The following is a 72,089-nucleotide window of genomic DNA, read 5'->3' on the forward strand; positions in this document are numbered from 1 at the left end:
TATCCAAAACCTTGCTTTGTGCAAATGCTACTTCAATAGAACTTTGCACATCAATAAATTAATGGGGCAGTAGATGTCAGCATGTCCCAGTTCATAACTCTCTGAGTTACAAGTCCCAGTCCACTGGTATTAACCCTAAATATAGCTTCAAATTCACATTACAGTACTGAGGTGTGCTGCAATATTGGAGGGGCCATTTTTTCAGGTAAGGTATTAAAAGTATATTAAACATATATCAAGGACTGCAGATGCTGTAAGTCAGAAACAAAAATAGAAGTTGCTAGAAAAGCTCAATAGGTTTTGCAGCATCAATGAAGAGAAATCAAAGTTAACATTTCTGGTCTGGTGACCCCTCCTCAGGACTGATGGCAGCTAGGAAAATGTCAGTTTATATGCAGAAGATATGGTGTGGGTAGAGGGTAAAGAATAAACAATAGGTGGGGATAGAGCCCAAAGAGAGAGAAGAACAGTTGGACAGACAAAGGAGTGAATAACAATCTGGCGAGGTGAGTGAATAATTGTTAATGGAGACTGTTAGTGGCTAACAATGGGTATATAAAGGCAGACTATGTGACAACAAGGCCTGGCGTGTGAAGGTGGCGTCTAGGACATTGGAAAGTTCATGCCCTAAAGTTATTGCATTCAATATTGAGTCCAGAAGGCTGCTAGTTCTCCAAGTGGAAAATGAGATGCTGTTCTTCCAGCTTGCACTGAGCTTCGCTGGAACACTGCAGGAAGCCTGAGACAGAGATGCTGGCCAAGGAACAGGATGGTATGTTGAAGTGGCAGGCAACTGGAAGCTTGGGAATATTTTTGCAAGCAGAACGTGTGTGTCCTGTGAATCGGTCACCCAGTCTATGCTTCATTTCCCCAATGTAGAGCAGCAAATGCCACAGACTAGATCTGTCAGATCTTGTTATCACATAGTCTGCCATTACACACCCAGTGTTAGCCACTCACAGTCTCCATTAACAGCTATTCACCCTCCGAGCCAGATCATTATCCACTCCTTTATAGGTCCAACTGTTCTTTTCTCTCTCTCTCTCTGGTCTCTAACCCCACCTATTGTTTACACCTTACACCCTCCCCCCACTCTATCCTCTGCAAATAAACTGACAATTTCCTCGTTACCATCAGTTCTGAGGAAGGATCACTGGACCTGAAATGTTAACTCTGATTTCTGTTCATAGATGCCGCCAGACTTACTGAGCTTTACCAGCAATTTGTTTTTGTTGTTGTTAAAAATATATTGAATGGACAAAAGGTGACCCATGTCATTATTATGACGAACAGGACAGTTCTTGGTGACCTGACCAATATTTATCCCTTAACTTTCAACAGACTAACTTCATCTTATTATTCAACAAAACAAAAGGATGCTGAAAATCTGAAACAAAAAGAGAAACTGCTGGAAAAACTCAGCTGATCTGACAGCATCTGTGTAGAGAGAATCAGAATTAACATTTCGGGTCTAAAGAACCTGAAGAATTGTCTATGACAACTCACAGTATAGTTACATTTCTGTCATTAGAGTAGCTTTTTATTCCAGATTTTTTTTGATTTCTAACATCACCATCTGCCAAGATGGGATCTGAACCCACTTTCCCAGAACTAGGGTTCTGGATGACTAGCCCAGAGACATTAGCTTTTCTTTTCAAAAGTATACTTTATTCATAAAAATACCTTCATATACATACATAGTCACAATCGCAGTTTGGTTCTGTACAGTAACATATGAACAAATAAACATTGGAGTGTGACTCTATCCTGCAAACTCACCCAAGGCATTTCTTACTTGTACAAGACTATATTTACATATATTTGAGGTACCGGGAGGATCTGATAACTGAATAGACTTCCATTTAACTTTGGCAGAAAGACTTCAGATGGTGGTCTTGCCCCACTGCGCCTTGGTGACATTTACCTCAGAGCATAGTCCTGAACCTTGGAATGTGCCAGTCTGCAGCACTCAGTTGAGATCAACTCCTTGTTCTGGAAGACAGTCTCAGTGTGTGTCCCAGGGAACAAACTGTAGATATTACCACCACTGCCACTCCTTGCAAATAGGCAGCCATGGTTCCTATACAGTACAAAACTTCAATTTACTGGTTGTAAAGGACTTGTGAGGTTGCGATAGCCGTGACTTTGTTTGAGGTTGGCACCGTGGGTTACATTTGTTGCTCATCCATAATAGATAAATGAATTTAATTTCCACCTTTTGTACAAGGTGTGTGGAGATTGAGTCAAGAGTGAATGAAGTACTTAGACACCACAATTTGCCTATGACAAGTATATTCAAGCATAGCAAAAAAAGACTGGAGTTGTCTCTGTATGTTAAGAGCAAGGCACGCTAAAACACAACGGCTTTAACTGTTACTCCGAATCAACAGGCCAGTTACTGCTGTTTAACCTGTACTATTCCTGCTGTTTGGTCATCTGTCTACATGGATTCGATCCCACCTCAACGGGTTTGAGCAGATCCTCCAGACTGATACACCCAATGCAGTGCTGAGGGACTGCTAGAGATGTCCAGCACTTGAATCAACAACCCTGCCCTTTCAGGTGGACTTCAAAGATCCTGCTGTCTACTCAAAAGATTTTCCATCGGTACTTATCTTTCATGCCCATTCACTTAAAGACCAATGACCTGGCCATAATCTCATGTGTTTTGCACACGTGCCTTCATTGCTCAGACCATTGAGTATTGGAGTTAGGATGTCACGTTGTGGTTGTGCAGAATATTGGCGAGGCTACTTTTATAGTACTGTGTACAATTCTGGTTGCCCTGTTATAGGAAGGATATTATTAAATTGGAGAGGCTTCAGAAAAGATTTACTAGGATGTTGCCAGGACAGGAGGGTTGGAGTCATTATGAGATGTTGCATAGGTTGGGACCTTTCTCACATGAGCATATGAAACTGAGGATTGACTTTATAGGGGCTTATAAATTTGTGAGGGGTGAAATCATGATAAGGTGAATAGCAAAGGCCTTTTCCCTAAGGCAGGGGAGTTCAAAACTAGGGTTGAGAGGAGAAAGATTTAGAAGGGACCTTTTCACACAGAGAGGCTGGACACTCTGTGTTTATAGGTGGACTAAACTGCCAGTGGAAGTGATAGATGAAGGTACAGTTACAACATTTAAAAGACATTTGGACGGGTACATAAATAGGAAAGGTTTAGAGGGATATGGGCTAAGTGCAGAGTCAAAAAGTGTGGCGCTGGAAAAGTACAGCATGTCAGGCAACATCCGAGGAGCACGAGAGTCAATATTTTGGACATAATCCCTTCATTAGGGCTAAATGCAGCCAAGTGGGACTCGAAACTTGACACAGCCAGGACAAAGCAGCCCACTTGAATTAGAATTAGAATCCCTACGGTGTGGAAATAGGCCCTTCAGCCCAACAAGTCCACCCAGACCCATTCCCCAACTCTATATTTACCCCTGATTAATAGCCTACACTATGGGCAATTTAGCATAGCCAATTCACCTAACCTGCACATTTTCGGATTGTGGGAGGAAACCCACGCAGACGTGGGGAGAATGCACAAGCTTCACACAGTCACCCGAAGCCGGAATCGAACCCGGGTCCCTGGCATTTCTACATCCACAAACATCCACTCCCTCCACCACTGATGGTCAGTGGCAGCACCATGTACTATCTACTAAATACACGGCAGAAATTCACCAAAGATCCTCAGACCACACGTTCCAAACCCCCGAGTACTTCCATACAGAAGGACGAGGGCAGCAGATACATGGGAACACCACCCCCTGCAAGTTCCCCTCCAAGCCATTCACTGTCCTGATTTGGAAATATGTCGTTGTTCCTTCACTTTTGCTAGGTAAAAATTCTAGAATTCCCTCCCTAATGGCATTGTGGGCCCACCCACATTAGATGGACTGCAGTGATTCAAGAAGGCAGCACACCACCACCTTCTTAAGGGCAACTAGGGATGGGCAATAAATACTGGTCAGCCAGCAATGGCTACATCCCAAAAATGAATAAAAGAAGTTTAGTTTGGGAAATTTGGTGAGCATGGATGAGTTTGACCGAAGGGTCTGTTTCCATGTTGTATGAATCTATGACTCTAATCCCTCATTACTACAATGCAAAATTCTATAATAGCTTTCATCCTGAGGTCTCCATATCTTTTGGTAATATAACACTCAGTTCTTCTGTTTACTGTGTGAGGACAGGCTCCACCCATGCTTTTCCTGTTTCTACAACCCAAAATATACTAAGTGCATTGGTAGAGACATCCTATCCACAAGGGGGCAACTTCACCCTACACTCTAAACATCTCTACCAGCAGGTAGAACCTCATACATGTAAAAATGTTGCTGCAATGTCAACAATTCCAATTGCGGCCAATTAAAATCCATTGAAGAGTTTCTTTCCTCTCTATACAGATTTCAAAATATCACCTTCACTCTTTAAAACTGAAAGTAAATCCCTCTCTACTCTTTTAAATGGAAATTAAAGCTCCCTTGAAACTGTATCCATTAAATTCTCCCAGGATAGGGTCAGCACGGAGTCATGTACTGAATAAAGCTACCTCTACTCTAGGGGGCACTGCATCAAAAAACACACAAATTAACACGAACTGAATTTTACATAATGGAACAGAAACTTACTGAATTAAAATAACATTGTCCTGCCTGATGATTCAGCCCAGCCCCTGCAGTATCAGCAATCCCTACAGATGAGTACTGAATGCTCTCTGTCTTGGGACACCGAGTGCAAATGTAACTGTGAAAGAGAAGGTAGTCAGGAACAATGAGTCCTTGCACAGCCCTCTGTCTGGACCTGTCAACACCACCTTGGCCAGGCTTAGGAGCAGACCCACGAGAAGGCCATCTGACTTGCCCACTCTTCCCCACCCCTCACTGATCAGGAGCAACGTTATTCCTGAATTAGGTTTCAACAAGCATGAACATTTACCTTGCTGAATGAAGAGCATGTTCAATCCAAAGTCTGTCCTGTCAAACACTCAGGACATGCCATAGGTGAAATATCGAGACACTGTATTCACACTGTCTTGTCAAATAGTTCCAGTACAGGTGGAGTTAAGTAAAGCCCACTCCATACCGTCATGTTCCAGTAAAGTTCATAGCCAATTGGAGGTTGAATACCAGAATTCCCTCGCTTTCAAGTTGCTGAGCATTCCGGCTGGTGATTTCACAGCTCTTTCATCATCACTGAGGGGGCAATGTTGGAGGACAATCTCCAGCCCTTACAGTATTATGAGTGTACCTGCAGCACGTGGACTGCACCATACAAGAATGGTGACAGAAGGGCAGCTAGGTTCACTAACACCTCGGAAGTAATCAATGTGTCTCTTGCCATTCCGGGAAAATAGAAAATTGAAGCACAACAGTTTCTTGAAGAATTCCAAAGTAGTAAATATTCGAGGAGCATCCTGGTCGTCACATGACACAATAATGGAGTTGGTGAGAGAAACGAAAATAGAGATGAGTGGCCCATCTCACTGCTGACTGTAGACATAAAATTATGTCTACGGTCAACACCAACTGGGTCAGATCAGCTCTGGAGTTGGTAAATCACATAGAACATGGAACATTACAGCACAGCAATTGTCCTTCGGCCCTCGATGCTGTGCCGACCTGTGAAACCAATCTGAAGCCTATCTAACCTATACATTCCATTTTCCTCCATATGCCTATCCAATGACCATTTAAATGTCCTTAAAATCGGCAAGTCCAGGCTGTTCGACGCCCCTACTACTGAGTAAAAAAACTACCTCTTACATCTGTCCTATATCAATCACCCCTCAATTTAAAGCTATATTCTCTCATGCTCGCCATCACCATCTGAGGAAAAAGGCTCTCACTGTATACCCTACCTTACCCACTGATTATCTTATAAGTCTCAATTGAGTCATATCTCAACCTTCTTCTCTCTAACGAAAACAACCTAAAGTCCCTCAGTCTTTCCTTGTAAGACCTTCCCTCCATACCAGGCAACATCCTAGTAAATCTCCTGTGAACCCTATCCAAAACTTCCGTATCCTTCCTTTAATGCGGTGACCAGAACTGTACGCAATACTCCATGTGCAGTTGCACTAGAGTTTTGTACAGCTGCAGCATGACCTCATGGCTCTGAAACTCAATCCCTCTACTAATAAAACCTAACACACAGTATGTCTTCTTAACAATCCTATCAATCTGGTTGGCAACTTTCAAGGATCTATGTACCTGGACACCGAGATCTCTCTGCTCATCTACACTACCAAGAATCTTATCATTAGCCCAGTACTCTTCATTTCTGTTGCTCCTTCCAAAGTGAATCACCTCGCACCTTTCTGCATTAAACTCCATTTGCCACCTCTCATCCCAGTTCTGCTATGTCCCTTTGCAAGCTACAACATTCTTCGGCACTATCCACAACTCTACTAACCTTAATGTCATCTGTAAATTTACTAACCCATCCTTCTACGTCCTCACCCAGGTCATTTATAAAAATGACAAACAGCGGTGGCCCCAAAACAGATCCTTGCAGTACACCACTAGTAACTGAACTCCAGGATGAACACTTCCCATCAACCACCATCCTTTGTCTTCTTTCAGCTAGCCAATTTCTAATCCAAACTGCTAAATCACCCTCAATCCCATGCCATCAATCACCCATTTTATGCAATAGCCTATTGTGGGGAACCTTATCAAATGCCTTACTGAAATCCATATAAAGCACATCACCACTTTAACCTCATCCACTTGTTTGTTCACCTTCTCAAAGAACTCAATAAGGTTTGTGAGGCATGACCTACCCTTCACAAAACCATGCTGACTATCCCTAATCAACTTATTCCTTTCTAGATGATTATAAACCTATCTCTTATAACCTTTTCCAACACTTCCCACAACTGAAGTAAGGCTCATTGGTCTATAATTACCAGGATTATCCCTACTCCCCTTCTTGAACAAGGGGACATTTGCTATCTTCCAATCCTCTGGAACTATTCTTGTAGACAATGATCACATAAAAATCAAAGCCACAGGCTCAGTGATCTCCTCCCTGGCTTCCCAGAGAATCCTTGGATAAATCCCATCTGGCCCAGGGGATTTATCTTTTTTCACACTTTCCAGAATTGCTAACACCTCCTCCTTGTGAACCTCAATTCCATCTATTCTAGTAGCTTGTATCTCAGTATTCTCCTCAACAACATTGTCTTTTTCCAGTGTGAATACTGATGAAAAGTATTATTTAGTGCTTCCCCTATCTCCTCTGACTCTACACATAATTTCCCACAACTATCTTTGATTGGGCCTAATCTTACACTTGTCATTCTTTTATTCCTGATATACCTTTGATCACCCTGACCAAATGGTTGCTGTACCAGACAGGCAGATCTCTGAGAGCCTCGTGCTGCTCAGGGATATGATTGGCTACGTGCAGGATTGGTGGGAAAGGGTGAAGGCCTTTGGCAGGATAGCACCACCCACATGATGGATGCTTCCTCTAAAATGGACTGTGGGGAAGGGATACAACTGCTTTCCACAAATGTCAGCAGTGAAGTCTCAATCATTGGGTGGGAACCAGAAAGCTTTCTGATCAAATTTAGAGTCAGGCACCACTTCCCTCTCTCCCCTATCCTGTTCATGCGTTGTATAGAACCTTTTGCCGAGTCTATTGGGAAGGAAGTGAGCATATAATAGGTGGTGCTCCCAGGTGTAGCCTCCCTATGGTGGCACCGTCTTCTGCTCAGGATTTGCCATTGGCGGGCAGACTCATGAGCATCTGCGACCAGGTCAAAAGAGTGTCAAGAGCCACGGTCAATCAAGGGAAGAGTGAGGCCAGTAACTTTGGGAATTCTTTGTCCCCTTCACTGTCAGATCAGATTACCTGAAAGTGCTGGGGATATGGTTTAGAGGGACCAGGGCATGAGTAAAAACAAAATGGAAGGAGCAAGTGGCTTTGTAACACAAAAGAAAAACTGGAAACGTGAGAGTGACACTCCGTCTCCGTTCCGCGTAAGAAACTAGTCATCAGTTGTGAGGCATTCTCAGTGTTCCTGCACTTCACAAAGGTCTGGCTCATTTCTCTGTGCTTTACAGACATTGTGGAACAGAAGGAGTGTTGAAATAATAGAGAAAACCTCAAAGTGGAAAACTGGGCAAGGGGAAAGGTTTACTTCTTTTGCACTTCCTGTATTTTCAATTTGAAATGTTTTGTTCTCGGAATGCATGCCTCATAGTCAATGTATATTGAAAATATTCAGACAATTTAATTGAGGCACTTAAAGTGTGGAACATGTTCTTTGGAATCAAGTTGAAGTTGATTGCAAATTTTGTAACATTCAATTTAAAATATTTTGGAAACAAATTTTATGAATAAAGTATATATTTTTTAAACAATCATGATAGAGGATACACCACCATAGATTATCTACAGAAAACACACTGTTCTTAGATAACAAGAGGGTTTACATAATGATAACACTAAGCACAGCTATGCTTGGTCAGGCATAGTCACTAGGAATTTAGAGAGTTAGTGCAGACACAACTGTTCGCTCTGCAAGCTAGATAGAACTCCTTGTCTCCATCCACACACTGTGTAACATTAGTAGAATGGGTCACAATAATGTATCAAACATTAACCTCATTATCTTTTATAAACATTTGCCTTTGAATTAATCAATATGAACAGTTACCATCATCACTCCAAGGCGTCTATTCCACTCACTTTGAAATAATTCGAAAGGTAGGCAAGAAGGGATGAAGTGAGAGGCATCCTGGAGCAGTGTGCAGAACTTCCAGTTGATTATAATATTTGTCAAATCCCCAAACAAAATGGCTACAGAGGTGGTTAACAAAAACGGTTAACTAGTAGCATTACAAGGAACCAAAGGAAATGCTTCTTGGCATAATTAGGTGTTCTGGAAGGGGAGGGGTAACTTGGTCAGTGAAGTCAGAGGCTTGGGGTGGGGGGGAGATGTCTGGGGCAGAAGATAACCGAAATTCAAATAACACAACCTGGTTGTGCAGTCCCTGTTCTTCATCATTGGCCTCAGACAATTAAAAAAAATACATATTAAGTAATGACCTCTTCTAGTTCCAGCCCATTTTCCTGCAGGTTTAACTACCAAACCTCAAGTTAAAATAACAAATCTGGCCCCAGTGTCAGATTGGGTAGGAGACCGGTCAATGGGATTCAAACAAAGACAAAAGTCAGCTTAGTGTCTCTTTTTTGCAGAAACAAAATTGGCAAAATCAAGGTTTCCCATCAGGAATCCATGCTAGCTGTGAAAATCCAGGCCGTAACCACTGTTTAAAAGACTTTAAAGAGAATGTCACAAAATCACAGAGTTGTTCCTGTGCCTAAGGAGGCCATTCAGCTTATCATCTCTGCACTGTTTTTCCAAACGAGCAATTCACTTTGTGTCATTCAACTGCCTTCTCTCCATTATTCTGCACATTGTTCCTTTTAAATAACCATAACCACTTCCTCAGTAAAACAAACAAGGGTAGGAATTATACAATTAAAGGTAGGGCCTTGGACAGTGTTGTAGAGCAGAGACATAAGGGTTCAAGGACATTATTCTCCAAAATTTGCATTACATGTGGACAAGGTAGCTAAGAAGGTGTTTATCGCGCTTGCCTTCACTGCTCAGACCTTTGAGTATAGGAGTTGGGATGTCATGTTGAGGTCGTATGGGACATTGGTGAGGCCTCTCCTGGAGTACTGTGTCCAATTCTAGTTTCCCTGTTATAGGAAAGATATCATTAAACTAGAGAAGGTTCAGAAGAGATTTACCTGGATGTTGCCAGGAATGGAGGGTTTGAGTTATAGGTTCCTGACTGGAACTTTTTACACTCGAGTGTAGGAGGCTGACAGGTGACTTTATAAGGGTTTGTAAAATCATGAGAGGTATAGATAGGTGAATGGCAGGTGTCTTTTCCCTATAGTCGGGGATTTCAAGGCTAGGAGGCATATTTATAAGGCAAGAAGCGATGACATGGAGGTAATTCTTTTACACGAAGATTGGTTCCTTTGTGGAATGAATTTCCGGAGGAAGTGATCGATGCTGATACAGTCACAATATTTAAAAGACGTTCAGATACGTACATGAACAAGAAATGTTTGGAGGATTATGGGCCAAGTTCAGGCAGGTGGGATAAATTTAGTTTGGGATTATGGTCAGCATGGACTGGTTGGATTGAACGGTCTGTTTTCCTGCTATATTACTCAAGTACAGCACTGAAGAGACAGCCCTGATTTAGTTCTGAAGCCCTGGAGTATAACTGAACTCCGATGTTAGTGACTCAGCAGCAAACATGCTCCCAAATGAGCTGATACTTTATCACAAGAGTGGAAAAGGGAAAGGGACAGTATGAAGTGCTGATCAGTACGAAAAAGATTTAAGATATTCAATAAGGACTAGCATTTGTTGTTAATACGGAATACAATTTTGCCAAGATTATTGTGAAACAGGAGATATTTAAGGTGTTGAGTGGGCTTAGAATTAACAAAGAGGTGGTGTTAGAAATCACAAGCTGTACTTAAAGTTGATATGTCACCAGATTGGGTATATTTATGAATACCAAGGGAAGGAATGGTGTAAATACTGGAACTTTAATTTTCCAATTCAACCACAAGGGTGGTTGTAGAGGGTTCTAGAATTGGAAACTCTACAAATCCAATTATGAGAAAAGGGTTAGCTCAGCAACAAATAAACCTCAGTAGTGTGAAAGCTTTTAGAAATGATAATTCAGGACAATTCTGACAGTCTCTGCAAGTAGGGATTCATCAAGGATTCTATGATTCTGTGAATGGTAGAGCAGATTTGTTGAAGCAAATCATATTTGATGAACTCAATGAAACATTTAAAGAGGTATCAGAAACATTTGAAGACATCAAGGTTGATGTGTCGGTGCACATTGGCTTCCAAAGGCATTTGATAAGAAGCCACATAACTGGCTTGTTAGCTCAGCAAAAACTGAAGCTTGTAGAATAAAAAGGACAATAGTGAACAGATGTAAAGTTGACAGTACAACAGAAAACAGACGGTAATTGTGAATAAAACAAAGAGCCATTGGAGATCCGAAACAAACAAAGATTGCTGGAGAAACTCAGCAGATCTGGCAGCATCGGTTTGTCTCTCTGTGGGTAACGGTGAATTCACTGGAGTGAGGGTTAGCATTAGATTGTTCATGGGGTCTGTTTTTGGACCATCGCTTTTCTATATTAATGATGGAAACCTGGCTTATAGGGCAGATTTTCAACATTGATGTAAGACTCAAAACTCAGAATTGTGAGGAGCACAGTGGTAGACTTCAAATGAGCATAGTCAGGCTGGTGGAATTTGTTGGCATGTGGCAGATGGAATTTAATACAGAAAAATGTGAAATGATGCATTTTGGAGGAGAACAAATGGTAAGCTACATAAATGAAAGGGTATACATTTAAAGAAAACAAAGGGGTCTGAGGATTATGTGCACAGACTGTTGAAATGAATTAGAATTATTGTCACATGTATACACAAAATACAGTGTAGACTATTTTCTTGAATGCAGAATGTCATCCTTTTTCAGCACCATCTTGAAACACTGAACATAATGCAAAATTTGACTGCAATAGAGTTCATCTTGCCCTCTTCTTGTTAGCTTCCGCTATGCCTCCATTTGCTGTTTGAGATTGGCTGAGGTGTCTGTAATAGTTAGGGTAGGTTGAAAAAGTGGTTAAAAATGTAACTGGGGTCCTGGGCTTTATAACTAGAGGCACATAGTGCAAAAACTAGGAAGTTATGATGGACATTTAAAAAAGAACATAGGTCAAACCACAAATGGTGTATTGCCTCAAATTCTGGGCACCACATTTTAAGAATGACATGAAGTTGTGAATTGTGCACAAGAAAATGTACAAGAATGGTTCCATTGAAGAAGGATATTAGTTACATGGATAGATTAAGACCATAAGAAATTGGAAGAGGAGTACGCCATTTGGCTCAGAGAGCCTGCTCCATCATTCAATAGGAACATGGCTATCCACTATTCCTCAAGTCCACTTTCTTCCATTTTTCCCATAACATTCGATTCCCCTTGATCAAGAATCTGTCTCAACCTTAAATGTACATAAGGACTCTGTCTCACAGCTCTCTCTGGCAAAGAGTTCCGAAGACTCTCAACCTTCTCAGAGAAGAAATTCCTCTTCATCTCAGTCTTAAATTAGCACCTCTTCATTCTGAGACTATGCCCTCTTGTCCAAACTCTACCATGAGGGGAAACATCCTCTCAGCATTTACCATTAAGAACCCTATTTGTTCCAATGAGATCACTGCTCATTCTTTTAAATACCAGTCAGTACAGTCCCAACGTGTTTAGCCTTTACTCATAGGACAATTTCCCCATCACCCTAGTGAACATTCTCTGAACTGCCTTCAAATAAACGATGCCTTTCCTTAAATAAAGGGATCAAAATTGCTCACTGTACTCCTGATGTGGTCTCACTAGCACCTTGTACAGTTGTAGTAAGACTTCCTTACTCCTATACTCTAAACCCCTTGAAATGAGGGTTAAAAAGTGTGGTGTTGGAAAAGCACAGCCAGTCAGGCAGCATCCAAGGAGCAGGAGAGTTGACATTTCAAGCATGAGCTCTTTATCAGGAATGTGGGGGTGGGGGGGGGGAAGGGGAGGAGACATGGGGGCTGAGATAAATGGGAGGGGGGTGGGGTTGATAGTGATAGAGAAGGGTGGAGCGGATGGGTGGGAAGGAAGATGGTCAGGTATGAGGACCAACATTCCACTGGCCTTCCTGATTACCTGCTCTACCTGTCTGCAATTGGAAGAACTGGGATTGGTCACCCTCAAGATGGTTGAGGTGTGAAGAGAATGGACAGGAGCTGTTGCCATTGGAGCAACGGTCAAGAATCAAAGGACACAGAGTTAAGGCGAATGGCAGAAATAAAAGCAACATAAAGAATAGTGTATTATTTACACAGTGTGCTATGATGATTTAGAATGTGCTGCTTAAGACTGTGGTGGAGGCAGATTCAGTGATGGTTTTCAAAAGGGGATTGGATAAAAAGCTGAAGATTCCCAGGCAACGGGGAAAAAGGTTGGGCTGTGGGACAAACTGAACTGTTCTTGCAGAGAGCTGGCACATGGCCAGTGAGCTGAGTGGCATCCTTCAGAGTTGCAAACCTTTTATGATTCTATAATTGTGCTTTTTTTTGTTCCATTTCAGGACTTATACATTTAATGGCAAGGTCCTGGAGAGTGTTGCCAAACAAAGAGACCTTGGGGTACAGGTTTATAGTTCCTTGAAAGTGGAGTCCCAGTTAGACAGGAAGGCGGTGTTCGGTATGCTTACCTTTATTGGTCAGTGTGTTGAGTATAGGAGTTGGGAGGTCATGTTGTGGCTGTACAGGACATTGGTCAGGCCACTTTTGAAGTATTTTATTCAATTCTGGTTTCCCTGATATTGGAAGGATGTTGTTAAACTAGAAAGGGTTCAGAAAAGATTTACAAGGAAGTTGCCAGGGTTGGAGGGTTTCGGAATGCTTTGGGTCAACCTGACAGTGAGGAAGATGATGTACAAATCCAAATGCTTTGTTTGTTAACCTTGTGCTTATTTGCTGTGTCTGATTCTGAAGAACATTACTGCTATAGAAAAGATGTTGTGGAACTTGATAGAGTTCAGAAAAGATTTACAAGGATGTTGCCAGGGTTGGAGAGTTTGAGCTACAGGAAGAGGCTGGTATAGGCTGGGGCTGTTTTCTCTGGAGCATCAGATGCTGAGGGGGTGACCTTATAGAGGTTTATAAAATCATGAGGGGGGTGGATAGGGTGAATAAACAAGGTCTTTTCCCCAAGGTAGGGGAGTCCAGACTAGAGGGCATAGGCTTATGGTGAGAGAGGAAAGATTTATAAGGGACCTAAGGGGCAACTCGTTCATTTAGAGAATGGTGCGTGTGTGGAATGAGCTGCCAGAGAAAGTGGTGGAGGTGAGTACAATTATAACATTTAAAAGGCAATTGGATGACTACATGAACAGGAAAGGTTTAGAGCAATATGGGCCAAATGCTGGCAAATCGGACTAGATTAATGTAGGACATCTGGTTGGCATGGACAAGTTGGACCAAAGGGTCTATTTTCATGCTGTACATCTCTATAGAATCTATAGTGTATTGACTTGCCTTGATTTGTATCAGGCCAGCTAACTTACCCATTCTCACAATAAGATTGACGTTGTACTATAGGGTGGCCTTAGCACTCGAGATTAGATTCCCTACAGTATGGAAATAGGCCCAACAAGTCCATACTGACCCAGACCCATTCCCCTACCATATACTTACTCCTGACTAATGCAGCGAACACTACAGGCAATTTAGCATGACAAATTCACCTGGCCTGCACATCTTTGGATTGTGGGAGGAGACCCACACAGACTCAGGGAGAATGTGCAAACTACATACAGACAGTCACCCAAGGCAGGAATCAAACCTAGGTCGCTGGTGCTGTGAGGCAGCAGTGCTAACCACTGAGCCACCATGCCACCTCAGGTTGGAAGCAGTCAAGAATAAGATTGCCATGGTTGCTCACTCCTGATTTTGTCCTATGGTGCGAGGTGAGGATAGGGTCAGACCTGCTGGCTTTGACAACTATGATGATGATAATACAACTGTTGACATTTCCTGGAGAATGTTTAAACATACTGAAAGTGACTGGAACTTATTACCAGGACTTTGGCCTGAGAGAGAGAGAGGAGAAAAAGAGAGAAACAAAGAAAGAAATGGAAAGTGGAACATTGCATCTGTCCCCTCTGTTAAACACTCTGGAAATAATAAAGTTTAACTTTTTTACTAATTATGGCAAGTCTAGTCCAAAGTGGAAATGTCTTACTATCTTGCACAGCTACAGATTTCTGCTGCCTCTAAATCCACTTCCAAAACATAAGCAAAGTGATCTAGTGACCAGGGCCCCTGGGAGGCAGAATGCTAATCCTTAGTTTTAGTCTGGTGTTGGGATTCAGATCAGTAAGAACCAGGTTGGTACCCAACTACATCAGCTAATTTTCCATGGGGCATTAGCAGGGTACAACACAGAGCCTCAAAACACCTTGGCTAGTTAGTCAGCAATGCTGACTGGTCACATTTTTACCCCTGAGTGAAAACAGTCCTAGTTAGAGTTTGATTCCAAAGACTTGAGTGCAGACATCTAAGCTGCGATGCCTGTGCATTACTGAGAGAGTGCTGTACTGTCAGAGCTACTGTTTCAGTTGTGTCCTCTCGCAGCACATTTGCTGTCTTGATGCCTCAACCGACATCACAAATGATCTGGTCATTTTCACGTTGCTGTTTGTGAGTTCTTACTATACACCAACTGACTGCTACACCTTCACAGGGTGGTACCATTTCAAAGGACTTTCATTCATTAAAGCACATTGGTACATATTGACAGTTATGAAAGTTGCTGTAAAGATGCAAGTCTTTCTTGTTCCAACACTAGGAACTTGAGGCAATATAAGTGTAGATACTACGAGGTCATTTGTAAAGATCATATTTTCAGTAGGATAAAGAATCTGAGATCATGAACTGGCACAAAAACAAGAAAATACCTACAGGCTGCAATGACCCTGAGCCAAAAATAGATCAATGTCAAATCAAGGAGAGCACAGTGTAGAATTTATTGGTGGATTTTTTTCTATTCTGATACTCTGCTAACATTATTCATATTGATTTGGATGATGCTGACCCATCTCTCACCCTGTTTAGGAGTACTTTATAATGACCAATAATTCTGAGCTTTAAGGCAGATAAATCTCATTAGCCACAAGGTTACATACAATCCATGCAATACCGAGGGTTGCTGCACTGTCGGAGGTGCCATCTCTCGGTCAAAATATTAAAGTGAGTCTGCCCTGAACATGAATAATCACAATTTTCAAGCTAACACTTGCCTTCAATTTTGATGAAATGTCTTCAGCCTGGAGTGACATTCAGCTAGAGATCGATCTGCAGTTGCCTGGGGACAGCTCATTCAGCTACCAGCAGACTGCTGGGCGTCTTTATCTCAGTTTCAGTAAACACAGTTATGGCATTGGGAGGAGGGGAGAGGAGAAGCAACAACTGTCATTGTGTATTATGACCTGATAATTGAGGAGGGAACAATTCAGATTGGCATGTCATTCCCTTTCTACAATGTCTGTAGAAAGGTGATTACAAATGTTTATCTCCCGTCTCTATGCCATTCGCCAATCTACATTGTCTCACAGACAAGCAATTTTCCCATTTAAAATTACCATGTGTTCAATTCCCTCCATAATCTCAGCTCTATCACTGTAACCCTCTCCTCTCCTATGTACCTCCAATAACACTTAAATTCTAGCAATAGTGCTCTCTTGTGAACCTCCCCATCCTTTTCCCTGCCATTGTCAGATGCCTGATCAGGAAACTGTGGAATTCCACTCCATACCTCTCTATTTACTTTGTGCTCCTTTAGTGTGCTCTTTAACACAGTGTTTAGACACCTATCCTCTTTGCTCCTGAAGTAACTAAGCCTGAGAATTTTGCTATGAAGTGCCTTGGGGAGTTATAACAGCAGAGCAGTAGGGGAGTCAAGATCATGGTGGAGAAGACTGTGGAGCAGAAGGATGGAATGAAACAAAGAACTACGGATGCCGAAGATCTGAAACAAAACAGAAAGTGCTGGAGAAACTCAGCAGGTCTGGCAGTATCTGTGGAGAGAGAGAGAAAATAGAGTTAACATTTTGAGTCCATTTTTAAAAATTCATTCTCAGGATGTGGACATCATTGGCTAGGTCAGCATTTATTATTCATCCCTAATTGCCCTGAGGACAGTTAAGAGTCAACCACATTACTATGGGTCTGGAGTCACTTGTAGGCCAGACCAGTTAAGGATGGTAGTTTCCTTCCCTAAAGAACATTAGAGATTCAGATGGGTTTTTCTGACAATCGACAATGGATTCATGGCCACCATTAGATTCTTAATTCAAGATATTTGTTGAATTCAAATTCCACTATCTGCCGTGGCGAGATTCAAATCCATGTTCCCAGAAAGTTACCTGGGTCCACAGATTAACTGTCCAATGATAATACCATCGGGACATTGCCTCCCCTCTTGTAGGACTCTTCTTCACATGGAGGTGGCAGCTGGAGGAGGGGAAGGTGGGAGGAAGGAAGGTGAGGAAGGGTTAAGAAAGAAATACTGGAGGAGCGTGAGACCTTAGGGAAGAGGAGAAAAACAAAAGGTGGAGAGTGCAGTGCTGAGGACAAGGAGGAAGATGGGAGTGAGGAGCAGGATAAAAGGAAAAGGGGAATAATGAGATTTGGAGGAGGAGTGAGGTGATTTGGAAGATGGGGAGGAGTAAGGGTGAGATTGAGTGAGGAGGGTGAGGAATAGGGATATGAGGACATTTGTAGAAGTGAGGAGGAAGGGGAGTCATAAGAGGGAGAGGGAGTGAGATCTGGAGGGGGAGTGACTGGGAGGGAAGTGATGGAAGGGAGGGGACGTGCGGAGATCTGTAGGAGTGAAAAGGAGGGAGATGAGGAAATTTTGATAAAGTGGTAAAGCGATTTGGAGGAGGGGAAGGGGAGTAAGGAGATTTGGAGGGGGAAGGGGAGTGAGGAGATTTGGAGGGGAGAGGAGTGAGGAGATTTGGAGGAGGGGGAACGGGAATGAGGAGTTTGGGGGAGGGAGAAGGGGAGTGAGGAGATTTGAAGGAGGGGAAGGGGAGTGAGGAGATTTAAAGGAGGAGGGGAAGGGGAGTGAGGAGATTTGATGGAGGTGAGTGGAGCTGAGAAATGCAGTAGGGACCGTCTAACCTTGGCGCTGAAGGGTTAACAGCGCGGGTTTGGGAGCTGATGGAGCCAGGCCTGGGTAGAGAGAGACAGAGAGAGAGGGTGGGAAAGCAGGGACAGACACACTGAGCATCGCATTGGCGCGGCTCTGCGATGCTGCGGCAATGATTCCGGAGCGCGGCTGTGACCCACATCGCTCCTCCCAGTCACAGAGACACAGACAGAGACAGAGTAAAACCTTCAGCCGCCTGCTGCCATTCGGCCCGGGGGCTGGGGACTGTCTCCTGCAGGAGGCGGAGAGACATTCTGCAGCGTCTGAAGAGAGGTGCTGGAGGGGCGAGGAGAAGTGTCTGATCCTTTGACACGGAGAGAAAGAAGAGGAATACAGAGAAAAAGGAGGAATACAGAGAGGGAGAGAAGGGATTTGGAGAAAAAGAGGAATACAGAGAGAACGAAGAATCCAGCGACACAGGAGAAGAAAACGGAGAAAGGAGAAATACAGATAACAAGGGGAATACAGAGAGAGAGAGAAGGAATATTGAGAGAAAGAGAAGGAATACGACGAGAAGAGGAATACAGAGAGAGAGAAAGAAAGAGAAACACAGAGGAAAAAAAGAGAGGACTACAGAGAGGAGCACCGAGAGAGAGAGAGAAGGAATACGGCGAGAAGAGGGAGAGAAAAAGAAATGGAGAAGAGGAATACATAAGAGAGGAGGATTACCGGGAGAGAAGGAATACAGCGAGAAAAGGAGTACAGAGAGAAAAAAGGAAATCGGAGTAAAAGAGGAATAGAGCAAGAGGAAAACAGAGAGAAAGAGGAAAACAGAGAGAAAGAGGAATAAGAGAGCAAGAGGAATTGAAAGAAAAAAAAAGAAAAAAAGATGAGAAAATGGAGACAGTGAGAGGAGAGGAATGTGGAGGGAGCTGTCCAATGGCTGATGATGGTAAATGCTGCTGTTTCCTTGCTGCCTGAGTTTATATAATCGCTGTGTCAATGAGCGCCCTCGGGGGCTGCGAGCCAGGAGCCCGTGTCCCCGCCGCCGCCGCCGCCTGAGGAATGGGCTCCCTCCCCGAAGCCGCCGCCGCCTCCTCCGCCGGGATGGTGCAGGCGGCCGGCGACGCCAGCGCCGAGCCTCCGGGGGCCTCGCCGGGCGGCGTGCCCCGGCGCCAGGAGTCGCCGATGTTCCGCCTGGACCTGGACAACTTCGACAGCTCGGAGGCGGAGGGCAGCCGCTACGTGCTGACCAGCCCGCGCTCGCTGGAGGCCTGCGCCCGCTGCGGGGTCAGGCCGGTCGAGCTGCTGCACCGCGGCGTCAACGAGTTCGCCCGCGGGGCGCCGGGCCGCTCCATGAGGGTGGCCAGCGGCCTCTACGAGGTCTACGAGCGGGACCGCCGCAGGAAGCTGAGGGACTGCAGGCAGGAGAGGGAGAAGATCATCCGGGAGGAGGAGGAGGAGGAGGAGGAGGGCCGCGGGAGGAGGAGAGCGGGCGGAGGCGGGTTACTCAGGAACAGCCTGCCCCCTTCCCCGAGCCCCGGCCGGGCCCGCAGCCTGGGCCTGGGCCTGGGCCTGGGCCTGGGCCCGGGCCCGGGCCGCTCCAGGAGCCAGTCGGTGGACCAGCTGCAGAGGAAGCCGCCGGCGGGCGGCGAGGTGGCCTCCTCGGACTCGGGCGCCTCCTCCTGCTCCTCGGCGGCCGCCCGGGAGGCGGGCGCGTGGAGCGGCGCCTCCGCCGCCGCCGCGCCCCGGGGCAGGCCGGTGCCGGCCTGGGGCCTGGGCAAGAGCCTGAGCCTGGGCGACCTGTGCCAGTCGCCGGAGACCGCGCAGAGGGTGGCCCGGCTGGCGCGCGAGGTGCGGCGGAGCGCGCGCGCCGAGGTGCCCGCGCGGGACCGCAAGATCGCCGCGCTGATGCTCGCCCGGCACCAGGAGGAGGAGCTGCTGAGCAGCCGCAGCCACCGCACGCACGTGGAGTGGGAGGCGCGGCGCCGGCGCGAGGCGGCGAGGCGCGAGGCCGAGGAGCGCGAGCGGCAGAGCGCGCTGCGGCACGGCCAGCGGGCGTGGGAGAGCCGGCGCGAGGCGCGGCGCTCGCAGCTGAGCCGCGAGCAGGGCGAGGCGGCCAGCGTCCGGCAGCAGCGCTCCGCCCTGCACGAGGAGAAGTGGCGGCTGCTGGCGGGCAGCCAGGAGCGCCAGAGGCGGGGCCGGCGGGAGCACGCGAGGCTCGAGGCGCGGGAGAGGAAGGCGCAGCAGGAGCAGCAGCTGAGGGCGCAGGAGCTCGAGGACGAGGCGGGCGAGCAGCTGCGCGGCCGGCTGCTGCACCAGAAGCTGGCGCTGGCCGGCCACAAGAAGGCGGAGAAGGAGCAGAGGCAGGCCGAGCAGAGGAAGCTGGCCAACGCGGTGGAGCGGCTGAAGCACGAGGCCGCCCTGAGGGAGATCTCGCGGGAGGTGGAGATGGAGAGGAAGGTGCTGAGGCGCTCCCTGGAGCAGAAGCTGGCCCGGTCGCAGGAGAAGCGCGAGCAGCTGGTGGAGAAGCGCAACCGCGAGCTGAGGGAGAGGGCCAGCCGCGAGGAGCTGCAGATCCGGCGCGCGCGGGTGGCCGCCGAGCAGCACGAGAGGGAGCACCAGCAGCACCTGGAGGCGCTGGCGCGAGCCGCCGACCGGAGGCTGCAGCACGCGACCCAGGCGGCCCAGGAGAAGATCCACGAGGTGTCCCGCAGGGCGGTGGAGAGCCGGGCGGAGCGCGAGCGGGTGCACCGGCTCAACAGGATGAAGCTGCGGGAGGACGAGGAGTGCAAGCGGAGGGAGATCCAGGACTCCATCACCCGGAAGCTGGAGAAGAGCGAGCGCATCTTCCGAGAGAGGCAGGTCGCCCTGGAGAACTCGCGGTCCTTGGCCAGGGCCTCCTTCCAAATCCGGGACAAGGTGCGCCTGGAAATAAACACCAGGACTTTCGACAAGATGGCCCTCGAGGCAGAACTGCATGCCCACCTGGACAAAAAGTAGGCCGGGCAGAGGTCCCCCCCCACTCCCCATCTCAATCCAGGGAACCAACCCAAAGTCTGCCCTTTTTTTATATATATATATATATATAACTGTTTATATTGCAGGAGATTCAGTGTGTTGTGCAGCATACCATGTGCGTAATGCTTTGATGTTGAAAAGGGTACAGAGCACAATTGAGCAACTGGGTAAAGGGTGTCTTTGATTTAAAGTTGCCTTTACCAGGCTCTAACACTTACTTAGTTGGTAACTTCAGCTGAATGTTTGTACGGCCCTGTGCTCCTTTTTAATGGGTATGAAACGTCGGCAGCTACTAAACTTCGGCTATGGAAGGGATATCTGTTGTTCCATACGACATGGCCAAGATCCTTTCTCGCAGGACCAATCTATACAGTACACAGTCGCTGTAGATTCTTTTTTTAGTTTCAAAGTTACCGTTTAAACACTGGAATGTCTTAACTCTGGTCTAACCTCGTTCGCCCAAGCTGCTGGGATCTTCGTAGGAACAATCCTTTTTTTCTGGTCCACCTACATCAGTTTTGATCAAACAGAGTTAGTGCAATAAGTTTGAACTTTTAGGTTTACAGTGAATGGATGTACTGAGTGAGTGCAGATTGTTGAAAAGTGTGGTTGGTACGGCAGCGAATTTGGATTGCGAGTGAACAGAGAAGTGAACTCAGGTACTGGAAAGGCTGGAAACGAGTGGGAAATGAGGTGGAGTGGTGAGTGGGAATGGTATCGTCCGAACTCAGGAATATGTAATCAGTAATCGGACCCGAAAGATGGGAAATTGCTGTTCCTCAGGTTAAGGTTCCATTTTGAAATCCAGCGTGGTGGCCTTATCTGGTTAGCATTGCGGCTGTGACCACAGAAGTGTCCCATATCCTGTGTGTTTGGGGAAGGAGTCTCTCCAATTGATTCCCCACCCAACTACTATTTTCTCACATCCCAGTCCTTCCCTTTGGTATCTATTTGCGTTATGGGAATATTGATCCATTCAGGGATTGAATTTCATATGAAGCATCTGCTGTCTGGTCTGTTAAGTGGATTGATGCCTTATGGACCAGGGATAATGGGATGGATGGTGAAAGGGATGACGAAAGAGAGCACATATATACATATAGTATATACTGCACTATTGGAGTGCTTCATCTCTTTACCTCCACCCCATCCCCAGAATGTTATTTAATTTAAATCTAAGTTTCCTTTGAAAGTGGTTATTTGTTAGTGATTCTATGAGATTCTACAATTCTATTCTATGATTCTACAGTGCCACATTAGGGGTTCCTCAGTTCATTAACAAATTTTATTTAATAATTTTTAAGAGGTGGACATGTACAGTAAACATACCTTCACCACAAATATATTGATGTGGTGTTGAACGTTTGTCAATAACATTGGAGAGATCGTTGTTGAATTAACCAAAGTTGTCATAGTTAGTCACACGCACCCTTGTATTGTTGCTATTGCTAGTGGACTTCAGGAGGTGAGTTTCAGGAGCACTATGATAATTGGAGAACTTTTAAAAGACTGGAAATAAACTGGTACAGTGAGAAAGAAAAGAGTCCAGGACGTTGTCGGACAGTTGCTCGAAACTTATTGAGAAACCAGCCTATGTATGTGACTCCAGTGTCACATTGAACCCTTAACTGCCCTTGGAAGCGGCCTAAAAGGCAAGGCGTAGTCTCACCATCTTCTCAGGGTGGCTATGGTTGAGTGTGTACATCAGCCTTGTCAGTGTGATCTCATATCCTGAGACTGACCTTTTAAAACATTGAAGCGTTGACAAAGCCAACATCAACTGGGACTTGCTCCTCCCCCTCTCCCAGTCAAAACATCTCAATCTGATTTTTACACAGGAGAATAGATCAAAGACAGGATAGGAATTCTGAATTTTTGTCACCCTACTTATACTCTGTCCACAGTGCCATCTGTTCAGTGTGAGAAGAAAGCAGACTATCGAAGTGGCATTCCCAACATTGTGCCCATCAGGCAAGATTGTAGGCACACACGTAGAAATAATAGCAATTACATGAGTCACATTGTGTAGGTTCTTCACAAATCATGCTGCTTACACATTGCCGTCCTCCCAAATTATCCTTTTTTTGCCAAAATGTTCAACATATTCACTTTGCTTTTTAATTAATTCATCCACAGAAGCTATTGTGACAGCAAAAGCTGCAAAATCCTTATTGGGTTACAGTTCTTAAGTGGTGCTTGCCTTCATCCTGTTCGCAAGCTTCCGTGGCCTTGCCCCTCCCTATCACTCCACTGCCTTAACCTTTCATATTCTTGTTTTTAATTGCTCCTTTGTTTCTGCATTTTTGCACATCCATTCCTTGTCAAAGCATTGTGTCCCAAGTAGTGCAGTTGAGCATTAGGAGCAGCTAGTCCATTGTTGATTGGTGGCTGGGATTTATATCCCTCTGGTACTCTTGATGCTAGGGGTGACCTGCCGCTGTCTCAGTTAAGTGCCTGATTAATTGATGCTTAATACAGGTTGGCCTTCCTTAAGAGAGATGGCATGGAGTTGCTACCAGGTAGAAGGCAAGATCTCCACCACGTGTAATAAATTATGTTCAAATTATCCACTAAGTTGAAGCACTTCTTCAAAATTGTTGAACCTTGTTTTTAACTTTTCTTTTAATAGGGAGTATTTTTTCATAACAGTCAGATATCAGTAGCTGTGACTCCTGTTGTGGACTAGAACAAACCCCCTCAAACTATGCAGAAGATAGTCTACATCCTAATTTTTTTAACTTTAAAGGTAAACGTAAGGGGTTGCATTCCAGATGCAATTTGCTTGGCCAAACTACTGAGTTTAAAGCAAAATGCACTCTATTCATCCAATACAGTTAAAATGCAACAAAAGAAGGAATTGTGAATAAGTTAGCTCTATTGGAAAACCAAACAGGATAATAGGTACAGCAACTACTACTAATTAACTGTGTCAGCATATTCAAAACACAGCTTGTCTCATATGCAGCTCCTGTAGCAGCAGAGAATACCCAGCTTAACCTAGAGAGGGAAAGAATGGCTTTCACTTCTTCAAGACCCTATCAGCAACTGCTGAAAGCTAAAGATTTTGGTTCTCTGAGAGCTTGACCACACCCACTCAGGCTGCTTCTATTGTTCCAACTCTTAAAAAGAAACCTTAAGGTCTCTCCAGCTGTTTACTCCCTTACAGACCTCTTGGTGCTCTCATGCAATCTCACTTTTAAAAAAAGACAAAGTAATCTTTTAAAGCCACAACATTGTCACACCCCTTAATCACACAACCACAATCTGACCTCTCTCCCATCCATTTCTAGCACAACAGTTCTCCAATCCTCATCCGTTTATATGCAATCTAAACAAAATATCATTTGGGTTAACCCAGTCTACATCCATCTAAATATGAAACCCCAAAGAATCCTCAATCTTTTTAAACCCCAATGCATTTTGCACCCTAGCTCCCCACCACCTCCTTTCCATGCGCTAGCTTACAAAATTGTTTGTGCTAATGACTTGTATATTCCTGATGAAGGGCTTATGCCAGAAACGTCAATTCTCCTGAGCCACGGATGCTGCCTGACCTGCTGTGCTTTTCCACATTTTCAACTCTGATTCTCCAGCATCTGCAGTCCTTATTTTCTCCTAAAATCATCTTTTTGCTATATATCAACCTTAAACCTGTGATAAAACTTCTTATCTAAATACAAGCCCAATCACTCCAGTCCCTAATTAATGTGCTGTACAAAAACAGTAATTAGCTTTTAGTGGTTAATTGGTTGAGAGATTATACTTGCAAGGAAAACTCCCCGGGTCTTTTCAAAACAGTGGCATGGGATCTTTTACAGTTGCCTGAAAGAACAGGCAGGGATTGAATTCACGGTCTCACATGAAAGTTGGCACTATCATCCTTCCTCAGTACTACAACGGGGTGTCAGCCCGGATCTGAGCTTAAAGCTGTGATGTCATATTTGTACCTGTGATATTCTGACTCAAGTGTAGTGTAATTCAGTATGCAAAGGAAACTGGAGGTTTATTTGCAGTTCAAGTCCAGTGGCAGGTCAAAAACCCCTCAGTTTAGACATCCTGAATACAGTGAAAAAATCAAATTTTGGAGATCACAGCAGGTCAACAAAACATTAGCTTGCTCTTTCTCTCTGTCTCTCCATGGATGCTGTCTGACCCACTGTGATCTCTAGCATTTGTTGTTTTCAGCACAGATTCTGGGATCTGCAGTAATTTGCTCCCAGCTCCTGAACATAGGATGCTTCCTGAATTGCCTAAACTACTCTGACTAGCTATTGATCATCTCCATTGCTCTGGGCTTTTCCACTTGACAAGCAAGGTTTAATAAGTCAGTCAAGAATACAAGCACACCACTGGTGTACATTCTCAACTATAACTATAAAGCAAGCAGAGATAACAGTGGCACAGTGAAATTGTCATTTGTATAGTAATCTAGATGCTTAGGGTAAAGCTCTGAAAGCAGGGATTTTGCTGTGCCGTCGTAGTGTCCCTACTTCTGGTCCAGTGGGTTGTACTAACAATTCTGAACACTGAAAGTATCCATGCAAATCAGAGAGGTTACATTAAATCTGTAGAGATTTTTGGTTTGATCGCACTCAGTACTACATAGAGGTCGGTCTCTGGCTGAGAGGTTATGATTATTCTTGAAAACAGAAGAATGAGGAGATAATCTGATGGGCGTCCTTTTATGTACGAAGGGACCTAAATATTCAGGGGCATGTGACTTCTGAGAAGGACAGGCAGGTAAGAAAGATGGTAGGGTAGCTTTGTAAATATAGGATAGAACTAAAATGATAGCAAGGAATGATCTTGAACTGAAAGATGTAGATTCCATATGGATTGACGTAAGAAATAATCGGAAGAAGTCACTCATGGGAGTAGTTGTTTGGTAGGATAGAGAATAAATCAGGATATAATGAATATGTGTTTTTAAAAAAAGGCAGTACATTAATCATGGATGACTTTAATCATCACATAGATTGGGAAAATCAAATTGGCAGACTGAGCCATGACGAAAAGTGTATTTGGGAAGACTTCCTCGAGCAATATGTTGTGGATCTGGCCAGGGATTAAGCTGTTTTGGATCTGATAACGTGATAATCAGGTTTAATAAATGACCTCCAGAGTAACAAATGACCTCCCTGTTTCCTTGGGAAGAGTGACCATAACATGGTAGAAATTAGCATGCGGTTTGAGAGAGAAACTCAGGTCAGAGACAGTTGCGATAAACTCAAATAAGGGCAATTGGAATAGAATGAGAAGTGAGCTTGCTGGTGTGGACCGTGTAAGGAATTTAGCAGCAGAGACGGTGTAAGCACAAGGGCAGATGTTTAAGAAGATAGTTGATGTCTCATAGCAAAGAGGTATTTCAGCAAGAAAGAAAGATTTCAGGAAGGGGTAGTTATCCGGGGAAGGTAAGGACAGCATCAGATTGAAAGAGAAAAAAATACAGTGTAGCCAAGATTGGTGGTAAGCTAAAGGATTAGAAAAGTTTTAAAAACCATCAAAAAAGAAGAAAGTAATGTTGATTGTAAACTTGCTAATAATATCAAGTCAGACAGCAAAAGCTTCTTTAAGTCTATAAAATAGCCTACTTCTACTCCTACATCTTATCCCTCTTATGGATTTGATAAATCAGATTTAAAGAGAGAAAGTTTGTATTTGAGGGAAATTCCTGGGGCTCAAAAATCTGAGATAGTCATTAATAAATCCAATAAGGAATTGAAGTCTTCATCCAAGAATGGGGAGGGGTGGGTGACGTGGAACATGGTGTGATGTGAAATGGTATTGGTAAATAGCATAGGTGTGTTGAAGTGAAACATAGATAAGTACAGGGAGCAGGAAGGAATGTACGGATACACTTAGAGAATTAGGTTGGCAGTTCTAGTTTCACCCACTGCATGTTTGGGCAATTATCCAGCAGGCATCTGTGGAGAGGGCAAGGAGCAGGGAATGCCCTCTCACCACCTCATTAAATGGTCCTTCTCCCACCCCACCCCACCCCACCCCAGCACACAACCATGGCATTCAGCTGCTTAACTCTCTGATCGATCCTTCACCTCCTGGCTCCCCCCAAGGTTCATGGATGAATAGCAGCTTTAAAGCAGACCGCAGGGAGTTGCTTAATGTCCAGGGTTGGCGTGCAATCTCCATCCATTGAAGGTAAATTATCCAGACATTCCTGTGAGCAACTCGGTGGAGGGGGTGAGGGGGGGATCATCATTAAGGCATTGAAGAGAAGGGTGTGTTTGATTTGATTTTCTTTACACACACTTTCCTTTGTTTGTCATCAGGACTTATACACTAAATAGTAAGGTCCTCGGGAGTGTTGCTGAACAAAGAGACCTTGGAGTGCAGGTTCATAGCTCCTTGAAAGTGGAGTTGCAGGTAGATAGGATAGTGAAGAAGGTATGCTTTCCTTTATTGGTCAGAGCATTGAGTGTGGAAGTGGGGAAATCATGTTGCATCTATACAGGACATTGGTTGGAATGCTGCATTCAATTCTGGTCTCCCTGTCTTAGGAAAGAATTCGTTGAACTTGAAAGGATTCAGAAAAGATTTACACGGATGTTGCCAGGGTTGGAGAGTTTGAGCTACAGGGAGACCTTCAGTCCAACACGTCCATGGCAACAAGATATTTTAAATTAATCTAGTCCCATTTGCCAGCACTTGGCCCATATCCCTCTAAACCCTCCCTATTCATATATCCATCCAGATACCTTTCAAATGTTCTAACTTTCTCTGGCAGCTCATTCCATACACGTAGTACATCTGCGTAAAAAAGTTGCCCCTTAGGTATCTGTTACGTCTTCCCCTCTCACCTTAAACTTATGGCCTCTAGTTTTGGACTCCCTTAATCCACATGAAAGATCTTATCTATTTATCCTATCCATAGCCCTCATGATTTTATAAACCTCTACATGGTCACCGCTCAGCTTCCAACGCTCCAGGGAATTAAGGTGAGGGGAAAGATTTAAAAGGGGATCGAATGGGCAACTTTTTCACTCAGAGGGTGGTGCGTGCATGGAGTGAGCTGCCAGAAGAAGTGGTGCAGGCTGGTACAATTACAACATTTAAAAGGCATCTGGATGGATACATGAATAAGAAGGGTTTAGAGGGATATGGGCCAAGTACTGGCAAAAGTGTCAAGATTAATTTAGGGTTTCTTGTTGGCATAGACGTGTTGGACTGTTTCTGTGCTGTATATCTCTGTGTCTGTATGAGAAGAGCTGGAGAGAGCAAGAAAGTGCTGTTTGCCATGGCAGTGTGGGAGGCTGACATTCCCAGGAATACATCCAACCTATGTTGGCAGTTAGCCCAGCAATGTAACTGTAACCAGGGAATCGCAGCCTGGAGTGAGACCAAAAACATGCTAGGAATGCTTGGCGGATCAAACAATATCCAAGGGCTTCAGTTGTGAGGAAAAGGTTAAAGAGGTTGGATCTGTTCTCCTTGGGAAGAAGAAGGCCGAGGGGGGATTTGAGAGAGATTTTCAGAGTCATGATGGGTTGGATAGATCCGGAGAAACTGCCCCTGCATGTGAAAGAAATGAATGAGAGGGCACTGTTTTAAAATGATGTGTCAATGAAGCAAGGGTGATGGGAGAAAAATCTTCCTTTAACAATCTACAGCTGTACGGTGCTTTACCCATACTTCTTCTGTTTAGTGCACTGTATTCACAGTTCACAGCATGCCCCTCTGCACAATGGGAAGACCCAATGCAGACTGGGTGACCGCTGGCTGGGACAGCCTCACTCAGTTTGCGAGTGTGACCCTCTGGATTTTCTGTCACTTCAATTCTCCGTCCCACTCTGACCTCTCAACCCTTGCCCTCTTGTATGATACAAGCGGAGCTTAGCCAAAGCTTCAGGAACGGCTGCATTTTCTGGGCTTTTACTTGGAGTTTAACAGCTTCAGACCTTAACCTCTACTCATTTCCTCCACTCCCCACTGCAGCTGTTGGTATCTTTGCCGTCCCCACTTAGCCTCCCCCTCGAGACATCTTATTTTTCATCGACCTGAAACAATCACTCTGTTCCTTCCTCGGTGGAACCTGCTGCGTACTCTCTCAGCACTTTCCGGTTTTGTTTTGCATTTCTAGCATCCGCAGGACCTAGCTTTTGTAAATATTGCCTGGCATGGATCAGAAATGGAAATTGGTGACAGCAAAGATTATGGTTGACCCCATACTGTATCCATATCATTAGTTGTCCATTTACTCTAAGAATCACTAAAAGGGGAGACGAATGGTTAGATTTTACTGTACTGTACTACACGAACTGCCCTTTATAGAGAGTTTTGTTGCGTTTTGCTTTCTGATTTTGAGCTATTTATTCTGTGTTAAAATTGGTGCTGACTGGCACTTTGCCTGTGAAAGTGGCAGGTGTATTGGAATGGTGCAGTAATAAAATGTTGTATTAAGATTGCTGCTGTTTAAATGTTTCTTTCTTGAAAAAAAAAACCTCGCAGCTCTCTCATTTTTGTTTCTTTTGTCGTGATAATGATGACAGGACTCCCCAGTTTATACAATAGTTTCCATACTGGCAAGACAACCCAAAAAGGTTTCACAGCTGATTAACAGATTTTATTGAAGCACAGTTTCCACTTCGTAAAATAGGAAAAGAAGATGCTAGTTAACTTGCACAAACTGCAATGTGATAAAGAGCAGATAAGTTAATTTCGCAACATGCAAGACCATTCAGCCATATTGCCTGATGGATCAAAATTGGCCAGAGTACCAGCCTTGCTATTCTTTGGGTCTTCTGCATCCGCCTACGAGGGAAGATGTGACATTGATTTAACATCTGATTTGAAAGAAGGCAACTCTGACATTATAGTATGCCTTCAGCACTAAACGGGGGTGACAGCCTGCATTACTTCTGAAGTGGAATTTTAATTTAACCTGTGACCTTTGTCTCAGCAAGGTGAATGCCACCAGTGAACCACAGCCTTGCATATTCAGGAAGACCTGCAAGATGAAGTGAAAAGCTTATTTAATGGTCAAATTTAGTGCCAGATCAAGTACACCTCACTCAGATTCTTTGGAACCTGGGGTACTTACAGTAGTGCATGTTGTGCTGTGGTTGGCATAGTTCGGTCATTTTCATTGCCTACTTTGGGCTAAGACCATCTATATGCAAGAAAAGCACTGGCATTCTTTTCTACATAAATGTAATCGTGTATTGGGGAAGTGATGTTTATAATGTATACAGCGATGTACAGCACACAAACCCTTTGATCCAACCTGTCCAGGCCAACCAGATATCCTAAATTAATCTAATCCCATTTGTCAGCATTTGGCCCATATCCCTCTAAACCCTTCCTTTTCATTTCTCCATCCAGGTGCCTTTTAAATGTTGTAATTGTACCAGCTTCCACCACCTCCTTTGGAAACTCATTCCATTCATACACCACCCTCTGCATGAAATAGTTACCCTTCAGGTCCCTTTATTGTAATCTTTCACCCCTCACCTTAAACCTATGTCCTCTCTTCTTTGGACTCTCCTCCCCTGGCTATTCACCCATTCCAAGCTCCTCATGATTTTGTAAACTTGTATATCACCAGCTTCAGACGCTGCAGGGAAAACAGCCCCAGCCTATTCAGCCTCTCCCTATAGGTCAAACCCTTCAACACTGGCAACATCGTTATAAATATTTTCTGGGCACTTGGGTTTGAATCCTGCCACGGGCAGATGGTGAAATTTGAATTCAGTAAAATAAAACGGTCTGGAATCAAGAGTCTAATGATGACCATGAATCCATTGTCAATTGTTGGGGGAAAAACCCATCTGGTTCCCTAATGCCCTTCAGGGAAGGAAACTGCTGTCTTTACCTGGTCTGGCCAACATGTGACTCTGGACCCACAGAAATGTGGTGACTAGCGAGTTTTGAGAGGATTTGTAGCTCAGGTTGAGATTCTAAATGTAGGTTTGTTCGCTGAGCTGGAAGGGTCATTTTCAGACGTTTCGTCATCATACTAGGTAACATCGTCAGTGAGCGTCTAGATGAAGCACTGGTGGTGTAGCCCACTTTCTGTTTACATGTTTGAGTTTCCAAGCATTGGTGGTCATTTCCTATGGTGACATCATTTCAGATAGTGATGTCATTTCCTGTTCTTTTCTCAGTGGTGACTCTAAACTGTCCAATGGGCAACAAATGCTGGCCTAGCCAGTGATGCCCATATCCTGTGAATGGATTTTAAAGAAATCATTCCTCTACGCTCTTTTATTAGATCATACTGGAATAATGTGCATAGTTCTGCTTGCTAGATAGCAAAAAAAAAGACAAAGGGGAACTGGAGAACGTACAAATAAAAGTTTAAAAGGATGAAAGCAAGACTGAAGTTACCTGGGCCTCTGTGCTTAGGGAAAGATAAGGATAAGGGGTTGGACATGATGGGGGTTTTCAAAACTTATGAAGGAGTTTGATTGAGTAGTTGTTGAAATGTTCCACTTCATGGTAAATGACCATTAATTGCCATATTTACAGGATTGTCATTAATGCTTACATTAATAAGGGACTGCTTTATCCAGAGAGTGGTTAGAATGCAGAAATTAAGACCAGGAGGTGACTTTGAGAGGGAGCCGAGATACAGTCATGAAATAAATGAAAACACTGCAGATTGGATTTTATTAAATAGGACAGAAAGAGGCATGTGTGGAGTGTAAGATGTGTAAATTTTACATAATTCCAAATTGTACCTCTTCAAGAGTCATACAATAGCTCAGCAGTTCAAAATTCCAAATCCCAGTTGATATTGAGGGGGTCTTCACTTTTAGTTCCTGCCTTCACCTCCAGGTGGGTAGTTGACAGGAGAGAAATGGTCAGCCTTTTGACTTTCTAAGCAAACAGCAGTTGACTTGCACGGAGCCAGAATCTAAAAGGATGGCTGTTGCTGTTTGAAGAGCTGCAGTGCAAGGCAAATATTTATTTAATTAATTTGTCGATCCAGTGTTTATTCTTTTACTGCAAATAGCCAAACCATTGCCCTAAGCAATCAGTAGAGGAAACATTTAAGTTTTAATAAAAAGTGCACAATGTGGTCAGAAAATATTAGTTTCATGAAGCTGCATCCAGCACAGCTGAGGGTACCACAAAAGATTTAGTTTTACAGACATGCCTCGTGTTTGTTTAAGATGACCACAATGAACACAATTAAAGAAAGACTAACTTTTCTCTTGTATAACGCCTTAGTACATCAAAGCACTGACGAGACAATCTAATTTTAGTGATGTTGGTTGCGAAGTAATGAGTGACTTGGTCGCAATGCAGAGTTTCCTGCGGATTTCAGAAATAGCTTTTCATCTCATTTGAAAACAGGGCACCCCTGACAATGCCTCACTGCACTAGGGGGTTGTTAGCCAGCATTGCAAGCTCACATCTCTAAAATGGACTGGGACTGACTCAGTTATACAATCATACGGCACAGTAACAGATCCTAGAGTCCAGCCGCTCCACATTGACTAAAATCCCAAAGTAAACTAGCCCCACCTGCCTGGGTTTGGTCTGCAAACATTTCTTATTCATGTAGTTATCCAAATGTCTTCTAAACATGGTAAATGTGCCTGCAGTTTCCTCTGGAAGTTTGTTCCACACAAGAACCACTCTCTTTGTGTTAAAAAAAATTCCCCTCATGTCTCTGTTAAACCTTTCTCCTCTCACCTTAAAAGTGTGCCACTAGTCTTGTAATCCCCCATCCTAGGGGAAAGACACCTGCCATTCACCTTATCTATACTATTCATTATTGTATAAACCTCTAGAAGGTCACCCTTCAACCGTCTACGCTCAAGTGAAAAAAAGTCCCAGCTTATCCAGCCTCTCCTTATAATTCAAACCCTCCATTTTCAGCAACATCCTGGTAAGTATCTTCAGAACCCTAGGTAAGAACAAGGACTACAGATGCTGGAAGCCAGAGTCTAGATTAGAGTGGTGCTGGAAAAGCACAGCCATCAGGCAGCATCCAAGGAGCAGGAAAATAGAGGGCTATTTCTGATGAAGGGCTTTTGCCCGAAATGTCGATTTTCCTGCTCCTTGGATGCTGCCTGACCTGCTGTGCTTTTCCACCACCACTCCAATCTAGACTCTTCAGAACCCTGTCCAGCTTAATAATATCCTTCCTGTAACAGAGTGACCAGAACTGCATACAGTATTACAGAAGAGGTCTCACCAAAATCTTGTACATTAGGTCTCAACCCCTATCCTCAAAGGTCTGAGCCATGAAGGCAAGGATGCCTTCATGACGACCATATCTACCTGTGATGCAAACTTGAAAGAATTATGTACTTGAATCCCTAGGCCTCTCTGTTATACAACATTACCCAAGGCCTTACATTTAACTGGATAAGTTCTGTCCTTGTTTGTTTTACCAAAGTGCAATACCTTGCATTTATCCAAATTGAACTCCATCTGCCACTCCAGAGCCCATTGACCCAAACTGATCAAAATCTCTTTGTAATCTTAGATAACCTTCAGTGACCACTACACCACCAATTTTGGTGTCATCCGCGAGCCCTATCGTCATTCGTCATTCTCATCTAAATCATTAATATAAATGACAAATAAAAGTGGACCAATCATTGATCCCTGTGGGACACAGCTGGTAACAGACTTACACTCTGAAAAATAACATTCCACCATCAATCCCTGTCTCCTGCGTTAAGCAAATTTTGTATCCAAGTGGCAAATTCACTCTGAATCCCATGTTATCTAACCTTACTAATTAGTCTACCATGTCAAAGGCTTTTGCCCGAAATGTTGATTCTCCTGCTCCTCGGATGCTGCCTGACCTGCTGTGCTTCTCCAGCACCACACTCTCGACTCTGATCTCCAGCATCTACAGTCCTCACTTTCACCTTCTCTGCCCTCATAAATCTTGGTTACTTCCTCAAAAATATTCAGTCAAGTTTGCGAGACATGATTTCCCTCTCACAAAACCATGAAGGCGATCCCTAATCATTCCTTGTCTCTTCAAATTCATATAAATCCAATCTTTCAGAATCACCTCCAACATCTTCCCCACCACTGAAGTCAGACTGACCGTTCTATAGTTCCTAGGTCTCTCCTTACACCCTTTCTTAAACAAACGCACAATATTGGACACTGAAGGCACCTCATCCATAGTTATGAATGTTACAAATATTTCTGCAAAGTGTTCTGCAATTTCCTCCCTAACCTCCCACAATATACTGGGATACACTAGATCAGGTCTGGATATTTATCTACTTTCATATTTTCTCAGACCTCCAGCACTTTCTCTTCTGTAATGTAAACTGTTTACAAAACATCTATATTTATTTCACTGAGCTCTCTGGCCTCAATTTCTTTCTCCACAGTAAAAACTGATGCAAAATATTCATTTAATATCTCTCCCACCCGCTGTTGTTCCAAGACAATGGCGACCTCTTTAATCTTTAAGTCAAGTGTGCTACTCACTGAACTGGGATCAGCCCTGAATCTGTGGAGCATTCCAGTCCCAATCTTATATTCACCACTTCATAAATTCAAACTATGTGCACTGAACCAGCTTGTTTGACTGAGGACGTTGAAATATTGTACAGTGCAAATTCTGAAGGAGGTGCAACGTTCACCGAACTAATTCCTGCCTTCACACCCAAGTGGGCAGTTGGCTTGAGAGAAATGGTCAGTCTTTGACTTTCCGAACAAACAGCAGTGGACATGCGCAGAACCAGAATCTTCCAGAACGGATGTGGCTGTTCAAAGAGCTGCGGTGCAAAGCAATTATTTTTAAATTAATTTGTCGATCCAATGTTTACTCTTTGTGACAGTTCCAGTGCAAATGTCCAAACCATTACGCTAAGCAATCATTGGAGGAAACAGATTACGTTTGAGTGAGATGCTTTGTGATCTCTATTAGTTAATGAGTGGAAGTAGCATTCATACCACACAGGCACTTGGTAATGATCATCTCCAACTAGAGAGGGTCTAAACATCCCCCTGGACTTTCAGCAATTTGATCGTCCCCACCATCAATTGTCATTGGTCAGAAACTGAACTGTTCCCACCACATGAATGATGTGGATACAAGAGCAGGTCAGGGGCAGGAAATTCTGCAGTGACTAACTCACCTCCTGACTCCCCAAAGCCTGTCCACCATCTACAAGGCACAAATCAGGGGTGTGATGGATCAGTCCCCACTTGCCTCAATGAGTGCAGCTCCAACAACACTTGAGAAGCTTGATACCATCCAGGACAAAGCAAACCAATTGTCACTACACCTACCACCTTCTACATTCATTCTTTTCACCCCTGGTGCAGAGTGGCAGCACCGCAGGGTGCATGAGTTGGGAAGTCATATGATGACGTTGTACAGGACGTTGATGAGGCCTCTTCTGGAATACTGTGTCCAGTCCAGGTCACCCAGTTATAGGAAGGATATTATTAAGCTGGAGAGGGTTCAGAAGAGATTTACCAGGATGTTGCTGGGTATGGAAGGTTTGAGTTATAAAGAAAGGCTGGATAGGCTGGGATTTTTTCCACTGGACCGTGGAGGTTGAAAGGTGACCTGATAGAAGTTTATAAAATAATGAGGGGTATAGATAGAGTTAATGGTAGTTGTCTTTTTCCTAGATTGGAGGATTTCAAGACTAGGGGACACATTTTTATGGTGAGAGGAGATAGATTTAATAAAGACTTAGGGGCAAATATTTTACACAGAGGATGGTTCGTGTGTGGAATGAACTTCCTGAGGAAGTGGTGGAAGTGGGTACAGTTACATCATTTAAAAGACATTTGGATAAGTACATGAATAGGAAAGATTTGGAGGGATATGGGCCAGGAACAGGCAGTTTGGGATTATGGACTGGTTGGACCCTATGACTCTATGACTACAGTAACTCACCAAGGCTCCTATGACAGACCTCCCAAAGCAGTGACCTTGACCACTGCAAGAGCAGCAGATAAATGGGAATACCACCATCCTGCAAGTTCCCCATCCTAACTTGAAATTAAACTACTATTCCTTCACTCTCACTGGATCAACTCTTGGAATTCTCTTTTTGACTGGGTGTACATAAGCTAAAGGGACTGCAGCAGTCCAAGAGGACAAGCCACCATTATCTTCTCAAGGGCAATTAGGGATTGGTGCTAAATACTGAACTAAACAGTAAAGTTTGTCCCTCCCTTCATAAATAAATAAGAACAATTCAATAATGATAGCTTACACTTAGGTAGCACGACAATGATAATAGAGCATGCCAAGGGACTCTACGTAATATTTACTGGTATAGATGTGACAGCAAATGACATAAGGAACCAGGTGATCCAAGACCTCTGTTAAAATGATAGTTTTTAAGGAATGACTGGGAGTTGGAGACACTTTGGGAAAACAGATCCTTCTGTTTTATCTGTACAATTTGGGTGTCAGTAACCTGGTGGTCTTCACGATTGTTATTCTTAACTTGTTCTTTTTTTGCCCTTGTTTATTAGATATTGTTTACAGTTTGGGCATATAGAAAGATGTTTGCGGGTGGCTCGGTAGCTCAGTGGTTAGCTCAGCTGTCTCACAGCACCAGGGACCCGGTTCAATTCCAGCCTCGGGTGACTGTCTGTGTGGAGTTTGCACATTCTCCTCGTGTCTGCGTGGGTCCCCCCCCCGGGTGCTCCGGTTTCCTCCGAAAGGTGTGCAGGTTAGGTGGGTGAGCCGTGGGAAATGTAGGGAGTGGGTCTGGGTGGGATGCACTTCGGAAGGTCGGTTTGGAATTGATGGGCCGAATGGCCTGCTTCCACACCGTGAGAAATGAGAGGCCTGTACTAATATTAGACCTTGGGCTCTACTTACACCAGCTGGGTGAACTGCTCCAGCTCCCAGGCCTCCACAGGATGTTGATGGAGGCTGCTGCAGGTAGGCCTTGGATTGGGAAGGGCGAGGTGGATGGATTGGGCGGCTGGAGGTGATGGGGAAGAAGTGGGACTGAACAAATCATGGGGGCCAGGGAGGGAGCAATCCGGAATTGACTGGGAGGGAGCACGATGATTGGAATGGGTCAATCGGAGGGGTTTAATTGGGAACGAGGACGGTGAATGGGAGGGGGATGAACAGGAGAGTAGGCAGGAGGTGAGAGAAGAGCCATGTTGGGGGAGAGGGTTGTCAGTGGTTGACAGTCAAGGGGGATAGTGGTGGTTGTGCGGGTTAGTGATCAGGGTGGGGTGGGGTGGAGGTTGACAGTTAGGAGCTGGATGAGATTACTTGGAAGTGATGGGAAAATAGGGCTGAGTCAGCATGACTTCATCAAGGGTAAGTCATACCGGAGAAGTCTGTTAGGAAATCGTAAGGAGGTAATGAGCAAGTTGGACAAAGGAGAGCTCGTGGACGTGGTCTACCTGGATTTCCAGAAGGCCTTTGAAAAGATGCCGCACAAAATGCGGCTAAATAAGATACTAACCCATGGTATTAGGATCAAGGTACTGGCATGGATAGAGGATCGGCTGACTGGCAGAGAGTGGGATCGAGGGGTCTTTTTCAGGATGGCAGTCCCTATGGGGACTGGTAGAGTTCTGCAGGGTCTCTATTGGGACCACAACTATTCACATTGTACATTAACAATCTGAATGAAGGAATTGAGGGCGTTGTTGCTAAGTTTGCTAATGGCACAAAGATAGATGGAGGTAGATAGTGTTGAAGAGATGCAGAGGCTGCAGAAGGACTTGGACAGACTAGAAGAGTGGGCAAAGTAGTGGCAAATGGAATACAATGTGGGCAAAGTGTGAGGATATGCACATTGGTAGGAAGAGGAAGGCTTCAGAAATCTGAAGCACAAAGGGATTCCTAGTTTGGGATTCTCTTGTTAACATGCAGATTGAGTCGGCAGTTAGGAAGGCAGGTTCAGTGTAGCAATCATTTTGAGTAGGCGAGAATGCAAGAGCAAGGACGCACTGCTGAGGCTGTATGAAGCCCTGGTCAGTCTGCATTTATAATATTGTGAGCAGTTTTGAGCCCCGTATCGAAGGAAGGATGTGAAGAAAAGCTTTTTCACCCAGAGGGTGATGGGAATGCGGAACTCCCTGACTGTATGGGCGGTAGTGGCAAAAATCCTCAAACATTTAAAAATTATTTCGATGTGCACTTACGATGCAAGAGCATACAAGGCTATGGGTTAACGGCTGAAAAATAGTTTTAGAATCGTTAGGTCGTTGTCTTTGACCTGTGTGGACTTGACAGACGGAATGGCCTTTTTCTGTTTTGTAGCCTTTTATGACTCCAAGACCTTTGGAGTTGTCCAGCCTACATGCCTAGCTCTGGGGCTGTGGAGTTCTTTGGGACACTGACAATTGTCTCCGGTTCAGTGGGACTGGAATGAGTTCATTTACTAATGGTCTTATCTTTGTACGGCCCTGTGTTCTTGAATTAAAAGGCATGTATATTTGGGACACAGACTCTATCATAGCATATCTATGTTGCCTCACGGCCTCAGAGCGGGCCTGGATTTGTAGTTACCAGGGTTTCTGGTGCTATAGGATTGTCCTGGAGTCCCAACGCAGTGAAGATCAGCCCCCATCACACTGTTGTGTGCAACCCTGGCCAGAAGCAAAGTTGCAGCGACATTTAAATATATATTTCTTTGGCCACGTTTTTGATACATTTTTCTTTGCCACATATAAGAATATTTAAAAATAGGGCAAAAAATATAGTGTGGCTGAGCATCATCCAGTGGGGTAATCTTTGCTTTCTGATTGGTATTGGATGGCTATGGGAGGGGGAAAGGGAGCTGTGCAAGTCATGTGATAAAACCTCCGGGAATACCTTTAATCTGGAAGATCGCCAGGAAGACGGGCAAAGGTCCAGTGTTGAGAACAGAAATACTGGAAATCTTCAGCCGTGTCTGAGACCAGCGTTAAAGTCGTGTGTTCCTTCATTGTAAAAATGAAATGCTCACGCTTCTCTCCCCCCACCCTCGTTCCTGCCCCTTTAGCTTAAATCTATGCCCCCTGCTCATTGATCCCTCCACCAAAGGGGAAAAGTTTCTTCCTGTGTACCAAATCTATGTCCCTAAAAGTTTGTTCCCAACTTTGCAAGTTATTCTTCAGCCTGCCACTAGATGGAAGCATTGTACCATCCTGCCCTTCAGGAACGAGGGTTTGTGTGAATTTGGGAGTTATGTACTGTCTCATGTAAATAATAGGAAAGATTAGTTATTAAACACACAGTTGTTTTTATTACTTTATGAAGGCAATCTGCCTCTATCTGTGCTGATACGTACTGTTCCTGAAACTGATAAGCCAACTCGGTGACATTTGATAATCTTTGAGCTTAACTGAGACGTATCTACTCATGGCCTTGGGACCTCAAGCACTTTCGAAGCCAATGTAAAACGTTTGAAGTCGCCTCTAAGGCATTCCCTTGTTACCGAGGGTGAGTTTTGTTCCATTCTGGCGTTGTGAATCCTGACCTGGTTGAATAGCCCAAGGCTAGCTCTGCGTTCCCTGTCACAGACCTGGCTAAATGGTGTTTGAGGGGTGGGTGCGTGAGTGCTCTAGTTTTTGCACAGGCCTTCCCCTGTTTGCATTTGGCCTGTGGGAGGCACTTGGAAGTGCCTGATTTTGGAGTGACTCCAAAGATTACCTCTTTGGAACCTGAGCACAGCAAGATTCCATCAACAGATTTAAGCCTTGATTTTATTGTCACATGTACTCAGGTACAGGAGTACCGTGAACTGTGAATAATGTCGCCACTCACAGCGCCATTTTAGGTGCTAGGACACGCAGATACCAAAAGCTTAGGTACACAATGATAAGCGAAACAGAGTCAAAAAGTTAAGCATTACTTCCATCGAATAAGTAGAAAAATAAAGAAGTGGGGTAATGGTTAGCATTCAAGTCCATCTTAACTTAAACGAGGAAAATAAAGGGATTGAGTACAGGAGTTAGGAGGTCATGTTGCGGCTGTACAGGACATTGGTTAGGCCACTGTTGGAATATTGCGTGCAATTCTAGTCTCCTTCCTATCGGAAAGATGTTGTGAAACCTTTTACAAAATTATGAGGGGCATGGATAGGATAAATAGACAAAGTATTTTCCCTGGGGTCGGGGAGTCCAGAACTAGAGGGCATAGGTTTACGGTGAGAGGGGAAAGATATAAAAGAGACCTAAGGGGCAACTTTTTCATGCAGAGGGTGGTATGTGTATGGAATGAGCTGCCAGAGGATGTGGTGAAAGCTGGTACAATTGCAACATTTAAGAGGCATTTGGATGGGTATTTGAATAGGAAGGGTTTGGAGGGATATGGGCCGGGTGCTGGCAGGTGGGACTAGATTGGGTTGGGATATCTGGTCGGCATGGACGGGTTGGACCGAAGAGTCTGTTTCCATGTTGTACATCTGTATGACTCCATAACAATGACCGATGAGTGTGAAGTGGAACCAACAGACTGCAAACTCCTGGGTATTTGTTCAGCCTGATCAAAGCACCTGGCAATGGGTGTCCCACTGGCAGCAGCCACTTGGTGGTGCTGTCGTTCCACAGACTGGCCAGGCTCTGATTGGCATTCGCTCTTTGGAGGGAGTAGGGTTTAGGGTCCTCAGTCCCTGGGGTAGGCCCAGTGATGGCCTGAGTGGAGTAAGATGAAGCTGCCCCCCCCACCCCAAAAAGTGATGATGGGGGGCTCTCAGTGGTTCTTCAGCCAGCAGCTGAGATGTGGTCACCTCTCCAGCATTCCACCCTGAAATGGCGCAACTGAAAATAAAATGTTGGAGCAGCAGAAGGCCGTTCATCCTGTCGGATCCGCTTCACCGTTCAATGACCTGATAATCGTCAACTCCACTTTCCTGCCTATTTCCTTGTCATCCTTGATTCCCTTACTCATGAAACAGTCTGTGCATCTCAGCCTTCAATATAAGAAAGACTCAACCTTGACAGCTCTCCGCGGTAAAGAATTCCAGAGATTCACTACCCTCTGTGAAAAGAAATCCCTCCCTATCGCCATCTAAAATGTCCCTTACTCTGAGGTGAAGCCCTGTGGTCTTAGACTCTCCTACAAGGGGAAACCTCTCTGCCTCTATCCAGTTAAGCTCCTTAAGAATCTTGTATATTTAATAAGGTCTCCTCTAATTCTAAATAACCTGCTCTCTAAATAAATTCCCCCTGTTGCTATACATCTCGCTTTACAATGACATTTGCTGGAGTGTTGGACCATTAGTCATGGGAGCTGATGGCCTAGTGGTATTATCACTGGTTCTGGAGACCTGGGTTTGAATCCTGCCACGGCTGATGGTGGAATTTGAATCCTACAAATATCTGGAATTAAGAATCTAATAATGACTATGACACTATTGTTGGGAAAACCCCAGCTGGTTCACTAATATCCTTTAGAGATGGAAACTGCCATCTTTACCTGCCCTGGCCTACGTGTGACTCCACGCCCACAGCGATGTGGTTGACTCTTAACTGCCCCCTGGGCAATTAGGGATGGGCAATAAATGCTGGCCCAGCCAGCGACGCCCTCATCCTGTGAATGAATAAAGGAAAACAAAGTCACCATATCCATGTCCCCCATGACCTTATAAACCTTGATAAGGTCACCCTGCAGACTCTGAGGCTTCAGTGAAAACAGCCTCAGCTTATTCAGCTTCTACCTATAGCTCAAACCGTCCAACATCAGGTAACATGTTTGTAAATCTTTCCTGAACCCTTGCAACTTTCACAGCATCCTTCCTGGAGCAGGGAGACCAGCACTGAACGCACTTTTCCAAAAGTGGCCTACCCAATGTCCTGTACACCCGCAATATGATCTCCCAACTCCTACAGTCAATGCACTGACCAATAAAGGCAAGTGTACCAAGCACCATCTTCACTACCCTGTCTACCTGCACCTCCACTTTCCATGCAGTGTGAATGCCTACACTTACATTGTCTGAAAACACTTTAATCACCGTCATCGGTGATTTATGCTTTCCTGGTCTTCCACCAAAAAAGGTCAGGTGACCATAAACGTGATAAAAATTAAGCCAGATGCAGAACCTGCGTAAAAGAAGAGAGGCGTCTGGGAACATTCTAGAAACTCTTGGTGCATGTTTGAACAAATGCATAAAATGCAAATCACTGGGTGCTTTCTTGTGAAATGTGTTTTCAGCTATTTCCTATTGGCTACCTTTTATTTGCAATTTGTACAGCATTTCCTGTCAGAAATCTGACTCGATTGATAGAAACAAGACTGTTATCTTTCTTCTCTTAATTTTCTGTTATACGATATATACTTCGTACATCAATTATAAATGGATGTAGTTAAGAAAGAAGTCTCACGATTGAAGTGGTGAAGTTACTGATTTACAGGGTGTGGGTGTACTGGCTGGGCCAACATTCATTTCTCATCCTGAATTGAGATTCAACCCACATTGCTCTGGGTCTAGGAGTCACATGTAGGCCAGTCCTGGTAAGGACAGCAGTTTCCTTCCCAAAAAGACATTAGTGAGCCAGATGGGTTTCTTTTCCCCACTGACAATGGTTTCACAGTCATCACTGGACTCTAGATTTTTACTGAATTCGCATTCCCCTATGTGCCACAGTAGGGTTTGAACCCAGGTCATCAGAACATTAGCTAGGTCTCCAGATTGATAGTCCAAGCAATAATACCACTCAGCAATACTTCTATACAGTCAATAATGCCATTCGGCCATACCTCTATACAGTCAAGATTAGAATGGTGCTGGAAAAGCACAGCAGGGGTCAGGCAGCATCCGAGGGGCAGGAAAATTAATGTTTCAGGCAAAAGCCCTTCATCAGGAATTCATTCACCCCCATTCCTGATGATGGGTTTTTGCCCGAAATGTCAATTTTTCCGGCTCCTTGGATTTTGCCTGACCAGCTGTACTTTTCCAGCACCACTCTATTCTTGACTGTATAGAGAGCATCTGCAGTACCCACTTCCGCCCCTACCTCTATGCAGCTATTTCCCACCTCTGTTTTCTCATAATTACTAAGTTAACGCTATCATCTTAGAACCAGAGGTGAAATAAAGCTTAGTTACATAGTGTTATGTCCGACATACAACACAGTCACGGGCTGTTTGGCCCACCCAATCCAAATTGGTAGTTTTGTTCTACTCAGGCTTCCCTCCACCATTCCTCCTTCATTGCAATCATCCAATTGCTTCTCCCTCAAATGCTTGCCTACTTTCCCCTTAAGGATATCCACACTTTTTATTTCAACACGCCTTGTTATCCAAAAAGGAAGGGTAGGCATAAGTAACCTCCGGGAGATGCTGGGGAATCAAATTTCTAGCCAGAGGGCAGAATTGAAGCAAATCAGTTTTAGGAAGAAAATCGTGCTGGGTTAAGTAATGGGATTAAATACCGACAAGTCGCAAAGTCTAAAGGAAATGGCCCTGGACATATTGGATGCATTGGTGCTCATCTTGCCAAAGCTTTTCGTAGACCCTGGAGCAGTTCCTACAGATGGGAGGATGGCAAATATAACCGCTCACTTTGAAAAAGATGGGAAAGAAAACACAAGAGAATTACAGACCAGTTGGTTTAACATCAGGAGTGGTGTAAATGCTAGAATCTGTTCTAAGAGATGCGATAATAGCACAATTGGAAAACATTAGCAGGATTTTACAAAGCCAACATGGGTCTTTGAAAGTCAAATCATGCTTTAAAAAAACACAACTAGGAGAAAGTGAGGACTGCAGATGCTGGGGATCAGAGCTTAAAAATGTGTTGCTGGAAAAGCGCAGCAGGTCAGGCAGCATCAAAGGAGAAGGAGAATCGACGTTTCGGGCATCAGCCCTTCTTCAGGAAGCCATTCCTGAAGAAGGGCTTATGCCTGAAACATCGATTCTCCTTCTCCTTTGATGCTGCCTGACCTGCTGCGCTTTTCCAGCAACACATTTTTAAGCTTAAAAAAACACACCAGAGTTTTTTTAAAGGAGGCAGCTATTAGAATAGAAAATGGAGAACCAGCAAATGTGGTCTATTTGGATCTTCAGAAAGCTTTTGATAAAGTTCCTTCTGAAAGATTTGTGATGAAGTTAAAGCATGTGGGATAGGGAGTAATATATTGATGTGGATTGAGAATAGATCAACAGACCAGAAAGAGACTGAGAATAAATGGGTCTTTCTCTAAGAGGCAGGTAGTGACTAATGGGATTTCGCAGTGCTAGGTCCTAAAATATTCACGGTATATAAAAATGTAACACTATATTGTGCACTCTCTTCTGCTCCCCGATGCATTTTGTATAGTTCGATCTGCCTGTGTAGCACTGAAAGAACACTTTTCACTCTTGAGTACAGGAGTTGGGTGGTCATGTTGCGGATGTACAGGTCATTGGTTAGGCTACTGTTAGAATATTGTGTGCAAATATGGTCTCCTTCCTATCAGAAAGATGTTGTGAAACTTGAAAGGGTTCAGAAAAGATTTACAAGGATGTTGCCAGGGTTGGAGGATCTGAGCTATAAGGAGAGGCTGAACAGGCTGGGACTGTTTTCCCTGGAGCGTCAGAGGCTGAGGGGTGACCTTAAAGAGGTTAACAAAATGTGAGGGGCATAGATAGGATGAACAGACAAATCTTTTCCCTGGGATTGGGGAGTCCAGAACTAGAGAGCATAGGTTTAAGGTGAGAGGGGAAAGATATAAAAGAGACCTAAGGGGCAACTTTTTCACGCAGAGGGTGGTACGTGTATGGAATGAGCTGCCAGAGGAAGTGATGGAGGCTGGTACAATTGCAACAATGAAGAGGCATTTGGATGGGTATATGAATAGGAAGGGTTTGGAGGGATATGGGCCGGGTGCTGGCAGGTGGGACTAGATTGGGTTGGGATACCTGGTCGGCATGGACGGGTTGGACCGAAGGGTCTGTTTCCATGCTGTACATTGCTATGTCTCTATGAATCTATGTGACAACAATAAAATCAATAAAATGACCTAGAAGAGGGAACCAACTGCAACATTTCCATGTTTGCCGATGTTACAGGATTGTGAGTTGTCAGGATGTTGCAAGGAAGCTTCAAGGTGATTTGGGCAATTTCAGTGAGACATGGCAGATGCAGTACAATGTAGATAAATGTAATCTGTATGAAAAACAGAAGGGACAAGTATTATTTAAATGGTGATATACTGGGGAGCGTCCATGTAGTAAAGTATCTACGTGCCTTTGGACACCAGCCCAAAGTCAACGAACACATCGACTTGGACCCCATTTACCACCCTCTGAGAAAAAGAACAGGAAATGACATCACCAACCCTGGGAAACCTAAACACATAAAAAGAAAGCGGGTCATAATACCAGTGCTTCACCGGAGGCTCACTGATGATGTTACCTCATATGGTGACGAGACGTCTGAAAACGAACCTTTCAGCTCAGTGAGCAAACTTACATTCAGAACCAGTCAATGAAAGCAGACAGGTGGTTCAGCTAACAATTAGGAAGGCAAATGGGGCATTGGTTTTCATTGCAAGGTGAAGTAGGGATGGATAGCTTAATGCATTAATACAGGGCTTTAGTAAGACTACACCTGCAGTGCTGTTGGTGGCCCTACAAAAGAAAAGATATATTTGCTATTGAGGGAGTGTAGGGGAGAGTAACTAGGCTCGTACCAGTGATAGCAAAGCTGCTCTCTGAGGGGAAATTAATTTGATTGGGCTTGCATTCACTAGGGTTTAGGATGGGGGAGGGTGGCACGGGATCTGATTGAATCATGAACTGCCAACAGTGCCAGATAGATGCAGGGAGGATATTTTGCCTGACTGGGGAGTCTAAAACCAGAGGTCACAGTCTCAGGATAGGTGGTCGACAATTAAGAACTGAAGGAAGGCAACATCTCACTCAAAAAGTAGTGAGCCTGTGGAAATCTCTACCACAGAAGGCCAATTGTGGAGGCCAATTCACTGAATATTTTCACCGATAGAGACATTTTTAGATTTGATCGGGTCATGAGGAGAAAGCTGGAATATGACATTGAGATAGAAGATTGGCCGTGATCATGTTGAATGGTGGAGCAGGCTCGAAGGGCCAAATAGATGGTGATGGCTAGCACAAGGGGAAATAGCTTTAAATTGATGGGAGATAGATATAGGACAGATATCAGAGGTAGTTTCTTTACTCAGAAATTAGTAGGGGCATGGAATGCACTGCCTACAACAGTAGTAGATTCGCCAACTTTAAGGGTATTTAAATGGTCACTGGATAAACATATGGAGTAGGATAGATGGGCTTCAGATTGGTTTCACAGCTCGGTGCAACATCGAGGGCTGAGGAGCCTGTGCTGCGCTGTAATGTTCTATGTTCTAAATCAATCCATAATTCTCCCTTGTTCTCATGCAAGTAGCTCCAATTTTCCCAAGTCTTACTTTGTAGAGGGGATTCCATTTCACTGGGCAGCATCCCGGTGAATCTGACTTGGCCCCTCCCTCATGCCTCAGCACATCTCCAATATTGTGCCAAACTAACCTGAGACATCTCCAGCGTGAGTTAGCGCTGCTGCCTCGAAGGGCCATGGACCCGGGTTCAATTCCACTCTCAGTCTGGACATTCTCCCTATGTCTGCATGTGTCCCCTCTGGATGCTCTGGTTTCCTCCCACAATCCAAGTTAGGCAGATTGGCCATGCCTGTAGTGTCCAGGCTTGTGTAGGGTAAGTGGAATAGCCATCGGGAATGCAAGGTTATTGGGTGTGGTGGGGGGGGGGGAGGGGAGGGAAATTGAGTCTGAGTTGGATGCTCTTCGGAGAGTCAGTTTCGACTTATTGTGCCGAATGGCCTGTTTCCACACTGTAGGGATTCTTGACCCCATTTCCCAAGTCAGCATTCCTGATGTACCAGGAATTGTTGTCTGTGTCTGAAAGTGGTAATACTGAGGGGTGTCTAAAACACCATCCACTAGGTTGATATAATCTGGACTTGGGGATAGCTTAGGGTCGCAAAGGAATGAGACCTAACGTTCAGATGATGTTCAAAATCTTTGTTACATTGTCTACTATATCAATATAACAGGAATTGGCTGCTAACCTACGATAAGCTACCCCTTGCCTGGCACAAGTATCTGTTCTACTTAGACCAGAAAGTGGTTTACCTCTACCACACTGAACCAAGCAGGATTGGGAATGCTGTATTCACGGAGGATGGTGGCAGCAAATAAAATGCACCACCTACCCTGTGGTGAGGTACAGACTCGGTTTAGTTGCGTGGACAACAGCAATGAGGAAGTGCAACCTATCTGTTCAAGTGAAGCACAAATCCACGTCCTACTGACCCAACGATTCACTGAGTCAAGGCTGAGGCCTCTTCTGGAGTAATGCGTCCAGTTCCTGTCGCCCAGTTATAGGAAAGATGTTACTAAGTTAGAAAGGGTTCAGAAGAGATTTTCCAGGATGTTGCTGGGTATTGAAAGCTTGAGTTATATGGAGAGGCTGGGACTTTTTTCACTGGAGCGTTGGAGGTTGAGAGGTGACCTTATAGAAGTTTATAAAATCATGAGGGGCATCGAAAGGATTAATGGCGGGTGTCTTTTCCCTAGGATGGGGGATTTCAAGAGTAGGGAGACACATTTTTAAGGTGAGAGGGGAGAGATTTAAAAAAGACATGAGGGGCAAATCTTTTAAACAGAGGTGGTTTGCGTGTGGAATGAACTTCCTGAGCAAGTGGTGGATGTGGATACAATTACAACGTTTAAAAGACATTTAGATAAATACATGAATAGGAAAAGTTGGGAGGGATATGGACCAGCAGCAGACAGGTGGGACTAGTTTAGTCTGGGATTATGGTCGGCCATAGACTGGTTGGGCTGAAGGGTCTATGTGACTGTATGACTCTCTGTTTCACTTCCCAAGTCTCTGCAACGTTGTTCTTTCATCAGACAGGGTATCAAACTTGTTCATCTCCTCAGCAAATTTGCAGACACTCTCGTCCAATGCTGTTCATGTTACTTTCACACTGAGGGAATTTATCTGTCTCAGTTTCTACTGGATCCTATTGGGTTTGTCGGAGTATATTTTGGATTGCATTTTCCCTTTCTGTCCATTTCCCCTTTGATTAATGTTTCTAACCATTTCTTTGGTCAACTGTATGTGTCCCTCTCAGAATCAGCAGTTCCTCAGTCATTTTGAAGGAATGTGCTCCCATGTGGACATGCTTACAGTGGCGTGGCTCACAAAGGTTTAATCAATGCACCTTTTAAACATCATTTACTATCAGCTGCACATGGGATTTAACTGCCGGCATCTATTATTTCCTACATCAATCTTTGCTGTCCCTGTGGATCAGCCTCATTGATTTGGACATATTGTGTGCTTACTGAGCAGATATAAAATGTCCTGATCTTTCCAGCTGGTGTCACAGGAGTGATCTGCCTAGACTTTCCTCCACATTTAATTGAGGCAGCTACAATCCCACCAAATCCGACAGGATTTGTGGATTGGGATGTGACGGCCCTTTCCACAAGCTCCATTACACTCGAAGGTCTCAGCATTCCTGATCAGTAATGCGAGGGTATAAAGAGGTATAATGTTCAGATGCTGCTTTATTCCTATTGTTAATATTATGCTGTCAATGAAGGATTTCGCCAATGTAGCATAACCCAGGCTGATAGTCCAGTACAGTGGGGCAGGAGGATGGTTGGATAACTTTGTTGACCAGAGCAAGCTGCCGAATTATGCCAGTGGTGTGGATTCAACTGGCTGTTGTAGTTCATGGAGGCCTGTCTGCAGAGTAGTGCCCCTCAAGCAAAATCTAACCAGCTGTCTTGCTCTAATGAAGAGAAATGCGGATTATTGTCTATTTTCTTACATACTCCACTGAGGGAAGGCTGCAAAAATTAGAGTGCCACTTTTGGATAAGATATTTAATCACGGCTCTGCTGTCAGTGCTTACAGGTGATTGTAAACATGTGATAAAAGCAAACAGGCCTTGAGTATGGCATAGAACACGGAAACAAACCCTTCAGTCCGACCCGCTCATGTAGGCCAGATATCCCAACCTCACCTGGTCCCATTTGCCAGCACTTGGCCCGTAGCCCTTCCTATGCATATACCCATCCAGATGCCTTTTGAATGTTGTAATTGTACCAGCCTCCACCACTTACCCCAACTCCAACTGGACCCCACCACCACCAAGAACATCTTCCCCTCCCCACTCCTCTCTGCCTTCTGCAAGGATCATTCCCTTCTAGGTTTGCGGCACTCTCCCCACCAATCCCTCTGAACTCCCAGGCACCTTCCCCTGAAACCAGAAAAGATGCAAAACCTGCTGGTACAGCACACCCCTCACCGCCATCCAGGGCCCCAAACAGTCCCTCCAGGTGAGACAGAGGGTCACCTACCTCTTCTCCATCTTAGTTTACTGCGTCAGGTGCTCCTGATGTGGTCTTCTCAACATCGGGGAGACCGAACATAAACTTAGGGAACGGTTTGCCGCGCATCTCTGCCGGGCCCACAGGGATCAACCGGACCTCCCAGTCACTGCCCATTTTAATTCCCCTTCCCACTCACTTTCCGACATGACCATCATTGGCCTCCTCCATTGCCACAATGAACCCAACCACGAACTGGAGGAACAGTGCCTCATCTTCCGCCTGGGCAACCTGTAGCCCAGAGGACTCAACACCGAGTCCTCCAATTAAAAAAAAACGTTCCTTTCCATCCCCCGACTCCATTCCCAACCCCCTCCACCCCACCCTGCCACCAACCAGATTCATCCCTCCCAGTGACCAACCACTGCCTGTCTTCACCTATCCCCACTTCACCACCCTGCCCCCGCCTCCCCCTTTATCTGCATCTCCCCCACACCCACCTCTAGTCCTGAAGAAGGGTTACACCCAAAATGTCGACATCTCCACCTCCTGATGCTGCCTGGCTTGCTGTGTTTTCCAGCCCCCTGTCTGTCTACTTTGCATTCCAGCATCTGCAGTTTTTATTTTGTCTCTCCCACTTCCTCTGGCAGCTTGTTTCATAAACGCACCCACTTGAAAAGCTTAAACACCAAAGCAGTAAGGAAATTGGACAAAGTGACTCGAGAAAATCTTAGATGAAAGTCAGCTGAAAGGAGGTAGTAACTCCAGATGATTCTTAATCCGCTGAGGGATTTGATTCAATTGAAAATCTCTGCTAAGCTTACTGAGGATGGAGTCGAAAAGTATTTCACTGATTTGAAATTTCACCTGGATGAACAATGCGAGATAAGCGAGACTGGAGGGTTTGAGCGATGGGGAGAGGCTGAATAGGCTGGGGCTTTTTTTCTCTGGACCATTGGATGCTGAGGGGGTGACCTTACAAAGGTTTATAAAATCATGAGGGGCATGGATAGGGTGAATAGACAAGGGTAGGGGAGTTTAAAACTGTAGGGCATAGGTTGAAGGCGAAAGGGGAAAGATTTTAAAAAGACCAGAGGGGTAATCTTTTCAAGCAGAGGCTGGTTTGGTCTGCTATTACACAAAATCCATTGTTAGCCACTAAATAGTCCCCATTAGCAGCTATTCATTTTCCTAGGCTGACCATTATCCACCCCTTTGTCTGTCCAACTGTTCTACTCTCTCTTTGGCCTCTATCTCACCTGTTGTTTACTCCTTACCCCCTCCCTCCACCATATCTTCTGCACTTTCCTAGCTACCATCACTTCAGCGGATGCGCCACTGGACCCAAAACGTTAACTCTGATATGAAAAATAAATATGTTGGATTGGAAAAGAGCCCAGTGCTGGTGTGTTGAAGAAGTACAAAATGGAGGGGTAAGTTATCAGAAGAAAAAAGGATTGTGATTTAACTACAAGATAGGCTAGGCAAAAAACATTGATGGGCTGAATGTGTTATAACTATTTTACAAATCTTTCTTCTACTTTGATTGATCTCTTTACCTTAATACTTACTCACCTCTCTCTACAGTTTCAGAATATTTAGGTGGTGTCTTTGAATCCCGACAGTGTGGAAGTGGGCCATTTGGCTGATTGGTTCCATATATTTCCTCCTTACCATGGGCGGCATGGTCTCTTATGAGCGGCATGGTGGCTCAGTGATTAGCATTGCTGCCTCACAGTGCCAGGGACCCAGGTTTGATTCCAGCCCCGGGCGACTGTCTGTGTGGAGTTTGTACATTCTCCCCGTGACTGTGTGAGTCCCCTCCGGGTGCTTTTCTTCCCACAGTCTAAATATGTGCAAGTCAGGTGAATTGGCCATGATAAATTGCCCATAGTGTTAGGTGCATTAGTCAGCGGTAAATACAGGGTAGGGGAATGGGTCTGGATGGGTTATTCTTCGGAGGGTTGGTTTGGACTTGTTGGGCGGAAGGGAATCTACTCGGTAAAAACAATGACTGCAGATGCTGGAAACCAGATTCTGGGTTAGTGGTGCTGGAAGAGCACAGCAGTTCAGGCAGCATCCAAGTAGCTTCGAAGCTACTTGGATGCTGTCTGAACTGCTGTGCTCTTTCAGCACCACTAATCCATAATCCGGAAGGGAATCTAGTCTACCCTATCCCTGTAACCCTGCATTTCCCATGGCCAATCCACCTAACCTGCACATCTTTGGACTACAGGAGGAAGCCAGAGCACCAGGAGGAATGTGCAAACTCTACACAGACAGTTACCTGAGGCTGGAATCAAACCCAGGACCCTGTTGCTGTGAGGCTGCAGTTCTAACCACTAAGCCACTGTGCCGCCCTGAATGCGGGTAAGCACTCATGTAAGACAGGGAGACAGTGAGGTCTGCATGCTGGAGATCAGAGTTGAGAATGTGTAGCTGGAAAAGCACAGTGGGTAAGGCAGCATCTGAGGAGCAGGAAAATCGACGTTTCAGGCCGAAGCCCTTTTTGATGAAGGGCTCCGGCCCAAAACGGTGATTTTTCTGCTCCTCGGATGCTGCCTGACCTGCTGTAAGTTTGCAGCAATACTCTCTCAACTCTATGTAAGACACCTAATAGCAACAGCAAGGTTAGGGAAATGGTCTCCTTCTTATCGGAAGGATGTTGTGAAACTTTGAAAGGGTTCAGAAAAGATTTGCAAGGATGTTGCCAGGGTTGGTGGGATTGAGCTATAGGAAGAGGCTGAATAGTCTAGGGCTGTTTTCCCTGGAGTGTCTCAGGCTGAGGGGTGACCTTATTGAAGTTTATAAAATCATGAAGGGCATGGATAGGATAAATAGACAAAATCTTTTCCCTGGGGTGGGGGGAGTGCAGAACTAGAGGGCATAAGTTGAGGGGAAAGATATAAAATAGACCTAAGGGACAAGTTTTTCACGCAGAGGATGGTGTGTGTGTGGAATGGTCTGCCAGAGGAAGTGGTGGAGGCTGGTACAATTGCAACATTTAAAAGGCAGCTGGATAGGTATATGAATAGGAAGGGTTTGGAGGGATGTGGGCCAGGTGCTGGCAAGTGGGACTAGATTGGGTTGGGATATCGGGTTGGCATGGACCGATTGGATCGAAGGGTCTGTTTCCATGCCATACATGTCTATGACTCTATGAAATGGGAATACAAATAATAGCTCTAGCTGAAGAGTTGTTATCAGCAATAGCACAGAAGGGTAAAGCATTTATCTAGGAAACTGTGCAAAGCAAGCAATATTGAGTTGGCCACCCATCAGATGCCCAGTTTGTATTGGGACCAATTGATACTATTAGCAATGATCCAATAATTCTCTCTCTATGTCTTAAGATTTATTTTGTGCTCTAGGGTTAGTTCAATATTTAATTTGTGCTTCTTGCTTTTCCCTGGGAGTGACCTGAGTTTTTTTATCTCTTACCAAACTCAGAAAAGGTATTCACATAGTGAGATCCTGTGTGGTAACAATTCCTCAATATCTCAGGACATCTTTACAAGACATGTTCAACTGATGTTAGTATTTGTACTGCTGTCTGGGAGGGACATTTCTGCACACAAATGGGCTGCCTTATTTCTTACAGTGTTCACACTTCAAAACCTGTCTCACTGGCTACAGAGTACAATGGGGCATTTTGAAGTCAGAATAGATCCTATGGGAATGCATGTCGAGAGTGTAGTGCTGGAAAAGCACAGCAGGTCAGGCAGCATCCGAGGAGCAGGAGAATTGATGTTTGAGGCAAAATCTCTTCATCAGAAAATGTATTTCTTTCTTGCTAGCTGCTGTATTAAATCAGCTGAATGATGTCAGTGATCCTATCATCGACTGTGGCTGGAGGTTTTCTGAAGATGTCAATCGATGCAGGCCAATATTTCATTACTGCAGACAGTGTATATTTGTTCTAAAAACCCTCAATTCCATTCCTAAACATGTATAAAGGATATCCATGGCCTGGATACTGCAGCTGATCCTGCAGTGGAATCCGACGTAGGCCTCCATCTCCCAGCAACAGGATCTCCTCAGTTAATGTGGCTGGAAGGGTCAAAAACGGAAGCAGGTCACATTCTTTGCACCAAAGTTGAGTCGTTAATTTGTACCTTGTTCTCACATAATGTCTCGAGTCAACACCTAATAAAAGATTGTCCACCACGTATACTCACGTGATTCGGCTAATGTTGTTTATCTCATTCTTTGCAGGCCAGAATGCATGGTGTATTGGAGAGACCATGCAGATGCTACGACAATAGATGAATGGACACCATGCAGGAACCGGCAGACAGGAATGTTCCCTTCTAATTGGGGAATACTTCAGTGGTCAGGGACATTCAGCCTCCAATCTTTGAGTAAGCGTCCTCCAAGGTGGCTTTCGAGATGCACAACAATGCAGAATCGTTGAGCAGGAGCTGATTGGCAGGTTCCGTACCCATGAAGACAGCCTCAACTGTGATCTTGGGTTTATGTCACACTACATTGAACCACATCGTACTGTTCTGTGTCTGTAAAATCTTCCTTACTGTCCTGTTTTAACACCATCACCTTGATAATGTGTTATGATCTCTGTACCTTAATTAGTTTGTACAGTTTTGGATTACTTGTTACTTTGGCTAGACCCTCGGCATGTGACTCTTACAGCTATCATGTTGCCGTTTGGTTTGTCTCCAGCACTACCTCTTTTTAAATTTTTTGTAGTTATCTCTCTGCCTCAATTAATCGGATTACAGATCACGCCTTCACTTGCTATTCAACTGTTGACGTTTTACTCTCACTGTCTGCCATTTTTGATCACCTGCAGAGACTTATTGTCCACAGAATCATAGAATCCATATAGTGTGGAAACAGGCCATTTGGCCCAACAAGTCCACACTGACCCTCCAAGCAGTATCCCACCCAGATTGGAGCAGGAGTAGGCCATTCAGCCCTTCGAGATTGCTTTGCCAGTTTATAAAGCAATGGCTGGTCTGATTGAAGCCTCAAGTCCACTTCCTTGCCTCTCTCTTATATGGTCTCACTCCATTATTAGTCAAGAATCTAGCTATGCCTGAACAATATGCAATGGTCTTCAGTACCCTAAAGAATAGAGTTCCATTGACTCTTGACTGTCTAAGGGAAACATATTCGCCTCATCTCCATCTTAAATGAAAGGCCCCTCATTATCAAACTGTGTCCCTTAGATCTCATCTGTCCCATGAGGGGAAACACCATTTCAGCATCAACTCTGTCCAGTTGCCTCAGGATTTTATATTGAATTATGTTGTTAGTTATGAGGATTTCTGTTAGGTGTCTTAGTGGAAATCAGCTTTGTGTTGATTCACGGAGAGTTTCTCTCAGTGAGGCCCAGTGAGTCTTTTGTGCTATCATCTCAAGCTTTCCTCATTTGCTTTGGACCAAGCCCCACTGACCTCCCAATCATTCTGTTCTTTGACTTGCCCTAAGCATACGTTCTGGAAATTGCCAGGATATCCTGGGATTCTTAGCACCAGCACCATCTTTGAAGTACAGCTGTGTACCCAGTCAAGTGTTAGCAGTTCAGAGATACCTTTCACTGTGTACATGATGGGAGAGCAACTTCAAATCCAATGCTTCTCAGGTACATAGGTGGCATGGTTGACACTTCACATCCAGGCTCCCAGTCTCGCTGTTTGAGTGCCAAGATGCACAGTTGACCCATCCTTAGCCTCCTCTCACCTTACAACCTTGCCAAAGTCAATGCCACACTTTACAATGTAACCAGTGTAGCCCAGGATCTTCTCGTTGTTCAATGTGGGGCAATCACATACAGGGAAGTCTTCAAATAGCTCAAGATGTTCAATTTTATTCAGTAACAGCAAGATTGAACCACAAGCAAACAGAAGCTGCATTAGACTCTTGGAACAGCAATGACTGTGGCCTTTGACCACTGGCTAGTTTACAGTCAGTGAGTGATCACTGCAGCCAACTCTGATCAACTGGAACCAGGTAACAATTAAGCCCTGTCTAGCTAGTAGTGCCTGATGCTTCTGAATTCTTTCATACAAATGGTGGTGTACTTAATATCCTGGTCTCCCAGCTCCTCAGCATTCAACATCCTCCTCTTTGCCTGGCCCAGTTGTGCAGAGTACACTATGCAAGAATTATGCTGAAAAATGTGTTGCTGGAAAAGCGCAGCAGGTCAGGCAGCATCCAAGGAACAGGAGAATCAACGTTTTGGGCATAAGCCCTTCTGAAGAAACGTCGATTCTCCTGTTCCGTGGATGCTGCCTGACCTGCTGCGCTTTTCCAGCAACACATTTTTCAGTTCTGATCTCCAGCATCTGCAGTCCTCACTTTCTCCACGCAAGAATTATGTGGCACACTATGTCTGGAATGCACACTGCTTTTCCCTGTTCCCCAAATGATCCAAGCACTGAAACCTCTTTTTCAGGAGACCTAATGTCTGCTCCATGATGGCCCTGATTAAGAGATGTGCTGTGTCATATTTACACTTGGCTTCACTCAGGGAGTTATGTAACAGGATCATCAGCTATGGTCGCCGAGGGTAACGTTTGTCTCCCAATTCCCAGCCTTGCAAGTCATCGGGCCCTTGAAATGAAATAGGAGCCTGTGAGTCATAGAGTATAGGATCATACAGCATGGAAACAGATCCTTCAGTACAATTCCTATGTGTTGAACATAATCTCAAAACAGACCAGTCCCATCTGCCTACTCCTGTCCCTCTAAACCTTTCCTATTCATGTGCCTGTCCAAATGCCTTTTAAATGTTGTAACTGCACCTGCATCTACCACTTCATCTGGGAGTTCATTTCACATATGAACCACCCTGTGTGTAGTTCTCAACGTTATAGGCATCATTTGCAAAGTAAAATCTGGTCTGTGCTTTCTATCAACCTCAGCCTGAAATTGGGAAGCTTTGAGTACTTTTTAAAAATCTTTAAATTCTGTGATGACTCAGGGAATAGTTCAGGCTCAATTTCCAGTGTGCTACTCCAGTGAGGTGCAACATTAGGTGTAACATCTGCAGCCTTCATCATTATATGCCAACACTACAGTTTAAATCATGTCCATCATCGTACTGTACAGGTCCCCCATCGAGACCACCCTAGTAGCCATCGGATCCCCTATTGCCTCTCCTACATAGATGTTGAATTTCGATAGTACTCCATCAAGAGCATCCAGCTGGATTAAGTGTTCGGAACCCTGGTGTGGGATCCTGACCTTCTGAATCAGACGTAAGTGTGTTACTAAATGAGCCAAGGCTGAAATCCACATTTTAACACCGTATCTCATTAGCAGCAATGTTGCTAAATCTGCTTATATTATCTCTAATAATCAAAAGGCTTGCTTCTGGATAATTCTCCAATGAATCCCTCAAAGAGGTAATCATTGAGCCAATTTGCACATAAAGGTTCTTACAAATCTATAATGAATTTTTAATCAAAGAAAATCAATCCTTACTGTACTGGCATTACATTACTTTTCTGAGTGAGCTTTGCAAATTCATAGAATGTAGTGCAGAATGTGGGAAGTGTTAATATAGTGAAGTTCGTGACTGTTCTACGGCAGTGGAGCAAACAAATGGTAGCTTGTGGCAGGGGATATAGGTTTGCCTTCTTCCTGGATAATTTGAATCTGTCTGTTCAGGAATGTTACTGCACATCTCTGAGCAGATGATGTTTGAACTCAGGCCGGACACTGCCTCTGCACCAGAAAAGCCCTTGCCATTCAGCCCTCCTTTCTACTCTTTTAAACAAAACATGAATCAAGTTAGCTATCCTCGGGTGGGGCACTGTAACAAAATCTGATCAAATGGTCAACAGAACTGGAACAGAAACTTATCAAAATTAAGACGAAATATCATTGTTCAGGGTCTCTTCAGTACCCACTGGTTCCTAAAGAGAACCTGTCTTTGTTATATCTCAGTTTCTATTTAGTTAACATGAGAATGAACCACTTGTGAAGCTTAAACGATAAGTGCCATTTGTCTCAAGTTACTTTAGCTTTACAGGTATAGGCATAATGACAACAGCTAACAGGAGCCAGTCATAGTATGTCTGATCCCATCAGGATCTAGCAGGGCGAGGCAATAGACTTGTGGTAGTATTAGAGTCACAGAGTCATAGCGATGTACAGCATGGAAACAAACCCTTCAGTCTAACTTGTCCATCCGGCCAGATATCCCAACCCAATCTAGTCCCTTGCTGGACTGTTAATCCAGAGAACCAGATAATGTTCTGGGGACCTGGGTTCAAATCCAACCATGGCAAATGGTGGAACTATGTGTCTAATGATGACACTAACCCATCATCGATTGTTAGGAAAATCCCATCTAGTTCACTAATGTTCTTTAGGGAAGGAAACTACTATCCTTACCTGGCCTGGCCTACATGTGACTCCAGACCCACAGCAATGTGTTTGGCTCTTAAATGCCCTCTGTGCAATAAATACTTCCTAGCCAGTGATGCCCTCATCCCATGAATGAATAAAGAAAAAAGAAATTCCTCAATTCTGTCTCCAGGCCTGTGTGATATAACCAGAACAGGTACAGCTTGATGTAATCTCCAACATTAATCCTTTCAGAACCATTTCCTTATATCACAATGACTGCTAAGAACTTGCATTTATATAGCACGTTTTACATAGTAAGACATCGAGGCATATTATGATATGTTAGAATGGGTGACAAAAATCTTGATTAAAATTGCACATTTTGAGGAATGCCTTGGAAGAATAGAGAAAGGTAGAGAAGCAGAGACGTTTCAGGATAGAATTCCAGTATTTAGTTCCGGAATTAAGGCATGGCTGTCAGTAGCACTGGGAAGGAATTTGAGGGTACATCAGAGGCCAGAACTGGAAGAATGTAATTGGCCTATGTCCATGCAAAATAAGAGTCCCTCAGCCAACAACTGGGGAGACAAAAACAGAAAATGCTCAGCAGGTCTGGCAGCATCTTTAGAGAGGGAAACAAAGTTAGTCTCTCGGGTCTGAACTAGAGTTCTGAAAAAGAGTCATATTGGACTTGAACAATTAACTCTGTTCCTCTCTCCACAGAATGCTTCCAGACCTACTGTGTCCCTCCAGCTCTTGCTGTTTTTATTTCAGAATTCCAGCATCTGCAGGATGCTTATAATCGGAGGAGACCTTTGTCTCATCAGGCTGAGGTAGAGGTAACCAAAGGCCATAGAGGTGAAAGGTCAGGGCCCAACTGACTGCAGCTTCTTTACTCCAGTTTGGTGTGATGTAAATAAATACACAATATACAAATGTACAAAGACTGTCACCTTCATAAATTCATACAGTCACACAGCACAGAAGAGCCCCCTAAGACCATTGAGTCTGTGCCAATGTATCTGAACTCATTCTAACTTGCAGCACTTGGTCCATATTCATAAGCTGCATGGACTATAGACAGAAACTAAATGCATACTTCAATGGAATTATGCAGAAGCCTGAGTCCTAGATAAATTGCCATTAACTGAAAAAAAAATAGCATTACTGAGCCAGAAAGTTGCCTTTGTAATTTTATTCAAGAACTATTGTTTAATTGATAATTGACCCTGAGTTAATCAGAGTTTCAAGGACAAACACAATCATTGGCTCTGCTCCTGGAGAGCACCATAACTGATCTATCACTGTTAATGAATTGGGCAGCATCACAAAGGAAATCTATCGAAATATTGTTAAATATTTAACTTTCTTTCGCAGACTGTTGCCGTTATGCGTTTTATCACTGAGCGGAATACTTAACTATTCTTGTCGTTCACTGTCAGCATCAAGTGCAGTATTGAGAAGGTTCATTGTAATATTTTCTCTACATGCCCCAACGATAAGTTGGAATCTTTTTATACGTGATGAATCTTATTATACCCACACAGAGCCATGAGTGTTAACAGCTATCTGCTTCCTGCCCCATCCTATCTATGTCAAGGCAACCCATTTGCCACCATGCTTGACAATTCCACAAGATGCTACATTACCCACCAGCTTCCAGTGTGGCAATTCATCAATGAGCCTTCTGAAAAATGTCAAGATGTACAACATCGGCCATCTTGCATTCACCATTCTTTTAAATAATCCCTTCAAACAGTTCAATAAGTTTGGACAAGCAGAAACTTCATTGTACAGAGATCCTAATAATCTCTGTACTACTGAGCGAAATCATACACTGTAGCTCTAATTCTAACTTACAAGCGAAAGAAGGACCTTGTATTAATTTAATGCTTTTTGCGATCCCAAGATACCTCATAATGTACTTTTTGAATTGCTGTAAGGTAGGAAGAGATGTGGGCAATTTGCACACATTAAATCCCCACATATACAAAAGTGATGACAAAGAAAGAAAGACTTACATTTATACAGTGGTTTTCAAAACCATTGGATATCAGAGCATTTTACCCAAACTGAAATTTGTTTTTTTGAAGTGTAGTCACTGTCATAATGTAGGAAATGCAGTCGCTTAATTGTGCGCAGCAAGTTCCCATAAGCAACATTGCAACATTGACCAGATAATCTGTGTAATCTGCAACTGGACAAGGCCTTAATAAGATTGCACCTCTGGAATTTTGCATACAGTCTTTGTACCTTTACTTGAAGAGGGAGGTAATTGCGTTGGAAGCAGGAAGCAGTTCAGAGGCGGTTCACTAGATTGATTCCAAATGTGTTAGGTTTGCTTATGAAGAGACATTGAGCAGTTTGGGACTACACTGTCTAGAGTTTGGAAGAATGCGAGGAGATCTAACTGAGGTATACAAGATGCTGAAGGGGATTGATATGGAGCGAATATTTCCCCAGGTGCAGGATAATCAAGAAGGTGAGATCACAGTTTTTGGATAAGGGGAGAAATTACTTCTCTCAAAGGGTCATGAATCTGTGGAATTCACTTCCCCAAAGTGCAGTGGATGCTGGGACATTGGATAAATTAAAGGAGGAGATAGACAGAATTTTAATTAGTAATGGGTGAAGAGTTATGGAGAGTAGAGTAGAGTTGAGGCCAAGATAAGATCAGCCACAACCACATTGAATGGCACAGCAGGTTCAAGGGACTGAATAGCCTGCTCCTTTTCCTAGTTATAATGTTCTTTTATCATGTTGATTAAGGGATAAATATTGGTGTTAATACTGGGATAACTCCTTTCTTCTGCTTTGGAGCAATGCCATGTTTTTGATCCAACTGTCATGATCCTGTTTGGGACCAGGCCACCAAATATATGCTGTGATCTGGTTAGCAGCCACCAACTTATTTATAACGGTGGCTCAGCGGTTAGCATTGCTGCTTCACAGCGCCAGGGACCTGGGTTCAATTCCAGCCTTGGGCTACTATCTGTGTGAAGTTTGCACACTTTTCCCATGTCTGCATGGGTTTCCTGCGGGTGCTCTGGTTTCCTCCCACAATCCAAAGATATGAAGGTTAAGTGAATTGGCCATGCTAAATTGTCCATAATCTTCAGGGATGTGTAGGTCAGGGGTAAATGTAGAGTAATAGGGTAGGGGAATGGGTCTGAGAGGGTTACTCTTCGGAGGGTCAGTGTGGGCTTGTTGGGCTGAATGGCCTTTTTTCACACTGTAGGAATTCTATGATTCCAGACAAGTTGTGTAAAATCCGAGATACTTAGCAAAAGAATGAAGCTTTGCAATTCCAGTGTTTTGAATAAAAACCAATAAACAATAAACAAAGTTAGAAAAAGAATGCAATCTACTCTAATATAATTCACATTCTAATAGGTAGATTTAACCTGAGGAAAATGTGACTAACAGATAGACTGTGGTTGAACATCCATATCAAAAATCAAATACAGTCAAAATAGATCCTATTGATTTCTCACCAACTCCCCAGATGTTGACAACACTGAATCATCAAAACTCATTAATACTTTCGAAGGGACCCTCGTTCCTCTCTTTTGAAGACATAACTTCACATCTTTTACAAAGCCACTACATCATGACTGCTCCAGTGACTACTTTTGTTCGGGTAATGCACCTTCCTGTTCTCCTGGATTTTGAAAAGCTGCACTCTAGCACCTACTCACAAGTAATACTTCCTCTAGTATTTCTTTCAGTGAGTAGACCTCTGAAGTCTCTCAGCAGTGACAGCCGATCAGCGTGCCTGGAACCTCGGAATGACTGTGTGACGACACAGTTTAGAGGGAAGACTGATCAGACTCACAACCCCAACTTTCAGACAGCTAGCTTCACCAAACCAATATGGCTCCTAGGATTTTCTTGATTTCCAAACTTGCTCAAGCAAATAATGATGGGTTTTCCACAACCCCTACTCCTAGCAACACCGAATATTAACTGCTCACAGGCTTCGTCTGAGACCCTCCCAGCTTCTAGGCCTTTCTTGCTTCCCTAACTCTAACACTATACTGCTTTACTGGCTCCTAGTACTGTCCGTGGGTCCTAACTCCACAGAACTATCTAATGGCGTTAGGATTTCTCCCTGATCCCTAATTGTGTAGTGCAATTCAGCTGTCCTCTCAGCAGTGTTGATTATCAGAAGGTCTGCTTAACCTACAGCCTGTTTCTGTATCTCTCTGTCTCTCTGTCTCACATTGTCTTACTGTATCTGTTTCTAACCCACTGTAATCTTTGAACTGCTCTCCTGTAACTCTTGGGCTGTTTTGTGACTGATTGAAACTTTAGCAACAAAAACTGGCTCAAAGGTAGAAGACAGAGGGTGGTGGTGGAGGGTTGTTTTTCAGACTGGAGGCCTGTGACCAGTGGAGTGCCACAAGGATCGGTGCTGGGTCCACTACTTTTCATCATTTATATAAATGATTTGGATGTGAACATAAGTGGTACAGTTAGTACGTTTGCTGATGACACCAAGATTGGAGGTGAAGTGGACAGCGAAGAAGGTTAACCCAGATTACAACAGGATCTGGACCAGATGGGCCAATGGGCTGAGAAGTGGCAGATAGAGTTTAATTTAGATATATGTGAGGTGCTGCATTTTGGGAAAGCAAATCTTAGCAGGCCTTATGCACTTAACAGTAAGGTCCCAGAAAGCGTTGCTGAACAGAGACCTTGGCGTGCAGGTTCATAGCCCCTTGAAAGTGGAGTCGCAGGTAGATAGGATAGTGAAGAAGGCATTTGGTATGCTTTCCTTTATGGGTCAGAGTACTGAGTGCAGGACTTGGGAGGTCATGTTGCACTTGTGCAGGACATTGGTTAGGCCATTGTTGGAACATTGCGTGCAATTCTGGTCTCCTTCCTATCGGAAAGATGTTGTGAAACTTGAAAGGGTTCAGAAAAGATTTACAAGGTTGTTGCCAGGGTTGGAGGATTTGAGCCGTAGGGAGAGGTTGAATAGGCTGGGACTGTTTTCCCTGGAGCATCGGAGGCTGAGGGGTGACATTATAGAGGTTTATAAAATCATGAGGGGCATGGATAGGATAAAGTCTTTTTCCTGGCGTAGGGGAGTCCAGAACTAGAGGGCATAGGCTTAAGGTGAGAGGGGAAAGATATAAATGGCACCTTTTTCATGCAAAGGGTGGTACGTGTATGGAATGAGCTGCCAGAGGAAGTGGTGGAGGCTAGTATAATTGCAACATTTAAAAGACATTTGGATGGAAATATGAATAGGAAGGGTTTGGAGGGATATGGACCAGGTGCTGGCAGGTGAGACTAGATTGGGTTGGGATATCTGGTCAGCATGGACGAGTTGGACCGAAGGTAAAAACAATGACTGCAGGTGCTGGAAACCAGATTCTGGATTAGTGGTGCTGGAAGAGCACAGCAGTTCAGGCAGCATCCAAGGAGCAGTGAAATCGACGTTTCGGGCAAAAGCCATGTCCTGGTGAAGGGCTTTTGCCCGAAACATCAATTTCGCTGCTCCTTGGATGCTGCCTGAACTTCTGTGCTCTTCCAGCACCACTAATTCAGAGTTGGACCGAAGGGTCTGTTTCTGTGCTGTACACCTCTATGACTCTAAGTGCTCCCCTCGTTCCTGAGCATGTTTGAATGCAACCACTGGAATGTCCATTTCCCTGAATGTTACAATATTTGCGCATTGTTAGCTTCCACAGTACAATTAGATACAAAGATTTCATCATGCATTTCAGGTAGGACCTCATTCAATAGACACCATAGCACTCTCTCAATACTACACCAGGAACGCCAGCCTAGATTATGGGCTCAAAGTCCTGCAATGTGGACTTGATGCTGACACTGAGGGATGTGTTAACCAATGAACTATTGGTGATTAATCCTACATAGTGGATAGATGCTGCGAGCTCCAACAGTTATCGCTCACGCCCATCAGGTGGGAGTGCCCTGTTGTATGATAGCATGGATTTCCAATCCTTAAGATTGTGTGATATGCTGTACTGTCTGAGTCAGAGGCAGGAAACATTACCACTGAAACAAATTTTCACTGTCCCCAGAGTCCTGTTCTGGGTGCTGCTGAATAGAGTTACCTCAGCACTCACCTGCGGAATATAATCTCAGTGGTGTAACAGTCAGTGAATCAAACAACTGAGAACCAAGCACTCATTTTCAACAGCAGAAGAAACTGGAATTGTTTAAAATAATTTATACATCACTACGGTCGTAATGATGATTATCTCAAATCAATACTTTGCTTCATGCAGTGAAGCCTTCATTCAGTTTGAAGTCCTTTCCAACTCCCTTGTATAATACAATTGATTAAGTGATCTCCATGTCATTGTATATTACTTTTCATAAGATAAAGAACCTATTTCATTCTTGTATGATGAGATATCAAACATCCAAGGATCTGTAGTAATGAAATATTTTCAGTGGATAGTGTAAAAAAAAGTCGCATGGTACCATTCGATAAAGAGCATCCCCGGTCTAATGTTTATTCCCCCAACCAATGTCTGGCCGTTTATTTGGAAAGATGGCTGTCAAAGTGGCCGTGCACATGCTCAAGTGGCTCCCGTGACATCAGTAACTGTTGTCAGTCATCCCTCAGCCAGAATCAATCTGTGTGTGCATTTGATGACCTTATATTCTATACGCAGTAATGGCACATCAGCTGCACGTGAGCAAACGGTCCTTCTGCGGCTGAAGTTCGAGGGGCAGGGGCAAAGGCCTGGGAGTGGGGACAAAGGCCTGGGAGAGGCGTAAAGGCCTGGGAGTGGAGTAAAGGCCTGGGAGTGGGGGCAAAGACCTGGGAGTGGGGTAAAGGTCTGGGAGTGGGGGCAAAGACCTGGGAGTGGGGTAAAGGTCTGGGAGTGGGGACAAAGGCCTGGGGATGGGGTGTAGGTCTGGAAGTGGGACAAAGGCCTGGAAGTAGTAGAAAGGCCTGGGAGTAGGAGTAAAGACCTGGGAGTGGGACAAAGACCTGGGAGTAGGGTAAAGGCCTGGGAGTGTGGACAAAGGCCTGGGATTGGGGACAAAGGCCTGGGAGTGCGGTAAAGGCCTGGGAGTGGGGATAAAGGCCTGGGAGCGGGGATAAAGGCCTGGGAGTGGTGTAAAGGACTGGGAATGGGGACAAAGGCCTGGGACTGGGGACAAAGGCCTGGGGTGGGGTACAGGTCTGGGAGTGGGACAAAGGCCTGGGAGTAGGAGTAAAGGCCTGAGAGTTGGGTAAAGGCCTGGGAGTGAAGGCAAAGGCCTAAAAGTGGCGTTAAAGGCCTCGGATTGCAGGAAAAGGCCTGGAGTGGGGACAAATGTCATGACGTAATGCTGGCCATTCTGCCTGGCTGCTCCTCATGGTTGCTGGGAGGGAGGTAGTAGCTCTGGGCTCGATTTGGAATTAGGGAGGTGTGGCCTGACACTCAGAAGCTACTGAAATCGGCTTCACTGAATGCCCGAAGGCTGGGTCAATAGGTGGCTGTTCTGGTTGGAAGGCAGCTGGATCCGTCACTTGGCAGTGACATGCGTTACCCAGTGGAGATTCTGTGCCTGTGTGCTGTTTGTGCCATCTAGACATGGTAATGCTATTAAAGATAAAGCTCAGACAACACCAGGTTATAGTCCAACAGGTTTATTTGGAAGTACAAGCTTTCGGAGCTTCATCAGGTAGCTATGCTATTAAAGACAGCGTTACACCATTGCTGAAATGATATAAGCAATGTAACAGTTAATTTCCATACAGCAAGCTTCCATAAACAGTCTCTTGACAATGACTAGAGAACCTGTTGACAAAGAGATAAAAATTGGCCAGGATTGGCAGGAGATTCCTCCCCCGCACCCCCCCCCTCCCCCCCCTCCCCACACACACACACACACCCAGCATTTCTTCAATATAGATCTTTGTAGCACACATTCTTTCATATCCACTTGAGAAAATTGATAAGGCTTTGGCCTAATGCCTCATCCAAAGAAAATGGTACCTCTGACAGTGTTGCAGGCTTTAAAACTAACCAGTGTACAACATTACAATGACTTTAATGTAAATATTTTAGGAGTCATGCTGCCTAGAACCCTACAGGGTGAAGAGCAGAGAAGCAATTAGAAGCAATTAGATGTATCTTTCAATTTCCTACCTGAAACAATTTCTCTTCTCATGCAGTGACCCCAAACATGTTAGTGGGACCATTGGGTAATTGTCAGAAGTGACAGCCCGGGCTAATTTTACACTTCCCTGTTCCCCAGTGGGGCTGAAACCAGTTGAATGTCAAGCTTTTGAGTTAGAAGGAATTGTGTTCAGTCCCCACTCCAGAAACAGGAATATAAAATCCAGAGGCACTCTGAGTGCACTACCAAGGGCGTGCTGCACTGCCAGAGATACTGTCTTTCAGCTAAGGCCTTAGACTGAGGCCACAAAGAAACCACAGAAATGAGAAGTTTCACGTCCATTCAGCCCATTCAATCCAGGCTGGATGGATGTGAAACATCTTACATCACCATTTGAAAGAAGAGCAAAGGAGTTATCCTTAATGTTCTGGCAAATATTTATTCCTGAACTAGCGCCATCGAGCACAGATTATAGGGTCACCACCAGTTTGATGTTTGAGAGAGCTTTCTGTCACACAAACTGTTGGTTACATTTACCACAATGCACCAGTGACAGCATTTCAAAAATATTTACTGTAATTGGTTGCAGAGTGATTTGGGAAGACAATGAGGAAGTGCATGCTTTCCTTCCCTTCACCACCTTGGTTGAGTTGAATGCCCTCTGTATTGTTTGGAATTGGGGCCTAAAGCTCTGTGATTATTCTGAGCTTATACAGTAGGTCACAGAAGTTTGCGTACGAGCCGTAAGGGGGTGCTTCTCTCGTGGTTTGCTGGAGTGATTTGCCTTGGAGTTTGGCTCTGTCCTTCGCGAAAATACAGCTGACCTATCCACACACACACACTGGCTGCAACAGATAACAAAACAGAGCATTCGGGTCTGAGGGAGATAAAGCGGGCATTGTCAAGGGGGCGAACATTCTCGAGAGGGGGTGGTAAGGGGCAGGCACAAGACTGTAAGTGCTCACTTATATTTCTAGTTGTCTAAAGAAAGTATCCTTCCAACAGCCTTACTCCACAATTCCCTGGAATTATCACTGTTGTCACATTATTGTTGGTGACATACAAAAAAAAACATTACAGCCAGTGGAGGCAAACTGGTAACAGACTGGGTAGCTCCTCCAGGGATGATGCATTATATCCTGGTTAACACTTTCAGCTATTGACTGCCTCTAACAACATTCCCAGCCTTCCTGTTCCTTTGTGAGGCACTCTCGTGCTGTGCTCTTGGCCAGAATTCTCCAACAAAACTGCCAACAACAAAACCCTTGCCATAACATTTTTAGCAAATGAGGCATGCAATGGCACAAGCAAAAGTGAAGTATTTCCCCTTGTGCTTTCCCTGCCTTGTGTGTGTGCAAATTAGACAAGGTAGGATCAGGTGTAAACTTTGCAGAGTACTTTGAGAGGTAGGGTAGCCCTTTGGAGTAGAGCAGTACCCTTTTGGTTAATGTCCTCGGACACCTTTGGTGGAGCTCATGCGCTTGCTGGAGGGGTCAGGTGCCATTTGGGAGATGTAAGCTGCTGTTTGGGATTGTTAAAAGTAGACATTTGCACTCACTGGTACTGTCATGTTCATTGGAACTATAAGAGAGCTGTTAAAAAGAAGCTGTTAAAAGAAACTGTCAAGTGTCTCTAGGAGCTGTCAAAAGGAACTGTCAACAGTGCCATCAAAGGGCGTTGACATGCTGTCCAGCATTTAAAGCTCATGTTCTTGTGCTCATTTGAAGAAACAAGTCTGGAGCGATAGAAAGATTATTGCTTTCTGTGTTACTTCATCTGCTGAGATGAGCCTGAGTGTTACCATTATTGGATTAGACCTGAATGACTGACTTCATAATGTTCTCTTATTCAAGTGGGCTCTCTCTCAGTTCATTTGATTTGTACCGAGGTGCAGCGAAAAGTTTTGTTTTGCGTGTGGCACAGACAGATCACACCATACAAAGTGCATTAGGATAGTACAACAGAGTGAGGAATGCAATGTTATAGAATCACAGAATCCCTCGAATAGCTACAGAGAAGATGCACAAAGACCAAGATCAATATTGCGTTTAAAATTTGATAGACCTATTCAGAAGTCTAATAACAGCGAACTTGATGCTGTTGACCATGTCCACCTCAGCACCATTGGTGCAGACAGCGATGTGCTCTCTACTTTCTGAAGTCAATGACCATCTCCTTCGTTTTGCTGACATTGAGGGAGAGACTGTTGTCTTTACATCATGCCACTAAGCCCTCAATGTCTTTCCTGTATTCCATCTCATCATTCTTTGAGATCTGCCCTACAATGGTAGTATCATCAGCAACTTGATAATAGAATTAGGGTGGAATTTGACCACATTGTCGTAAGTGTATAAGGAGTGTAATAGGGACCTGAGGATGCAGCTTTGTGGGACATTGGTGTTGAGGATTATCAGGAAGGAGGTATTGCCGTGTATTCTTACTGATTATAGTCTATGGGTCAGGAAGTTGAGTATCCAGGTACAGATCTAGGTCTTGGAGTTTAGGGACGAGTTTGTTATAGTTTGATGCTTCAAGTGGGAGCTGAATGGGGACAATGAATTCTAACAGTTGTTTATATAAACAATAAAGGACATTAATACAAAGAACAAGAGCAAAGAAAATTACAGCACAAGAACAGGCCCTTCGGCCCTCCAAGCCAATCCTCTATCTAAATCTGCTGCCTATTTTCTAAGGGTCTGTATCCCTTTGCTCCCTGCCCATTCATCTAACTGTCTAGATACATCTTAAATGACACTATTAAGCCCACCTCTACCAACTCCGCTGGCAATGCGTTCCAGGCACCCACCACTCTCTGCGTAAAGAACATTCCATGCTTATCTCCCCTAAATTTTTCCCCTCTCAGTTTGAACTTGTGACCCTTAGTAATTGAGTCCTCCACTCTGTGAAATAGCTTCTCACTATCAGGGTGGACCCTGACTACACTTCTTATGATCTTGTAGACCTCAATCAGGTCCTCCCTCAACTTTCGTCTTTCTAATGAAAATAATCCTAATCTACTCAACCTCTCTTCATAGCTAGCAACATCCTGGTGAACCTCCTCTGCACCCTCTCCAAAACATCCACATCCTTTTGGTAATGTGGCGACCAGAATTGTATGCAGTATTCCAAATGTGGCCGAACCAAAGACTCATATAATTGTACCATGACCTTCGAAGGAAAGATACCGTATGTCTTCTTGACCACTCTACTGAAATGCATTGCCACCTTCAGAAAAAAATGGACCTGAACACCCAGATCTCTCTGTACATCAATTTTCCCCAGGACTTTTCATTTACTGTATCATTCACTCTTAATTTGGATCTTCCAAAATGCATCACCTCGCATTGACCCAGATTGAACTCCATCTGCCATTTCTCTGCCCAACTCTGCAATCTATCTATATTCTGCTGTATTTTCTGACAGTGCCCTTCACTATCTGCTACTCCACCAATCTTAGTGTCATCTGCAAACTTGCTAATCAGACCATCTATGCCTTCCGCCAAATCATTTATGTATCTCACAAGCTACAGTGGTCCCAGCACAATCCCTGTGGGACACTACTGGTCACAGGTCTCCATTTTGAGAAACTCCCTTCTACTACTCTCTGTCTCCTGTTTCCCAGTCAGTTCTCTATCCATTTACCTAGTACACCCTGGACCCCATGCAACTTCACCTTCTCCATCAGCCTACCATGGGGAACCTTACCAAATGCCTTACTGAAGTCCTTGTATATGACATCTACGGCCCTTCCCTCATCAATCAACTTTGTCACTTCCTCAAAGAATTCTATTAAGTTGATAAGACATGACCTTCTCTGCACAAAACCATGTTGCCTGTCACTGATAGGCCCATGTTCTTCCAAATGGGAATAGATCCTATCCCTCAGTATCTTCTCCAGCAGCTTCCCTACAACTGAGGTCAGGCTCACTGGTCTATAATTACCTTAAATATCCCTGCTACCCTTCTTAAACAAGGGGACTGGTATTTTATCAATGAGAATTTTTCTTTTAGGTTTGTTAGTAGAGACTTAAGCACATTAGTCTTTGCTCATCTGAGCATGGTTACTGAGGTTTTTCAAAGTTGAGTCTAAGTGGAAGGCTGTTTTTGTTTAATTTCGGTGATTTTAAGACAGTCTTTGATAAAATGCTGGTGTATCAAGGCAGACTCTGTGACCAGCCCACTTTTGCATCAGCATCCTCAGCAGACTTCCTACCATTAATCCTAGAAAGTTTGATAACACTGGAATAAATATTTGAAGCTCCAGGGCACCTGTTTATGGCTTAGTTTGCACAGCCAAGAATTGTCATGTACTGTCTGTGTTTCTTATCTGGCAACAAAAATTCAGGCCATGTTTTTCAAAAAATTCCACTGGATGGCCTGTTAATCTGTGCACCTGAGTAGTTGGCATATTCTTCTTTAAACAAACAGTTGTTAAATATTTGTTTTTACTGTTAAACAAACACTAATTGTTATATCAAAGGTCCCAACCTGTTTTTGAATATGTGAAAAAACACTTTTTCTAATAGGTAAAGAACTCTAATGTGTGTGAGCACTTACAAAATATTGAACAATTTAATCGTTCAACTTATCGGCACGTTGGCTCGGTAGTTAGCACTGCTGCCTCACAGCACCAGGTCCCAGGCTTGATTCCAGCCTTGGGTCACAGTCTGTGTGGAGTTTGCACATTCTCCCCGTGTCTGCGTAGGTTTCCTCCCACAGTCCAAAGATGTGCAGCTCAGGTGAATTGACCATGCTAAATTGCCCATAGCGTTAGGTCAATTAGTAAGAGGGAAATGGATTTGGGTGGGTTCCTCTTTGGAGGGTTGTTTAAAGTCTTGATGTTAGAATCACAGCAGTAGGTGACTGACATTTTTGGTTCCTCACTTGGCACTGGAGCTTCTCCATCATTGAGGACTCCTCTGGGGTGCTGTGACCTGTGACAAAATGATCCTGATTCCATGAAAATAGTGCTGTGTGAGAAAAGCCCATCCTGGCACCAGAGTAGTTGAGGACAGGCTTGCTGTGTGCAAGCTCTCTCTCTGCACCCTTTTCCTGGGACCATAAAATTTCCGTTCGGTGGGAATGGGAGCAGGAATCCCATCGTGGAATCAGGTGCCAACCGCCATTTCAAAAGAATTTGCAGCTTGCTTCCAATGTGAGCAGAGGCCTGTAGCCCAGTGTGGGATTACAATCAGATGTTCACCAAATCATCACCCGAAAGGCACATACTGTGTGATTCCTTGGCATGAAAATGGTCCTCAGCAAATTTATTGACCGGCACAGTGTTGATAATTGGCAAAAGTATCAGAAGGGGACAGAGTGGGGACTTTCTTCCCACTCCCATCCTCCTCTCATTTATCTCTCCACCCTTCAGGCACTCTGCCTGTATTCCTGATGAAGGGCTTTTGCCCGAAACGTTGATTTTCCTGCTCCTTGGATGCTGCCTGAACTGCTGTGCTTTTCCAGCACCACTCTAATCCAGAATCTGGTTTCCAGCATCTGCAGTCATTGTTTTTACCTAAAAGTATCAGAGGGGAGATGCAAAGAATTCTTTACACAATGAGCTATTATTGATTCATTAGAAACTTTCAAAAGAGAACTGGGTATATAGTTGAAAGAAAGAGAAAACATGCAGAGCTATGAGAAAAATAGTGCAAGATTAGGCCTAATCTTTTAGACACTCGGTTGTCTGAATAAAAATTGAAAGAACTGCGGGTGCTGGAAATCAGAAACAAAAACACAAATTGCTGCCAGACCTGCTGAGCTTTTCCAGCGTCTATTGAGAGAAATCAGAGTTAATGTTTCAGGTCTAGTGACCCTTCCTCAGATCTGCAGAACCAAAATAATTGTAGCTTTTAATCAACTAAATTTATGTACAAACCAACCAATTCTTTCATAAAGTGACAGTACACAATGTTAGAGACATTAGGTAAAAACAATGACTGCAGATGCTGGAAACCAGATTCTGGATTAGTGGTGCTGGAAAATCTCAGCAGTTCAGGCAGCATCCGAGGAGAAGTAAAATCGATGTTTCGGGCAAAAGCCCTTCACCAGGAATACAGGTAGAGTGCCTGAAGGGTGGAGAGAGCACCCCTTCAGGCACTCTAACTGTATTCCTGGTGAAGGGCTTTTGCCCGAAATGTCGATTTTACTGCTCCTTGGATGCTGCCTGAACTGCTGAGGTTTTCCAGCACCACTAATCCAGAATGTTAGAGACATTCCCCAGTCCAATAGTCCTTGTTATGGTATGGGTTCCTCTGATCAGATAAGAACAGGCTAGACTTCAGCTAGACAATTTTTATTTACATTTTTATATGAGAAGTTTGCAGTAGACATCTCTGTTCTATGTTACTTTAGTTCCAATTTTCTCGCAGAGTCTCTCTCATATCATAGTGGAGATCACTGTTACATAACAGCATGTGTCACAGGTTGATCAGCATATTCCTTAAGCACTATCTTTACATTTCTCTTGGTAACTCGTGACATTAAAGATTAGCTCATGTGGGAGTAACTCCTCCTGCGAGGACATCTGCAGTCAGGGTCGGCTACATGTGAGAGAGAAATCCATTAATTGGATTAGCAATATTTGTCTCTGGCAGCTACATTGGTTGGTTTGGGATAGCTAGCTGTTGGTAGATAGGCTTTCCGCAGC

General features: G+C 44.3%; 1 protein-coding gene and 1 long non-coding RNA gene across 4 annotated transcripts; one reads left to right on the forward strand and one right to left on the reverse strand.

The window, feature by feature from the left end:
• Window positions 1–8,388: 8,388 nt before the first annotated feature.
• LOC140476513 (uncharacterized) lies at window positions 8,389–17,919 on the reverse strand. Its single transcript, XR_011960498.1, has 3 exons — window positions 17,046–17,919; window positions 15,921–16,697; window positions 8,389–11,670 (listed from the first exon to the last, which is right to left on the reverse strand). It is a non-coding gene; the product is annotated as an uncharacterized lncRNA (long non-coding RNA).
• A 906-nt stretch (window positions 17,920–18,825) lies between these two features.
• On the forward strand, window positions 18,826–53,779 carry LOC140476512 (coiled-coil domain-containing protein 177-like). 3 transcript variants are annotated; one of them, XR_011960496.1, is made up of 3 exons: window positions 18,826–20,772; window positions 51,258–51,391; window positions 53,237–53,350. XR_011960496.1 is itself a non-coding variant. In XM_072569253.1 (2 exons), exons 1-2 carry the CDS (start codon window positions 18,839–18,841, stop codon window positions 53,433–53,435), a joined length of 2,133 nt encoding a protein of 710 aa, XP_072425354.1. In that variant the 5' UTR covers window positions 18,826–18,838; the 3' UTR covers window positions 53,436–53,779. The 3 variants fall into 3 exon arrangements, 1 of the variants encoding a protein (XP_072425354.1); XR_011960497.1 differs by lacking the exon at window positions 53,237–53,350 and adding an exon at window positions 50,334–50,454 and having other exon boundaries at window positions 51,258–51,313; XM_072569253.1 differs by lacking the exon at window positions 51,258–51,391 and having other exon boundaries at window positions 53,237–53,779.
• Window positions 53,780–72,089: the final 18,310 nt, after the last annotated feature.

This window comes from Chiloscyllium punctatum, chromosome 4, assembly GCF_047496795.1.
Source record: "Chiloscyllium punctatum isolate Juve2018m chromosome 4, sChiPun1.3, whole genome shotgun sequence".
In the NCBI taxonomy this organism is placed as follows: Eukaryota; Metazoa; Chordata; class Chondrichthyes; order Orectolobiformes; family Hemiscylliidae; genus Chiloscyllium; species Chiloscyllium punctatum.

Coding starts and splice junctions, on each gene's coding strand:
- LOC140476512 (XM_072569253.1), top strand. CDS start 18,839: ATGGGCTCCCTCCCCGAAGCCGCCGCCGCCTCCTCCGCCGGGATGGTG. Junction 20,773..53,236: donor CATGCCCACCTGGACAAAAA/GTAGGCCGGGCA, acceptor CATTCTTTGCAG/GCCAGAATGCATGGTGTATT.